The 72,089-nt window shown below is 46.1% G+C and overlaps 1 protein-coding gene across 1 annotated transcript; it reads left to right on the forward strand.

Annotated features, from left to right (window-relative positions):
* The first annotated feature begins 942 nt into the window (after nucleotides 1-942).
* On the forward strand, nucleotides 943-57,388 carry LOC115464515 (vomeronasal type-2 receptor 26-like). Its single transcript, XM_030194880.1, has 6 exons — nucleotides 943-1,381; nucleotides 4,923-5,167; nucleotides 6,923-7,723; nucleotides 18,675-18,902; nucleotides 40,175-40,301; nucleotides 56,484-57,388. The coding sequence occupies exons 1-6, from the start codon at nucleotides 943-945 to the stop codon at nucleotides 57,386-57,388; spliced, it is 2,745 nt and encodes a 914-aa protein (XP_030050740.1).
* The last annotated feature ends 14,701 nt before the right edge of the window (nucleotides 57,389-72,089 follow it).

The following is a 72,089-nucleotide window of genomic DNA, read 5'->3' on the forward strand; positions in this document are numbered from 1 at the left end:
CATGAACTCATGGGCAAATGGATTCCAACTAAAACTCAATACAGAAAAAACACACTGTCTCATCCTCTCATCCCAATACAACACGAACATACCCACAAATTTAAACACCCCAGATTACACCCTCCCTATCTCAGACAGCCTAAAAATCCTCGGTGTTACAATCGACCGTAGCCTGACACTTGAAAGCCAAGTTAACTCTACAATCAAGAAAATGTTCCACTAAATGTGGAAACTCAAACGCATGAAATCATTCTTCCCAAGGGCAACATTCTGCAACCTGATACAATCAATGGTACTAAGCCATGCTGACTACTGCAATGGAATTTATGCGGGATGCAAAGAGCAACTCATAAAGAAATTACAGACTGCTCAAAACACAGCAGCCAGGTTTATATTTGGAAATCACGATTCGAAAGCGCCATACCCCTTCAAGAAAAACTGCATTGGCTCCCAATCAAAGAACGTATTGCTTTCAAAATCTGCACCACGGTCCACAAAATTATCTATGGTGAAGCCCCGGGATATATGACTGACCTCATAGACCCGCCAACCAGAAGCACAATTGGATCATCACAAACATACTTAAATCTTCACTACCCTAGCTGCAAAGGACTCAAGTACAAATCAATCTATGCATCCAGCTTCTCCTATATAAGCACGCAACTGTGGAATGCACTACCGAAAGCCGTGAAAACAGCATACGACTACCTTAACTTCCGGAAATCACTAAAGACCAACCTGTTCGAAAAGGCATACCCTACTGACCCAACCTAAGTGAGTGATCCCTGCAACACAACGAAACCAAGGAACAAGGAATCCAAGATGGCTGCACCTCACTAAGATGCTGTGGGTCTCGATCTTTCTGCTGTAAAGATAATGCCGAAACGCCGAGGGAGGGTAGCGGCTAGAGCTTCTCCGCTACCTCCTTCATTACCTGGTCCTATGGATCGGTTTCTGAGACTGCAGAGGGCTGTTTGTGATAGCGGAATGCTGCCAGTTGGAAATGCCAGCGATTTGGAGAATTCGGCTTTCTCTGGCTTTGAAGTCACCTTAAGCCCTGCTATGTGCTCACCACCTCCCCAGCCAGTCGGCGCCAGTTCCTTTCTCACAGGATCGACGGGGTCCACTCCAGAAGGCGTTGAGGGCCCAGTAGAGCGTCGAGAGGAAGTCTCGTTGACATCAGAGCGAGGAATGATGGGCAGTTTGCCCATGGAGACGCCGCGGATTGTGGGGAGAGGCACTGAGGATCAGAGTGTGACTCATGAACAGTCTTCTGAAAGGTTTGAAATACCTAAAACGTTAGTGGAAAAACCAAAGGAGGTGACATTAGACGCGTTATGGGATTTAGTATCTAACTTGGGACAAACTTTCCTTAAACAAAGTAATGAGGTTTTACCTAAATTAAAATCTTTGGAAATTGATTCACAAAAAAAAGAAGAGGAGTTCAAAGTATTAAATGATAAATTTGAAAAACTGGACCAAAGGGTTATGACTCTTGAAACAATACAATCTACCATGATAAAAGATTTAACAAATCTCAGGATGAAAACTGAAATGTTTGATAATTATACTAAAAATTATAATCTGAGATTTGTAAATTTTCCTAGATTGCAGAATGTAACTCCTCTAGAGATGTTAAAACGTTATTTGCGAGAAATTCTGAACATTCCAGAACAAAACCTTCCACCTTTTACCTTGGCATATTATATTCCTGGGAAAGATCCGAATCGTTCTTTTGAAAAGCCGATAGATGTTTCTCTTTTGCTTGAAACTACTGACTCTGAATTAGCAACAGCCGCTACCTTAGTGGCGACAGTTGCACTGCTACCGGATAAGAATTGGATTTTCCGCATGTTTTTCCGCAATAAAGAAAAACCTTTTTTAGGTTTTAAAATTCTTTTGTTTCCTGATGTCTCTAAGGAGACTAGACGGCGGAGGAAACAATTCTTACTCCTCAAGCCTGAAATTCTGCACCTGGGGGGTACCTTTTTCTTGAGATACCCCTGTAAGTGCATTGTAAGACTTGGGGGGGGGGGGGGGATATGTATTTACAGAACCTGCACATGTATCAGCACTCATAGCTTCAGCAAAAATGGTTAAGCGATAAAGTAATAAGACAATCCCGCTTAGTGAAGTGCATTATCTTGTATTTTTTCCTTTATTTTGTTTCTCCAGTTATTTCCTAAATCTTGGATTCCCAATTTATGGACTTGAGTATCTATTTCCTGAAAATGTGAATTTTCAAAAAAAAAATTTTCCTGGGTTTTATTTTTGGAGTTAAATGTTTTCTTTTATGTTTGATAATACTTTCTATGCAAGAAGTTGCTTGTAATATTTTGAATAACTGAATAAAGAAATACATTTTGAAACAAAAACACAACAAAACCAAAGCTCCCAATGATTCCCTAATGTGTCTATAACACATGAATTTCATTTGACCACCACATCACTTTGTATTTGTTTCATCACCGGAGGTGGCTAATGCCTCACGGTACTATGTAAGCCACATTGAGCCTGCAAAAAGGTGGGAAAATGTGGGGTACAGATGTAACAAATAAATAAATAAATCATGAAGGAGTAACAGATATATGATCTTATGGAATGGCTATCGGTCGCTTGTTTTAAAAGGACACCAGCCGTTTCTGTCTATACGATGTAGGACTCGTATGTTTACACCCAGATGTTGTTCAGAAACCAATATATCACTCAACATAACTTTTTTGTTTTCTGACGGCCCTAATTCGGCATGTAGTTTTTTGGCTTCATGTAACAATTCTACAGTATGTCTTTTAGCTTGACAGCGGTGGTGATTGCCTTGAGACGCCCCATAAAGCACAAGTTATTTCCCACGTTGTTTAGATCTCTAACAGGCTCATTTTCGAAAGAGAATGACGTCCATCTTTCAACATAAATCAGAAGGACGTCCTTCTTCCAGGGACGTCCAAATCGGTATTATCGAAGCTCGATTTAGGACGTCTTCAACTGCACTCCGTCGCAAGGATGGCCAAAGTTCAAGGGGGCGTGTTGGAGGTGTAGCGAAGGCGGGACTTGGGCGTGCCTATCACTTGGATGTCCTTGACCCATAATTGAAAAAATAAGAACATCCCTGACGAGCACTTGGATGTTTTCACTCGGACCTGTTTTTCTTACGACTAAGGCACAAAAAGGTGCCCGAAATGACCAGATGACCACCGAAAAGAATTGGGGATGACCTCCCCTTACTCCCCAAGTGGTCACCAACCCCTTCCACCCTCAAAAAACATCTTTAAAAATATGTCGTGCCAGCCTCAGATGTCATACTCAGGTCCATGACAGCAGTATGCAGGTCCCTGGAGCAGTTTTAGTGGGTGCAGTGCACTTCAGACAGGCAGACCCAGCCCCACCCCCTATCTGTTACATTTGTGGAGGAAACAGCAAGCTCTCCAAAACCCACCAAAAACCCACTGTACGCACATCTAGGTGCCCCCCTTCACCTGTAAGGGCTATGGTAGTGGTGTACAGTTGGGGGTAGTAGGTTTGGGGGGGCTCAGCACACAAGGTAAGGGAGCTATGTTCCTGGGAGCAATTTATGAAGTCCACTGCAGTGCCCCCTAGGGTGCTCAGTTGGTGTCCTGGCGTGTCAGGGGTGCCAGTGCACTACAAATGCTGGCTCCTCCCATGACCAAATGGCTTGCATTTGGTCGTTTTTGACATGGATGTCTTTGGTTTCGAAAATCGCCGAAAATCAGAAACATCAATGTCTAGGGACGTCCAAATCTAGGGACGGCAAAATTTAAGGATTTGGATGTCCCTGATGGTATTTACGACACAAAAGATGGACATCCATCTTGTTTCAAAAATACAGGTTTCCCCGCCCCTGGATTTGGACGTTTTGCAAGGACGTCCAAATCACAACTTGGACGTCCCTTTCGAAAATGCCCCTCCACATCTTCTTTTTTCCCCAATAATGTGGCTACTGAGAACACTTTGTAAAGATCTGTTACAACCCCCACCACCCCCTCTGTTTCTGATAACCATCACAATGAGATACATGTTCTCATTGATGTGTATTTCTCTGAAACTCTGCAGAAGATTACTGACCTGTTCTAAGAAATGCCCTGCCTTTCTCCCTCCCAGTCAGTGACTTCTAGAATACAAGGAATTATGTAAAACCCCAAACATAAATCTTATTTGTAAGTAATCCTCGGGTGACACTCTACTTTTTATATCTAAAGCTTGTTAGATACACTGTCGTATAGCATTTTGAACATTGCTGAATGATCTTGTAGTGTCTAATTAATGTTAGCAAAACAAAAATGGTCTGAGTAGCTCACACCTTGGTGAAGGCCTAGTCCACCTGTTCACAAACTCTATATATCTCAACAGTTCAAAGTCCGTTGTAACATTTTCAGACACATTGTCTGTAACAGGCCCAAAAGGGGTGGGGTTTGGGGTGGATTTATACAAAGAGGCAGAGTTTGAGGTGGGGCTGCACAAATAAGGTAGGCAAGGAGTATGGTTATGCAAAAGGGGCAGAGCTTAGGCAGGGTCAAGACATCATATCTGGTGATGTAATCCAAGGGGACGGGGAGTGAGTGTGGCTTGGGTGTAGTTTGGGTGGTGATGTCAGCAAAAGGGGTGGGGAGTGAGCATGGCTTGGGCATGACCTCGCTTCTGATTGGCTGAAAACCCAGAAGTGGGCATGTCACCTCTTATAATCAATTAATTTTTACAAAAGCCCGTGAGATACACTACTGACAGTGGAATGAGGTATGACTTTGTGTGGTGGACAGAAGAAGAAATATGTTTCAATTAATTTTTTCAATTAGTATTCATATTTCTAGATATTTTGTTTGATGCTTATGTTACATTATCTGACACCGAATCTCATTACAGTTTTTTGGACGTAAACTATTACAACTTCTTGGCCTTTGTTTCTGCAGTGGAGGAGATTAACAACAGCTCAGAGTTCTTACCCAACCTCACGCTGGGGTTCCACCTTTACGACTCTTACAATCACCCACTCTTAATACTTAAGGCTGCCATGAATATATTTTCACAAATGGACACACCAGTCATTAATTACAACTGCAAAACATCTGGCACACTGGCTGCTATCATTGAAGGTTTTCCAGCTGAGGCATCAAGTCAAATATCCAATGTGCTGTCAATATACCACTACCCACAAGTAAGACCTTTTCATTTTACTTTATTTCCTACTTTGTGATCCATTTCCACAGACCAAAACAAAAGGATGGCAATTAAAAGCTACATTTTCATAGAAAATCTAGTTGTAAATTCAAATGTATATGCTAAGTTTTCATAGATCAAACCAATTTTTGAAGCGAAGGTACCAATGTTTAAACAGAAGAGGGCAATTTAAAAATAGCCTCCAGCTATGGGAACATTGGACACTAAAGGGTTAATTCTGCCCATGTTAGCTTATAAAAATGCTGACCACCATTTTTAGTGTGCATAAGAATTGTGCATATGCTGTTGGTGGTCAGCATTTTTATAAACCAACATGGGCAGAATGTTTTCCTGGCCAAATATGTTTCCTCTAAGCTAAGCAGGAGACCTCTGACTGCATTGCTGCTGGGGGTAATGCTTCAGTGTTATGTTTTCAAGTGCTAGAGATGGGCAGATTCTGTGGAATCCTGCAGAGTTTGCCTGTCCGTCACTATTGAAAATGTGATAGTGAAACAGCACCCCCTGCTGGCAGGCCTGTAGGTATAGGACTCCCGCTCAGCTTAGAGGGAACAGTGATGATAAGGAATGCTCAAAGTCAAGGTACATGCATTGTATTTTCAATGCATTGCATAAGTTGGCATCTTCTCAGTTATGGGCGGAATTTGTATATATTATTTAGGCAAATAATAACTCAAAAAAATTATTACTGGTAATATATTTATAGAATGTACAAAACTTTTATTCATATTACTATAAACACATGCGCTTAAAATCCAATGCCATATTAAGGAGATTGCAATCGACCATTTGCTTCCTTCTTCCAAATATTATTACCAGCAAAATGAATAAATAAATAAATAAATCTGACGGAAATTTTTACGTCACATCTAATTTGAAATGTCTCAAGCCTAACCCGCCCTCTCCAGATAAATCTGGCAGGTTTAGTAATGAGCTCCTTTCTGACAATCCTATACTTAAAGAATTATGGAGCATTAAAACTCTAATGTACAACCAAATGGATATCTCTAAAGACATGAGACAAGACCTGGAATCAATACACGCACAGATTGCAGCATCACAGCAAACAATAGACGATCTTTCCTTGCGCACTACGTGGATTGAAACCTGCTTACCACAGATCCAAAAATTAATCTGCCATATCCAAACTACAAGGGGAACTAGAATTTCTAGAAGCCAGTGGCATAGCTCAAATTTCCTCTGGGCCCCTGGTTTTGCTGGTGGGGGTCCCCAACCCCCACCAGCTGAAGCCTTGTCCAGCACCACCGCATTGCCTGCCTGCTCTTTCTTCCCCTTCATGTCCTGCACACTCCTTTAAGTGAAACTGAGCATGCTCAATTTCAATAAAGGAGCGTACAGGACGTGAGGGGGAAGAGAGAGCAGGGCAGGCAACGCAGCAGCGCTGGAGACCGGTGCAGGAGAAGGCTTCAGCTGGCGGGGGTTGGGGACCCCCGCCAGCCAAGGTATTTGTTGCAGCAGTGGATGGGGAGGGAGCTGCAGGGTAGCGGTGGGACGGCAGACCAAAATTGCCCTCCCACCTCTGGCTCTGGCCCCCTCCCACCGCGAGGTTTGACTATGCCCCTGTTAGAAGCCATAGAAATAATATATGGATTTTAGGCTTGCCAGAAGGTACTTACTCCCCCAGTGGTCACCAATGCCCTGTGACAATGATATATTAACTCCCACAATATCTGGATGACAAAGATCATTCTGAATTAATTATATTTCTTGACAGATCAGCTATACTACTCAGAATCCTTTTATGAGTGATGTTGTTAAGTTCCCATATCTATATCGGACTATGCCCAGCATTCTTAACCTCAGTACTGGGATTGTGAAGTTACTGAAGCATTTCAACTGGACCTGGGTTGGTATCGTTGCACCTGATGATGACAGCAGCCTGAGGTTTGTCCAGGTCCTGAAAGAAAGGATTGAGGAAAATGGAGCCTGCATTGAATTCATAGAAATATTCAGTCACAGCCGTGCTTTGCCTAAAGAGAGAACTGACAAAATTCATGAAACTATTCATAAATCATCAACTAGTGTAATCATAGGTCATTTTAATACAGAGGGTACATGGAGTTTGCTTGGAGACAAAATTATTCTTCAGATACCTGGCAAGATGTGGATCACCATAACTGAGTTTGATTTTCACTTATCCTATCTAGTGGAATTTAGTTATAAGAATAACACCTTGCTATTCAGAGGAGTAAAGAAAAATATTCCAAGCTTTTTAAAATTTATACGTGAGGTAAAGCCTATTGTGTTTCCTAAAGTCAGATTAATTAAAGATTGGTGGAATGGACTGTGTGACAACCAGTGCCCCCAAAGCATCAGAAGATCCTGCAGTACAGATGAAGATCCTTCCAAGATCTTCCTCCACTGTGACAATACCCAGTTTGCCAACAGTTATGGCATCTACAATGCTGTGTATGCTCTGGCACATGCACTGAAAGACATGCTTTTCTCTGACTCTGGAAAGACCACCATGTGGAACGGAGAACATCTGAGATTGTCAGATTATTTGCCATGGAAGGTAACATCATTTCATAAAGAATTGTTATATTCAGAAAACCGAATTGGTGACAATTAGTTACTGGTAGAGTGGAGGGTGAAGTTTAAAATTTTGTGTATTGTCACATTCTAGGCAAAGTATAATGTAGTTTAAACAGCCAGCATAAACCATCCCCAAGTAAAAGCTTCACCAGTAGACTCTCAATTCTTAAGCAAATCTTCTTTATTGTAGTACTCAGACTCAGTGGCGTACCTAGGGTAGTTGACACCTGGGGCCGGTCATTTTTGAACACCCCCCCCCCCCCAAATCCAGTACTAGGCATGCCGAGAATACAAAACACTCAGGACCTATAGAGCAATTCTACCATACCATAAGCAGTCATTTCTACGAGTCACACAAGGAAAAGGAAAGCATCTTAAACACTACAGTGAGCACTAGAACATCAATTCACCTATTGTAAAACGAAACCAGACAGAATAGTACAGAGCATAGATCCTGCACAGTCAATGCCAACTGAAAGCCATGTCTTTTTCACAAACACAGATACACCCTAATCCACTATAGAATAAGTAATCATAAACTTTCTATTTAGACAAAAATTAAACTGAACCCCCAATGCCAGACTCTGCATACAATGCAACACCACAGAAACAGAAACTGTCCCCTAGTACTGTGCAAAATATAAAGACAGCAGATGTAAATTTGAAAAAAAAACCTAACAAGTACCAATCACCACTTTACAAATTAACAAATGGAAATAAAACAAATATAGAAAGTAAAATAATACCATTTTATTGGACTAATACATTTAGCTTTCAGAGGCCAAAACCTCCGTCCTCGGGTCAGTACAGTATAGTGCTGTTACAGTATCCTATCCTGACCTGAGGAAGGGGGGTTTGTTCTCCGAAAGTTAGTCAAAATGTATTAAAATTAGTCCAATAAAAAGATTACCTTATTTACATGTTCTATTATAAACATTTAACACATCTACAATACTTTATCCTAAAGCAAAAAAAATAAAAAAATATATTTTATTGTCTCTGGTTTCTGCTTTCCTCATCTTCTTTTCACCGTCTTCCTTCCATCCAGCATCTGTCTTCACTCTCTCTCTCTCTCTCTGCCATCCAGTGTCTGCCCTCTCTGCCGTCCCTTCCATCCACTGCCTGCCCTTTCTCTCTGCCCCTTCAATCCACCATTTGCCCTCCCTCTCCCATCCATCCAGGGTCTGCCCTCCCTCTCGCTCCCCCTTCCATCTAGGATCTGTCCCCTCTCTCTCTCTCTCTGCCCCTTTTTTCAGCCCCCAGTTCCAGCCCCCTTCTCCCCTCTGAACACCCCCACCCCAGTCCCCTTCTCCCCCTCCCCTTCTCCTGTCTGAGACCCCCACCACAGTCCCCTTCTCCCCTCCCCTGTCTGAGACCCCCACCCCAGTCCCCTTCTCTCCTCTGAACACCCCCATCCCAGTCCCCTTCTCCCCTCCCCTCTGAGATCCCCACCCCAGTCCCCTTCTCCCCTCTGAGATCCCCACCCCAGTCCCCTTCTCCCCTCCCCCTCCCCTGTCTGAGATCCCCACCCCAGTCCCCTTCTCCCCTCCCCTTTTCCCCTCTGAGACTCCTACCCCAGTCCCCTTCTCCCCTCTGAACACCCCCACCCCAGTCCCCTTCTCCCCTCCCCTTCCCTTCTCCCCTCTGAGATCCCCACCCCAGTCCCCTTCTCCCCTCCCCTGTCTGAGACCCCCACCCCAGTCCCCTTCTCCCCTCTGAACACCCCCACCCGAGTCCCTTTCGCCCCTCTCCTTTCCCACCTCAGTCCCGTTAAAACCGGCGAAGCAGCGTCGCAGGCAGCGCCTCGTGCCCTGCTTGTAAAAAAAAATCAAATCTCCTTCCTTCTTCTCGACTTGACGTCGACTCGGGCCTGAGTCGACGTCAAGACGTCAAGACGAGGAGGAGAAGGAGGGGAAGGAGATTTGATTTTTTTTTTTACAAGCAGGGCACGAGGCGCTGCCTGCGACGCTGCTTCGCCGGTTTTTTAAATGTGTGGCGCCGCGGGAACGGCCACGGGAGGCGGCGGGAGCGGAGCACCCCCCACCCACCGGCACCCGGGGCGGACCGACCCCACCCCCCCCTTGGTACGCCACTGCTCAGACTAAACAAAGAAAACCCAACTTACAGTTCAGTTGCTGGTAAAAGAATTGTGGCCTTCTGCCCATAGAGAAGCAAGGAGATGGCCAGAACCTCATCCCAGCTGAGAGGAAAAGCTGTAACGCTCAAGGAACATAAGGGAGAGAAGTCAGAGAAAATAAATGGGGAATGACTTGGGAAAAGTCTTGGAAAGATGCCTTGGGGCGATGACTTGGGGAAAGTTGACTTGAGGAATGTCCTGGGGAATGTCTTGAGGAGATGCCTTGGGGAATGATGAAAAATCTTGATGAAATTACAGTAGATTAAGGAGGGATCAGCCCCTGGAACATCTGCTGATCACAAAGGCATGCTAGGGAGATTGGGCTCTCTCACACAGCCCACAGGGTCAGAGAGGGAGGGCTGGCCCTAGCTCAGAGCTAACAGCCAATAGGGAAAAATCACAAAGAGCCAATCACAGGAATTGCAAACTATAGGAAAAGCAGTCCTAATACACAGTACTATCTAATACATGAACAATGCAATTAATTACAAATAATACTCATATTAAATATACATCAAAATATACCCTGCTTCCATGAATACAGGGACAGAACATGTATGGTTCCACTGCATGCTTTTTAGCGATTGCCCGTCTTTTTCATAAGATTTATTATTACTATATGTGCTGTCTAGACTGTTGCATTCATCTCATAAAACTCTTTTTCAGATTCCAAGTGGAATCAAATATGCGTCAACATCTACATGTATATTTGGATATCTAGGCCCTAAATTGTGGAATGAGATTCCTATGAAATCAAGGAAGTTGGTAGCTTTTATTTGTTTATTTATTTGTTTGTTTGTTATATTTGTACCCCACATTTTCCCACCTATTTGCAGGCTCAATGTGGCTTACATAATACCGTGAGGCGGTATCTACCTCCAGTGATGAAACAAATACAGAGTAATGTTATAGTCAGTGAAATAAATATGTTACAAACACAGTAGGGAATCGTAGAGAAGAGGATTATATAGTGATCATTATAAGTTTTTGTTTGTTGTATTGCTGGGTTAAGCATTTAAGTTCGATCAGTAGGGTATGCTTTTTCGAATAAGTTGGTCTTTAGTGATTTCCGGAAGCTGAGGTGGTCGTACGTTGTCTTTACGGCTTTTGGTAGTGCATTTCAGAGTTGCATACTTCTATAGGAGAAGTTGGATCCATAAATTGATTTGTACTTAATGTCACAGCCTTCGCTCCCTCTGGCTGCTCCTCTGCGGGAAGCAAGGGCCGGGAGGAAGGACCAGCAGCCAGAGAGGACTTACCCAATGGTTTCCCGGATGGGCGCCGGTTCCGGGTGCAGTCGAGGCCGAGCCGGTGTCCATTGCGGCGATGGCCGGCCTTCTTGAGGCCACGGCTGCGAGCCGGGGCTCGCCGCAGCGATGGCCGCCCTGTCCGGGTCCGAGCCCGTGGGCCGGCGATCGCGGTTGCCGGGCTCTCGGTCGCCGGCTACAGGGTCCGTGTTTGCGCCAGCGGGGAGGATGGCGCCGAGATGCGATGGCCGGCGTCTTCTCCACATTCAGGCGCGGGAACCCGAAGCTCCGCCTTAGAGGAACCAGATTGGGATGCCGGTGCTGTAGCCCCACCTGGGAGGCCGGACGGAACCAACCAGAGGAATTTCTTCAGTAGCCGGGTTCCGATTGGCCGGCCATGTCGGCTGGGGCTGGGCGGTTGAATGCTGACAGTATTTAAGGAGCGGGGCTGAAACAGGACGTTGCTTCAGGTTCTGTTTCCCTAGGCCAGTCTTTGTGTGTTCTTGTTTTCAGTGCATTCCCTTGCTCTCCTGGTTTGACCTTTGGACTGTTTCTGGACTACTCTGTTAGCTGCCTGCCTTGACCTGTTGCCTGTTTTTGGACGACTCTGATAGCCGCCTGTCCTGACCTGTGGCCTGTTGTTGGACTACTCTGATTTCCACCTGCCCTCCCCACTCCCGGTTCCGGTGCTGGGTCAGTCCGTCAACCCCGCGGTTCCGAAGTCCCGTTGGCCGCCTGCAGATGGGGGCTCAATCCCCGGTGAACGGCGGTCGCCGCAGGTGAAGACTTGAGGTTGCACTGCTGTCCTCTGAGGTCCTTCGGGGCCTTGCGGGACCTAAGGGCTCACCTTCTTCCTAGACAAGACACTTAAGACCTTTGCAGCTAGGGTGGTGAAGGTTTAAATATGTTCGTGATGATCTAGTTGAGTTTCTGCTTGGCAGGTCTATGAGGTCAAACATATATCCCGGGACATCGCCATAAATAATCTTGTGGACCAGGGTGCAGTCTTTGAAAGTAAAACGTTTGAAAGTAAAACTTGGCTCTCCCCTGATGACTCTACTTCTATCGCGGCACTTTGCCATGGTGATCTTTTTTCTCATACCCCTCGCCCTGCCAGCCATGGTGGTGGTGTTGGATTGCTGCTGTCTCCCTCCTGCAAATTCCAACCTCTTCTTCCACCCCAATCTCACTGCTTTTTGTCCTTTGAAGTCCATTCCATCTGCCTTTTCACTCCTCTGCCTCTCCGACTATTAGTCATTTATCGTCCCCCTAATAAATCTCTTTCATCCTTTCTCACTGACTTTGACGCCTGCCTTTCCTTCTTTTATGAACCTACATCCCCCTCCATCATCCTTCGTGACTTCAACATCCACGCTGATGATTCCTCTGATTGTTATGCTTCCCAATTCCTTGCCTTAACGTCCTCATTCAATCTTCAGTTGTGTTCCTCTGCACCCACTCACCAAAATGGTCACTGCCTCGACCTTATCCTCTCCTCTAACTGCTTTCCCTCCAGCTTCTGTTCCTCAGATCTCTCTCTTTCTGACCATTGCCTATTAACCTTCACACTTAAGCACCCTCCTCCCCGATCCCACCCAATCTCAACCCCCACATTCAGAAATCTTCAGGCTATTGACCCCTTTACTCTATCCTCTTGTGTCTCTAACCTTTTCTCTACTACCACTCTATCTAAGTCTGTCAATGAAGCTGCTTCCTCCTATGATACTATTCTCTCCTCTGCACTGGACACTCTTGCCCCTCCCATGCCCCGTCCTACTAGGTGTACGAAACCCCAGCCTTGGCTGACCTCTAAAATCCGCTACTTTTGTTCCTGTGCCCGCTCTGCTGAACGTTCTTGGCTTAAATCCCGCACCCTTGCCGACTTCATTCATTTCAAATTCATGCTTAACTCCTTCCAGTCTGCCCTTTCACTTGCCAAACAGGATTACTTCACCCAATTGACAAATTCCCTTGGCTCCAACCCTCGACTTCTCTTCACCACACTGAACTCTCTTCTCAAGGTAACTCCGTCCCCAATTCCGCCATCTCTTTCTCCTCAGACCCTAGCTGAGCACTTCCACGATAAAATCCGTAAGATTAACCTTGAATTTTCATCCAAATCCTCCCCACCTCTCTCTCCCTTAGTCCTCACCCCCTACTCTCCTTCTTCTCCTTCTTTTTCCTCCTTCTCAGAAGTGTCTATTGAGGAAACTGCCCTTCTTCTTTCCTCCTCAAAATGTACTACCTGTTCCTCTGATCTCATCCCCACTTATTTACTTAACACTATCTCTCCTACTATCATCCCAGTCATCTGTCACATCCTTAATCTTTCACTCTCCACTGCAACTGTTCCTATGGCCTTCAAACATGCTGTTGTCACTCCACTCCTAAAAAAATCCCTCACTTGACCCTACCTGTCCCTCCAACTATCGCCCCATCTCCCTTCTCCCTTTCCTCTCCAAATTACTTGAACGTGTCGTTCACCGACGTTGTCTTGACTTTCTTTCTTCACAACCTATTCTTGACCCACTCCAATCTGGTTTTCGCCCTCTTCACTCTACTGAAACTGCACTTATCAAAGTCTCTAATGACCTGCTACTGGCTAAATCCAGAGGTCTCTATTCTATCCTTATCCTTCTTGACCTATCTGCTGCTTTCGACACTGTTGACCACACTATACTTCTGGATATGCTGTCCTCGCTTGGATTCCAGGGCCCTGTTCTTTCCTGGTTCTCCTCTTACCTCTCACTTCATTCTTTCAGTGTTCACTCTTATGGATCCTCTTCAACTTCCATCCCGCTTTCTGTTGGTGTACCTCAGGGTTCTGTCCTTAGACCCCTCCTTTTCTCCATCTATACCTCTTCCCTTGGGGCTCTGATTTCATCCCATGGATTTCAATACCATCTTTACGCTGATGACTCTCAGATCTACATCTCCACCCCTAAAATCTCAACCTCAATCCAGGACAAAATCTCAGCCTGCTTGTCCGACTTTGCTACTTGGATGTCTCAACGCCATCTAAAGCTAAACATGACCAAAACAGAACTTTTCATTTTTCCCCCTAAACCCACCTCTCCTCTTCCCCCTTTCTCTATCTCTGTTAATGGCTCTCACATCCTCCCTGTCTCCTCGGCTCATAACCTTGGGGTCATCTTTAATTCCTCTCTCTCCTTCTCTGCACATATTCAACATTGGTCTTTTCCCAGTGTGGCATTACTTATTTACTTATTTACATTATGGCTATAAAATGTCCAAGTGTTAGGAATGCACTAAGCCCACCCTAATCCCGACCCAACATACCCCTGACATGCCCCTGATTTGGCTGCACTGCAGTGAAATTGCATAGATAAACATCTTTCTCAATGTTTTGATTTAATCCACCTGGTGTTTGCTGTTGAATACAATTCACAACTTTACCTCTAGCAAACTATGTATATTTCTCACAGTCACTCCCTGAGAGGAAAAAGACTTCAGATACCCGGTACTGTTTCACTCAATTAGTGCAATGTACCGCCCGCTCAGCAGCTGTGTAATTAAATTTCTGTAGTGCTGCTGGCAGGTGTCCTCATGAGTCTATAAAAATCCTTTCATACATGCTATTTCTGGGTTACCTGTTCCTCTGATCCTATTCCCACCCATCTACTTAACACTATCTCTCCTCCTGTCATCCCTTTTATCTGTCATATCCTCAATCTTTCACTGTCCACTGCGACTGTTCCTGATGCCTTCAAACATGCCGTAGTCACACCACTCCTTAAAAAACCTTCACTGGACCCTACCTGTCCCTCCAACTATCGCCCCATCTCCCTCCTCCCTTTCCTATCCAAGATACTTGAACATGCCGTTGCCTTGACTTTCTTTCATCTCAAGCTATTTTTGATCCACTTCAATCTTGCTCCCCCCTTCATTCAACTGAAACAGTGCTTGCTAAAGTCTCCAATGATCTGTTCCTAGCCAGATCCAAAGGTCTCCATTCTATCCTCATCCTTCTCAATTTATCTGCTGCTTTTGACACTGTTGATCACAGCCTACTCCTGGATACGCTGTCCTCACTTGGATTTCAGGGCTCTGTTCTTTCCTGGTTTTCTTCTTATCTCTCCCAGCATACCTTTAGTGTATACTCTAGTGGATCCTCCTCTACTTCTATCCCACTGTCAGTTGGTGTACCTCAGGGATCTGTCCTGGGACCTCTTCTTTTCTCCATCTATACTTCTTCCCTTGGTACTCTGATCTCATCCCATGGTTTTCAGTATCATCTTTACGCTGATGACTCCCAGATCTACATCTCCATACCAGAAATCTCAGCCGAAATCCAGGCCAAAGTATCAGCCTGCCTATCTGACATTGCTGCCTGGAAACTAAACATGACCAAGTATGAGCTTCTCATCTTTCCCCCTAAACCAACCTCTCCTCCTCCCCCATTCTCTAATTCTGTGGATAACACTCTCATCCTTCCTGTCTTATCAGATCGTAACCTTGGGGTCATCTTCGACTCCTCCCTCTCCTTCTCTGCACATATTCAACAGACTGCTAAAACCTGTCGTTTCTTTCTCTATAATATCAGCAAAATTTGCCCTTTCCTTTCTGAGCACACTACCAGAACCCTCATCCACACTCTTATCACCTCTCGCTTAGACTATTGCAACTTGCTTCTCATAGGTCTCCCACTTAGCCATCTCTCTCCTCTTCAATCTGTTCAAAATTCTGCTGCATGACTAATATTCTGCCAGTGTGGTTATGCTCATATTAGCCCTCTCCTCAAGTCACTTCACTGGCTTCCTATCCGTTTCCGCATACAGTTCAAACTCCTCTTATTGACCTATAAGTGCATTCACTCTGCAGCTCCTCAGTACCTCTCCACTCTCATCTCTCCCTACCAGGGGCGTATCTGCGTGGGGCCACAGGGGCGTCAGACTCCGAACTGGATTCAGCCGCTCAACTCCAGCACGTTGGCCACGACGGATGAAGAACTTGAAAGACGTCACCTCGGGTTGGCTGGCGGGGGTTGGGGTCCCCCGCCAGCTGAAGAAATATTTTTAAAGGCCCAGGAGGAAGCGGACCTCGGCGCAAAAGTAAGAAACGGCAACGGGGGAGGGCTGGCGGCGGGAGGGGGTGGAGAGAGTCGTTGGTGGCAGTGGGGGGGGGGGGGGGGGCCGGTAATGGCAGCGGGGGGGGGGGGCTAAAATGTGCCCCCTCCCTCTGGCTCTGGCCCCCCCTACCCCCGGAGGCCAGATGCGCCTTTGCTCCCTACATTCCTCCTTGGGAACTCCGTTCACTGGGAATCTCTCTTATCTGCACCCTTCTCCTCCACTGCTAACTCCACACTCCGTTCCTTTTATCTTGCTGCACCCTATGCCTGGAATAGACTTCCTGAGCCGGTACGTGAAGCTTCATCTCTGGCCGTCTTCAAATCTAAGCTAAAAGCCCACCTTTTTGAAGCTGCTTTTAACTCCTAACCCTTATTCACTTGTTCAGAACTCTTATTTTATCATCCTCACTTTAATATTCCCTTATCTCTTGTTTGTCCTGTTTGTCTGTCCTAATTAGATTGTAAGCTCTGTCGAGCAGGGACTGTCTCTTCATGTTCAAGTGTACAGCGCTGCGTACGTCTAGTAGCACTTTAGAAATAATAAGTAGTAGTAGTAGTATTACCCTTTTGTGTGTACTCTATTACTGTATTAGAATCAGCACTTATCTTGACTGGGCGTTTTCTGGTGGGTTTCACACAGTACTAAGAGTTCTTTCTTTACATAGGGTACAGAGATTGAGGATGTGGCTCCTAAAGAAGCAAAAGCGAAACAGGACCTCGCTGTAAAAGGAACAAATCCGCCAGAACATGCCCAGTCAAGATAAGTGCTGATTCTAATACAGTAACAGAGTACACACAAAAGGGTAATCCAGAAATAGCACGAATGAGAGGTTTTTTATAGACACATGAGGACGCCCGCCAGCAGCAGTACAGAAATTTAATTACACAGCTGCTGAGCGGAATGCACTAATTGAGTGAAACAGTACTGGGTATCTGAAGTCTTTTTCCTCTCAGGTGACTGTGAGAAACATACATAGATAAACATCTGCAAAATAGGTTTCGAAAATACCGATTTGGACTTTTTGAGAAGAAATTCATCCAGATGACACACTTTAGACATTTTTTCTCTTTCGAAAATGAGCCCCAAAATCTCCCATGAGGGACTTCTGAGGAAATTTGAAAACCATGGGATTGGAGAGGGTGTAGTAATGTGGATTGAAAGTTGGCTAAAAGATAGAAAACAGAGAACAGGGTTAAATGGACAGTTTACTTAGGGCCCCTTTTACCAAGCTGCTGCAAAAGTGGTCCTGCGCTGGCATCGGCGCATGTTTTACATCCGTGCTGAGGCCCCCTTTTACCGCAGCTGGCAAAAGGGAAGTCTCGCCTTCCTGCAGGAAATGACCGTGCAGCAAGTAAAGCACTTGCCACATGGCCATTTTGGGGGGGGGGAACCCTTTCTGCCACCCATTGAGGTGGTGGTAAGGGCTCCCACGTTAACCCAGCGGTACCCGGGCAGCCCGCAGCACTGCCCGATTACTGCCGGGTACACTCTGGTGCTACAAAAATTAATGCATTTTTGTTTCTCCAGAAATGACGGCACGCTAAGGGTGGGAAGTACTGCTGAGCTGCTGCTGTAGCCCGGCGGTACTTCCTGTATAGTAAGCGGTAAGCCCTTAATGCAGAAAGTAAAATAGAGATCTGGACTTAGACTTGTGCTTTTTAACATATTTGCAATTGATCTGGAAATGGAAACAATGAGTGAGGTGATCAAATTTGCAAAAGACACACAATTATTCAACATTGTCAAATTGCATGTAAATGTCAGAAATTGCAAGAGGAACCTGCAAGACTGGGAACCCAAATTGTGGGCAAAATAGAATGTGGACAAATGCACAGTGATGCACATAGGGAAGAATAACCCAAATTAGACCTACTTAATGCTAGGATTCACATTGAGTCACCACCCAGAAAAGGAACAAAGGTGCGGGAGGGCTAACGTACAGGTAGTGTGTGCCAAATCGGCAGTACTGCTGGGCTAGCGCAAGCAGCTGGTGGTAATTCTGAGTTTGATGCATGCTGAATCCTGCGGTAGAAAATTATTTTCTATTTTTTACCGTGGAGGCATTCCCGGCAGTCATCAGCAGTTGGCAGGCACTGCACAGTTACCGCACGGGTTGCGCGTGAGCCCTTACCGTTAGGTCAATGGGTGGCAGTAAGGGCTCAGGCCGTAAATAGGTGCCCACTAGTTTTAATTTTGCCACATGCCCATTTCCCGTCCCATTAAAAAAAAAAACCCTTTTTTTCCAGATGCGGTAAAGAAACGGTCCAGGGCACGTCCAAAACATGTGCCCACACTACCGCAGGCCACTTTTTACTGTGCCTTTGTAAAGTGTCATTGTGTTTTTAATTGTGCAACGTGATTGAACATTAGACCTACAGGTTATAAATGTTCTTAAATGCATAAATAAAAGGAAAATTGGCTGCTCGAAGCATTCCTGAAAATACCCTTATTCTTTAGCTTCATCGTTATCTGAAGAATGTGAACTTTAAGAACACCCTGGGTGAACAGATCCTTTTTGATGAGAACGGAGACCTACCCATTGACTACAGAATTATTAATCTGATTTTTCTGCCCAATGGGACCGTGAAACATGAAACTGTTGGAAGTTATAAACCTTCTGCTCCCCCTGGGGAGGATTTCACAATCGATGAAAAAGTGATAGTGTGGGAGGCTGCATTTACCCAGGTGAGAGTGATGTAACATTGTGGAAGATACCTCATAGTACAGGAGGAATTGCATGTGGTTATGGAACGAAGAGTAGATTTTGAAAAATTCTAAGGGTCGATGTTCAAAGTGATTTAATCAGCCAGGACAAGTTTCTAGCCACTTGAATCATTTGTGCAGGGCAATCTGCTGAAATTCAGTGGTATTTAACAGGTTAAAAATCACCACTACCACTAAAAATTGGCTATTTTGTGAAAGGTCCACAAACAGTCGGCACTTAACCACCTAAGTTAACAGGAGAAATCAGACTACATCAGTGGAGTAGCTAGACCTGACATTTTGGATGGGCCCAGAGCTAATATGGGTGGGCACTAGGTGTGAGTAGTGTTTCTTGGGATACTCCTTAATAATGCCTTAAAGTGCACTTGATGATGGATTTCTAAGTAAACAGTCTGTGCAACAGCTCTCCTGCATTAACACAAACCACATACCTGGTTCATGGAACACCGACATTTTTAAATATAGTGATTTTATCCCATATCTTAAGCTTGACCAAATATGACTGCTATAAGGCAAACATGTCAATGGCACATATCCTTCAAACTTTGCTTTGTAACAAATGCAAATGCCTGATTAAGCTGTATTTATAAAACAGGTAAATACTGAAACTGACATTCCCATTTAAAAAGCCAGAGAAGTCAGACTCATATAGATCCCCACACGAACTACATGGACACAGAATCTTTTACATCGGTCATATGCAGAACACAGACCACCCCTTACCAACTGCAGAATAAAAGACAAAAAATTAGAAATCGCAGAGATGCCAAGAACACAGACCACCCCTTACAAATTGCAGAATAAAACACAAAAGAATTAGAAATCATAGAGATGGCAAATTACCCAGTTCCAGGCTTGAGATTTTGTGCAGTCCTGATTTAAACTTTATAACCCAAATCAGTGTGGGATTTGCAGTGCCTGATTCTGCCCATGAATATCAGTGCTGCAAGTCCCATAACAATGGGGTGGTCAGAAATGCAGGACTGTCCCAAAATCTCCAGCCTGGAACTGTAGCCCGGCATCAACCCTGCCCTTCCCCCTCCCCCCAAATTTGGCATCAGCCGCGGGAGAAAAGGCAGCGACAGCGATCAAAGCAGTGGCGTACCTAGGGTAGTTGACACCCAGGGCTGGTCATTTTTTAACACCCCCCTCCAAAATCCAGTACTAGGCATACCGAGAATACAAAACACTCAGGACCTATAGTGCAATTCTAGCATACCATAAGCAGTCATTTCTACAAGTCACACAAGGAAAAGGAAAGCATCTTAAACACTACAGTGGAGGAGTGGCCTAGTGGTTAGGGTGGTGGACTTTGGTCCTGAGGAACTGAGTTTAGTTCCCAGCACAGGCAGCTCCTTGTGACTCTGGGCAAGTCACTTAACCCTCCATTGCCTACCGCATTGAGACTGCCATGAGTGGGAAAGCAAATGAAACCAGACAGAATAGTACAGATCGTTGATCCTGCACAGTCAATGCCAACTGAAAGCCATGTCTTTTTCACAAACACAGATACACCCTAATCCACTATAGAATAAGTAATCATAAACTTTCTATTAGACAACAATTAAACTGAACCCCCAAGATGCCAGACTCTGCATACAATGCAACACCACAGAAACAAAAAATGTCCCCTACTACTGTGCAAAATATAAATACAGCAGATGTAAATTCGAAAAAAAAACTAACAAATACCAATCACCACTTTACAAATTAACAAATAGAAATAAAACAAATATAGAAAATAAAATAATACCATTTTATTGGACAATACATTTAGCTTTCAGAGGCCAAAACCTCCTTCCTCAGGTCAATGCAGTGTAGTGCTGTTACAGTATCCTATCCTGACCTGAGGAAGGGGGTTTTGTTCTCCAAAAATTAGTCAAAATGTATTAAAATTAGTCCAATAAAAAGATTACCTTATTTATATGTTCTATTTATAAACATTTATTAACTCATCTACAATACTACTTTATCCTAAAGCAAAAAAATAAAAATATAAATTTTATTTACAGTTTGTTGTCTCTGGTTTCTGCTTTCCTCATCTTCTTTTCAGTCTTCCTTCCATCCAGCATCTGTCTTTGCTCTGTCTCATCCAGTGTCTGCCCTCTCTGCCGTCCTTTCCATCCACTGTCTGCCCTTTCTCTCTGCCCCTTCAATCCACCATTTGCCTTCCCTCTCCCATCGATCCAGGGTGTGCCCTCCCTCTTGTTGCCCCTTCTTTTCGGCCCCCAGTTCCAGCCCCATTATCCCACCTGCCCCTAGTTCCAGCTCCAGCCCACATCTCCCACCTCCCCTCCTTTTCAGCCCCCAGCTTCAGCCCCACTATTCCACCAGTCCCCAGTTTCCACCTCAGCCCTTTCCTCCCACCAATCCAGAGCTTCAGCCCCCAGCCACTTCTCCCTGTCCCCTTTTCAGCCCCCAGTCCCCAGTTTCAACCCCAGCACTTTTCTCCCACCAGTCCCGAGCTTCAGCCCCAGCCACTTCTCCCTGTCCCCTTTTCAGCCCCCAGTCCTCACAGTTTCAGCCCCTGCCCCTTTTCAGCCCCCAGTTCCAGAACTAGCCCCCTTATCCCATCTACCCTCCTTTTCAGCCCCCAGTTCCCTTCATCCACATGCCTTGCAATAGGGCCCCCCTTTTCAGCCCCAGACCCATTCTCCCACCTGCCCCAGGCATGGCCCCATTCTCCCTCCTGCCCCCTTCTCCCATCTGAGCCCACCCCACCCAGACCCATTCTCCCATCTGAGCCCCCCTCCCCGACCCAGTCCCCACCTGCCTACCAGCTCCATCGACAGACAGACGACCCTCTTCTTCCCCTGCCACCTGTCACCTGATCCAGCCTTTAAAAAAGAAAGTCGGTGAAGCGCCTCACGTCTGCTCTGTTCTGCGCTGCTGTAAATCAAGGAAATCGCCTCATCTCATCGGCCCTTCCTTCACTGTGTCCCGCCCTCTGATGTAACTTCCTATTTCCACGAGGGCGGGACACAGTGAAGGAAGGGCTGACGCGATGAGGCGATTTGCTTGCTTTACAGCAGCACAGAGCAGAGCAGAGGTGAGGTGCTTCACCAACTATTTTATTTTAAGGCTGGGTCAGGTGCCGGGTGGCAGGAGAAGTGGGTCTTCTGTACCTTGGCGGAGCTGGTAGGCAGGTGGGGACTACAGCGCCAGCGGAGCACCCCCCCCCCCCACCTGCTGACACCTAGGGCGGGGCAGACCGCCCCGCCCTTGGTATGAGGATGTTGGCTGGGCGGGCCTGGAGGGAAAGTGGCTGGGCCTGGGCTTGTCCAGGCCCGCCCGTGGCTACGCCCCTGGACTGCATAAAATTCAGTCCTATCTATATCCAGTTTCACTTAGACATTTAAGTGCTGAATATCGCACTTAACCAGAAAAATGAAAGTCAGTCACATAAACCTGGATATTCAGTGATGGCCCCCAGACATTGTCCAGCCCTGAATATCTGGGAATAACTTCTGCAACAGCCATAAAAACGCTATCTGCCCATTATACTCTATGAATCACCGGAAACGGCCTGGCATAGAAATATCCAAGCTCAGCGTTGACCACAGGACTTAGTTGGCCTGCCTCCCGCGGTCTGCGTATCGGGCCCACTGTATTGAGTCCCTTTAAGCAGTGCCCAGGAGCATCAAGCTGCACCTTTGCGGATGGAAAAAGAAAACCCGTTTTTTTGCCGGCATTATTTTTCCAGCTCAACATAAGGACATAAGAATAGCCAGGTCAGTCCAATGTTCCATCTGGCCCAGTATCCTGCTTCCAACAGTGGCCAATCCAAGAATCCCAAATAGTAGCAACATTCATTTTATTTATTTGTTACATTTGTATCCCACATTTTCCCACCTTTTTGCAGGCTCAATGTGGCTTACATAGTACCGAAAAGGCGATCGCCAATTACGGTATGAACAAATACAAAGTGATGTTGTGGTCGAATAAAGTTAATGTGTAACAAACACCTTGGGGAATTGTAGGGAGGAAGAGTTAAGTTATGTCCAGTACAAGCTTTGGTTTCGTTGTGTTGAAGGGTTCAGGCCTTTAAGTTGGATCGGTAGGGTATGCCTTTTTGAATGGGTTAGTTTTTAGTGATTTCCGGAAGTTTAGGTGGTCATACGTTGGTGGTAATGCGTGTGGTAATGCGTTCCATAGTTGTGTGCTTATATAGGAAAAGCTGGATGCATAAGTAGATTTGTATTTGAGTCTTTTGCAGCTGTTGCGTTTCTGGTTGGTAGGTATATGAGGTCTATCATATATCCCGGGGCTTCACCGTAGATGATTTTATGAATCAGTGTGCAGATTTTGAATGCAATATGTTCTTTGATTGGGAGCCAGTGCAGTTTTTCTTGGAGGGGTTTGGCACTTTCAAATCACGTTTTTCCAAAGATAAGCCTAGCTGCTGTGTTTTGAGCAGTTTGAAGTTTCTTTGTAATTTGTTCTTTACATCCCGCATAGATTCCATTGCAGTAGTCTACATGACTTAGTACCATTGATTGTATCAAGTTGCGAAATGTTTCCCTCGGGAAGAATGGTTTCAAGCATTTGAGTTTCCACACTGAGTGGAACATTTTCTTTGTCGTAGATTTCACTTGGCTCTCTAGCGTGAGGTTACAGTTGATTGTAACGCCAAGACTTTTCAGGCTGTCTGAGATAGGGAGGGTGTAATATGGGGTGTTTATGTTGGTGGGTTTGTTTGTGTTGTATTGGGATGAGAGGATGAGACAGTGTGTTTTTTCTGTGTTGAGTTTTAGTTGAAATGCATTCGCCCGTGAGTTCATGATGTTCAAGCTGAGTTTGATTTCATTGGTGATTTCTGTTAGATCATGTTTGTAAGGGATGTATATTGTGACATCGTCTGCATAAATGGAAGGGTTAAGGCCTTGGCTGGATAAGGACTTGGCTAGTGGGTTCATCATTAGCCTGAAAAGGATCGGTGATAGTGGTGATCCTTGAGGTACTCCACAGTCTGATTTCCATGGTGATGATATGTTCAAGTTTGATTTCACTTGATATGTTCTATTGGCTAGGAAACCCTTTATCCAACTGAGTACTCTTCCGCCAATCCCGAAGTAATCTAGGAGTCTTAGTAGTATTTTATGGTTTACCATGTCGAACGCACTAGACATGTCAAATTGGAGAAGTATGCTTTTACCTGTTGCTATTTCCTGATTAAATTTGGCTAGGAGAGTAATTAGTACTGTTTCAGTGCTATGGATGGGGCGAAATCCTGATTGTGATTCATGTAGTATGGAGAATTTGTTTATATAATCATTGAGTTGTTTAGTTACCATGCTTTCCATCAGTTTGACTACCGGTGGGATAGATGCTACTGGGCGGTAGTTAGTGATATCATTTGTTTTTTTCTTGGTATCTTTTGGTATTGGGGTGAGCAGGATGTTGCCATTTTCCTTAGGGAAGAGACCTTGTTGAAGCATGTAGTTTAAGTGGGATGTGAGGTCTGCTATGAAGCGGTGGGGAGTGGATTTTATTAGGTAGCTGGGGCAGGTATCCAATTTACAGTGGGTATTGGAGAACCTATTAATCGCCTGGGTGACCGTTTCAGCAGTGAGGAGAGCGAAGTTTTGACCAGATTCAGTCCGCTGGGTATTCGCCAAGGGTTGGGTCAAGACCATCGATGAAGTGTTCGATATCAGTGATGTTCTGAGGTAGTGCGTTGTGTAGGTTTACAATTTTTTCATTGAAGTATTTAGCAAGTTTGTTTGCAGATGGGATGTCTGTGTTGGTTGTGGTGACCAAGGTGATGTCTAGTAGTTTGTTCACGAGCTGGTATAATTTCTTCATGTCTTTGTAGTCTGGCCCAATTTTGGTTTTGTAGTATGAACTTTTGGCTTGTCTTATTGCGTATTTGTATTTTCTTTGTATTTGTTTCCATGCGTTGAGTGTGTGTGCATCTTTTGTTTTTTTCTATGCTCGTTCGAGTTTCCTGGATTGTGTTTTTAATTTTTTCAGTTCTTCGTTGTACCAAGGTATCGAGTTATGCCTGCGTGAGGTTCTTGTTAGTAAGGGTGCTATTTCGTCTAATATGCTTCTGCATCTTTTATCCCAGTCTGAGAGGTAGTATATATAGAGGCATATTTTCAAAGCAGTTTGGGAGGCTAAGTTCCATAGGTTTCTATGGAACTTTGGGAGGCTAAGTGCTTTGAAAATGAGCCTCATAGTCTGTTTGTTCTGTCCATTCATTATTATATACCTGTTGCCAGAATATTTCCAAGTCTATTTGGCCTCTTGTGCTGTAGGTTGTGTGTTCTTGTATACGGTATGAACCCTTTTTCCGCCATTGTAGGGATAGGTTTAGCTTGTAGTGGTCTGACCATAGTGTTTCTGCCCATTTGATTTCTGTTATTGTTAGGTTCTGGTCTGTGGCCAGTTTGTGTGAGATGAGGTCGAGTGTGTGCCCTTTGACATGGGTTCCTTGCATTTGTGGCCATTTAAGGTCCCATAAATGGAGGAATTCCTTGCATTCTCGTGCGTTGGTGGAGTTTGGGTCTTCTAGGTGAAGGTTAATGTCTCCTAATAATAGTATATTGGAGTTGGTTACACAAGTATTTGATATGAAGTCTGGCTGGCTTTCAATCCAATTACCTGGTGGTCTATAAAACAAGACACAGTTTAGGTGATCAAGCAGGGCTTTGTGGTGGATTCTGATTGAGGCAATTTCAAGTTGGGATGTTATGGACTCGGCAATGGTTTCAGTGGTGAAGTGAGATCGATAGATTAGTGCTATGCCTCCGCTTCTCTTTTCCTTTCTGGTCCAGTGAGTGATTTTGTAACCTGGAGGGCATAGGTCTAGGATTATAGGGTCCTTTTGATCATGGATCCAGGTTTCATTTATGAAAAGTATATCAAGGTTTTCTGACATGATCCAGTCTGTTATTATTGTTGCTTTATTTACTACGGATCTGGCGTTGATGTAACCCACTTGAATTTTTTGGTATGGGTCTTCTATGTTCGGTGTTGTGTGGATTTTTGTCAGTTGTTGTTTCTTTGTTAGTGTGGGTTTATTATGACCTTTCTTTCCATTTTGTTGAGGTTGTCCATATGTTGGTGTTCTTCCTTTGTTTTGGTTGTTGTCAGTTTGATGAGGTGTGGTGTATCTGATCAGTCTTTGATGATTATGTAGTATGGGTACGATGTAACTTTCTGCGAGTGGGGTGGTTAGTGTTAGGTGGATCAGGGATAAGGAATAGATTACTAGGAGTAGTTTGACGGTGTTCATTGTGGTATCAATACACTTTGGGCAACTAGTAGTCCATGTTTGATAGGGAGTGTGATAGTTCAGCAGTTCTGATAGAAGTAGAGCCTCAGCAGCAAGCTGCCTATTGTGGGAGGTGCTTTCTGGTGTCACCAGCCGTCTGCCTGGTTTGAAATTATGTTGTGAAAGATGATGGCTGAGGAAAGCCTTCCCCAAGAGCAGGCTACAGTAAAGGTTGGAGCTCAGCAGCTCTAATAAGAGTGTAGAATACTGTAAAAACGGGAGCTCAGCAGTTCTAATAAATGTGTAGACTGCTGTAAAAGTGGGAGCTTAACAGTTCTAAAGTAAGTGCAGGCTTAAGTGTGAGTGGGAGCTCAGCAGTTCTGATAGGAATACAGGCTCACAGTGAAAGTGAGAGTTCAGCAGTTCTGATAGAAGTAGAGCCTCATTAATAAATGAGCAACCGAGTTTTGAGCAACCTGTAAAGCCCAAAAGGCCTCAGCCACATTTATGTGGATGGAAACATGGTCCTTAGCTCCAATAATTCTATTGCTAGCAGAGCATTTACGAGGGACATACAAGTCCACAAATTCCCTAGCATCGTTCTGCATGTTGTGTATTGTCTGCAGTCTCACAGTACCCTCCCTCGGTACAAATGGCTACTGATCCCAGGGGCAAGCAGTGTTCTCTGCAACATTTACATCCTAATAAGATGATTTATATGCATTTGCATGTTTTGCACCTCATTAGTATGTAACCCACAGTGACTTATATTTCCAAGCATTGCGGCAACACAAATTGCATTAGTGCCCTTAAGATGTGTTAAAAGCAAATAATGCGCATTAAATCTATAATACAAATTGATAGTGTAAATGGGGTAATAAAATAATAAAAAGATGTGTGTCCCCTTTAAGGGGCTCACCGGGGGGTCTGCTGGGTTGCTCCGGGGTCCAGTGGTCTGCCTGGGGCAATTTTTGTTGTGCCCCATTGTTTTCTGTGACCCTCCCGTGGGTCTGGAAGATCTTTGGGCCCATTTTTAGCCCATTCGGGGGCTCCCTAAACGGTGGCCAGTGTTCCGGGTTTCCCCAGGCTTGCTCCGATGGTGTTGAGTCCCGTTTCGGGACCGGAGCAAGTCCTGGGGCTGAAGAGTGAAGGAGCAGTTAAAAACGTGGCTGGCGCAAGTGGTGCACCGCTGCGATGAAGAGGGAGCCAGGGGAAGAAGAGACTGGCCGGCTCCGGGTCTGTTTCCCTGCGTGTGTGCTGGATTCGGCGCATGCACAATTCAGCCTGGAGCTCTGGTAGGCCAGAAAATGGAGCCTGGGCCTCAATTTTTTTAGGCTGAAAAAACGAGGGGGGGCGTCAAAAGACTTTAGGGACACTAAGGAAGGCAAACGACCCCAGGATGGACGTTAGGGGTCAAAGGTAGGAGGTCCTATGGCCTTATTTTGATTGAATTTAATTTAATTTTTAGCTTTTTATGGTGTTTTTTTTTGGGCCTTCCCTGAATTTTTAAAAAATTTTATTTTTATGGTCGGGGGTCTGGGGGGGGGGGGGTGCGTTACTCTAATTGCGTTTTTTTAAAATCCGATGATGGGGTTTAGGAGCGCACACATATGTCGCCTCACATATGTGAGTGTCCCTTTAATTGTGGAAAAACCTCCACTTTAAATATATTACAAAACAATTGAAACCTCAAACCTCCAAACAGGAAAAATACAAAAGTATTTATTATATCCTTGTTTTATCAGGAGTAGGTTAATATCATTGGTTTCCTAAGAAGGAAAAGATTTTTTGTAGGGCTCCGGAGCCCCCAGGAGGAGAGCCGGTTTCCAGCATTCACAGCAGCTCACAGGAACTCTCAGCGATTTGCAGCTCAGAGCTGTTTATAGTAATTTACAGCAGCAGATGTCCTCAAGATTTGTGGATTAGAGACTGTCTGCTTAATCAAAGCTAAGTACCAGTCATTTAGGGGCTAGTTTGCTGTTTGATAGTTATCAATAGAAATCAAACAAAATAAAACATGGAAAAGAAAATAAGATGATACCTTTTTTATTGGACATAACTTAATACATTTCTTGATTAGCTTTCGAAGATTGCCCTTCTTCCTCAGATCAGAAATAAGCAAATGTGCTAGCTGACAGTGTATATAAGTGAAAACATTCAAGCATTACTATGACAGTCTGACAGGGTGGGAGGAGGGGGGTGGGTAGGAAGTATGCATGGGGACATCAAAGCATATCATTGATATTCTAACAGGATGGGTGTGGATAGGTGAGGGGAGGGTGATCAACAGAGACATACAGCTTTATGGTTTATAATGGGCTGTTTGGTAGTAAAAGCTAGTATGAGGATGTTTAACACAATGCCTGTTTAATGAACTGTAAGGATTGCTGTGCCCTCCGGTAGGGGTTGTTTTCCGTAGGCAGCCTTTTTTTGCATGTTTTTGGCTGGGATTAGTCTGTGATAGTTTAGTTTTGGGTGAGTGCCCCTTTATTAGTTATAATAAAAGAAGATAGACTTTTTCATCTCATTTGCTTTTTCTCACTAAATGTGAGTTTTTTGCGTCTGGGTTTTTTTTTCTCTTTTTCCTTCTTAGGGAGCCAATGATATTAACCTACTCCTGATAAAACAAGGATATAATAAATACTTTTGTATTTTTCCTGTTTGGAGGTTTGATGTTTCAATTGTTTTGTAATATATTTAAGGTGGAGGTTTTTCCACAATTAAAGGGACACTCACAAACTAACTATATATAAACTTTGCAAACTCCTTTTAGAGAGTTAGAATATTCCAATAGAGTTTGTTTTTCTCCTGTTTAATATTAGAGTGCCTCACATATTTGGAAATTTTGGGAAAATTTCATTAATTTGAAATGGGGTTTTTAGATAAAAAGTGTGAACTGGTATATATTAATGGTTTTAAAAAAAAGAAAACATGGATTGGATTCAGGAAAAAGTGACTGGGATGGTGGTACAATTTGTATTAAAGTGTAATGTAATTTACCTTGTATTTTGTTTGGAAATCCATTTTCCACATTCACTTTAATGGAAAAATGGGATTTCAAAATGGAGATTGTGCATAGATTCCAAACTGTAAAAGTTGGTTAACATTCCACAAGCTAGCGTCTGATTGGTGCTGCTAGGTCAGATGTTGAAGCTGCAGTCCTGTTGCTAGGGGAAAGGGAGCTGGTGACAAGAGCAGAGGAACTGAAGACACAGGAGAGGACAGACCTGTGTGGAAGGTACTGTGTCTGTGTGGGTGTGGGAATTGATTTGTATGGGGAGAGAACTTAAGTAAAGAGAGTGGAATTCTGTAGAGCAGAGGAACTGAAGACACCACAGTGGACAGACCTGTGTGAGAGTTGCTCTGCCTGTGTGTGTAGGAGATTAGATTAGGCTAAGGGAGAGAGCATGAGTGGAGGAAACCTTTGACAGAATCAGACAAGCTGATAACCACAGCACAACTGACTGGCACTGAGGGAGTGCATATGTTTTAATTTGCTAAGTGGTTATACAGAAAAGCTTGCCTGAGTTTGAAATAGGCTATAAGCTGTATAATAGCCTGCTGGTAACAAGTGAAGGTGGCTAGTGGCGGTGAGTGTGCAGGAAAACTGTTGTGTTTCTGCTGACCTGTCAGAGCAAAGTTGTGGCCACAGTGCATTTCACTGACACTTTGAGTGTATATGTGTTAATGGGTGGATGTACTGAGGGGTCTGCCTGAGTTTGGAGTGGGCTACAAATTGTGTAGAAGCCTGTTGGTGAATGGTGAGTGTGCAAATTTGGTGTGTTCTCACTGACCTGCCATGGAGCGGAGTTGTGATCACCATGCACCTGGCTGTGGTGAGAACCAGTTCTTAATAGAGCTTGAACAGGACTGTTGTCCTTAGCTGAACTGCTGTGTATGAGAGCAGTGAGGTATGAAATGTGTGACTGGTTACAACGTGTAATTAACATACATGGAAGAGTGTTCCTCATTAGGCACGGAAAAGTAACAAGGCAGGTCCTGCAATAGGGAACATTAATTATCTATTGATTTACTCTAGATAGGTTGGCCACAGTTTTGAAAATAACAAAATCCTTATTAAAAAATTCCCACAGGATAGGGAGACAGGGTTTCAATTTCTTTTAATTAACTAAAGTACAGGTACAGAGGCTGTTGGGCAATGCAAGAGGAGCAACGCAGAAGCAACAAGTGCACCAGCTACCAAGAAAGACCAAAGATTGTTTCTATTCAAGAAAGACCAACCAAAAAGCAGCTAAGTACAACCGTCTACAGCGCTTCAGAGACTCTACGCCTATAGTTAGATACTTACCTGGAGGTGTGGGCATATGTTCAGAACTAGGTGGAGAAGATTCGATCCCTGAAAGAAAACAATTAGCACAAAGAATCAATTTTCTTGTTAAAATTGTATAGTTAAAGTAAATTCTGAGTAACAGAGAAAGTAATTATTTGTACTACTTATCTGATTTGTTGTGTTGAGAATATCAGTTAGAGGAGAATTCATTGATTGAAAGTTGATACATTTTCTGAAAGTTAAAAAGAAACATCTTGTGCAATAAATTATAATTTAAAAGTTAGTGTGCAATATTGTCATCATTAAAATTTTGTAACATCTAGGGAAATTCACTTAACATCTTAAGTAGAGAGGTGTGGTAGCCGTGTTAGTCCACTCTTAAAGGTTATCAATAGAAATCAAACAAAATAAAACATGGAAAAGAAAATAAGATGATACCTTTTTTATTGGACATAACTTAATACATTTCTTGATTAGCTTTCGAAGGTTGCCCTTCTTCCACAGATTGGAAATAAGCAAATGAGGTAGCAGATAGTATATATGAGAGAAACATCAAAGCATTACTTTGACTGTCTGACAGAGTGGGAGTGATTTCACAGTAAGAATACTGAAAGGTAATTTTAAAACAATACAGGAACGTAAGACCTTTGAAATAAGAATGATTGAATATTTTGACACCCAACGAACAGGACTTAATAAGGATCTGGGTTTTCTAACTCATTATAAAACATAAAGCTGTATTTCTCTGTTTATTTCTCTGTTTATTACCCTCCTCTCACCTACCAACACCCATTCTGTTAGAATATCAATGAAATGCTTTGATGTCCCCATGCATACCCCCACCCTCCCACTCTGTCAGACAGTCAAAGTAATGCTTTGATGTTTCTCTCATGTATACTATCTGCTACCTCATTTGCTTATTTCCGATCTGAGGAAGAAGGGCAACCTTCGAAAGCTAATCAAGCTTAATGTATTAAGTTATGTCCAATAAAAAAGGTATCATCTTATTTTCTTTTCCATGTTTTATTTTGTTTGATTTCTATTGATAAACTTAACATCTTGAATTGCACACTGTATAATATACAGAATATAGAATTTCCCCATCTTTCTTTGTACCTTCCCTAAGTGGTGAGTGTTTAGCGTGGGCCCCTTACACCGTGATTATATTATTGTATCACCCTCTTTAAAAACCTCACCCATAGGGGATCTACAATAGTTACCCTCCCCCCCAAGAGGCATAATTACTTTAAATTAGTCACCTTTTACTCTTTTACTTATCTATATGTTCCATCATTGCTTAATACCTACTCTGCCTATTAAAATGTTCTATTACGTGTTGTGTTGACATTGTAAGTAGTAACTATGTCATACTTTGTATTGTTATTTGAATATTTTTACTGCTGCAATTGTCTGTTGCTGATGCTTGATTTATTCTTACTGTACACCGCCTTAAGTTAATTCTGTCACAAAGACAGTAAATAAATCCTAATAAATAAATAATTATTAGCATGCGGTACTTTACCACAGATCCAATTTTATGCAATGAGACGTAGTAACTAATAACTGGGGTTACCAGTAAAACACCATGTCCTAATGGTAGCCCAGATTAGTAACTCTGCCCTTCTTCATCTTAAACACCCCTATAGAAATGTGTACTTTTAAAGAAGTTGAGTATTACTTCCTGTCACGTCTGTGGCCATGATCACCTCAGACTTACCTTTCTGGTGGCCTTTGTTTGCTTCTGTGTTAGTTCTGTCTGTGCCTTGTGTGCTGATTACTTCACTAGATGGCACCTGTGTGGGCTATGCCTCTCTGGGGAGCCAGCATCTAAGATGGCTGCCACCTGTTCTGTTCCAGCTTCCAAGATGGCTCCTGTCTGTCCTTCCTATGTTTTCCAAGCCTCTTCTTGGAGTGTGTTCCCTGCTCCTGTCCTGCAGTAGGTGACATCATCAGTGAGAGCCTTCATAAGGAAGTGCTGTGCTTGCATTCAGGGCCTTTGCATGGTGTGTGTGTTATGCCAAAAGGTCGTCAGGTTAGTGAGTGTTCTGTTGCGCTGCTACAAAGCCTGTCTTTCTGTATGGGCTCTGGCCCTTCTGTTACTTGTGCCTGTGGACTGCTAGTCCTTCTGTGTGGGCTTTTGCCCCTCTGTCTATTGTTCCTGTGGACTGCTAGTCCTTCCATTGCCTTGCTCTGTGTTTGGAGTCTGAAGCTTCAGCCATTTTCTCTCTGTCTATGTTTGGAGTCTGAAGCTTCAGCCCTGACCCTGTTATCCCTGGTTTATTCTCTCTGTCTGCAGCCTGCCCTAAGACTCTGCTAGTTCCTGATTTATTCTCTCTGTTTGCAGCCTGCCCTAAGACTCTGCTAGTTCCTGGTTAATTCTTCTGTCTGCTTTGCCAAGCTTGCTTGTATATCCTGAGTCCTGTTTCTGCCAAGCTTGCTGGTATATTCTGAGTCCTGTTTCTGCCAAGCCTGCTTGTATGTCCTGAGTCCTGCTTCTGCCTAGCTAGTGTGTATATCCTGAGTGTATATCCTGAATCCTGCTTCTGTCTAGCTAGTGTGTTTATCTTGAGTGTATATCCTGAATCCTGCTTCTGCTTAGCTAGTGTGTATATCCTGAGTATATATCCTGAATCCTGCTTCTGCCTAGCTAGTGTGGATATCCTGAGTGTATATCCTGAACCCCGCTTCTGCCAAGCTTGCATGTATATTCTGAATCCCGTATATCCTGAACCACATTTCTACCAAGCTTGTATGTATACCCAAGTCCCTGTTTCCATCTAGCCTTTGTGTACGCCCTGTGTGTGTAATCCGTTGGGTTGGTCGTGAGCCCTTGGGCCCTGGCCGAGGCCAGCAGGGCGCTGACCCAGGCCAAGGGGAGACCGACCCACCACCGCACACCCCAGCTACACAATACCCCCTAAGCTACCCCTCCCCACAGTCCCTCAGGAAGAAGGGAAATAGGCATACAGGCGGGCCTCACGGCCGAACCGGAACCCACGCAGACAGAGCCACTCGTGCGAGCCTCACGGCTGAACTGGAACCCAATCACACACAGGGAGGGGTGAAAGAACCCAGAGGGCCCCAAGAGGCCAGACACGCGCTGAACACCAGCAATAGGGCAGAGGGGGAAACAAAGGACCAGAGCGGGCCATGCCCACACAGGGGACTAGCGCAGGACAGGGAAACTAACACAGCAACCCCCCCCCCCCCCCACCAGGGTAGGAGCCCCAGGCAGAAGCCAGAGGAACCAAACACAAAAGGAAGGCAGAAAGCCTTTGCCTCAACCCCACTGTAGACAGAGGCACCCAGAACACAAAGGGTTAAGCTTGTAGAGCCAGCAGAGAGAGATTGCCAAAAATCAACAAACAATCAGAGAGAACTGTTCCCCTCCCGAGAGGGAGTGGGGCCCATTCAACAAACACACTGGCAGAAGCAGGAATACAATACACACAGTACACAAAGGGTTAAACTCACTGAGCCAGCAAGCCTGGACACTGGGAAGAGAAATCCTTAAAACAAACAAACAACGGAGAACGCTCTCACTCAGCCCAGAGCCCGGGAGGCTGAGCAATGCCCAGCCCCCACTAAACAAAGGAGCAGCTGACCCTGATTGCAGAGCTACGCACACACACACACACAGCAGCAGCTAACCCAGAGGGAAGGGAAAGAATACTCTAAAACAACACAGATCCCTGTCAGAACCTAGAGCACGTTCTGAGAGAAACCTATCAGGCTTTCCTGTTACCACCAAGTCAGTAACGCAAAAGCAGAGCAACTCTTCAGCTGCAGGTTAAAGTACTATCCCCTGACGTCAGCACAACCCCTGGCAGCCAATCAGAAGAGACGTCCCCCCCCCCCCCTCAGCCAAACCGGCAGAATCATAACATCACCCCCCCTTCAAGGGCCCCCCCTACCCCGTCCACGAGGTTTAGGTTTGTGAGGGAAAAGGCGATGGAACCGTCTGACTAGGACTGGCGCGTGGACATGAGTAGCGTCCTCCCAGGAGTTGTCTGCCGGTCCATATCCCTTCCACGCAATGAGATACTGAAGATGTCCCCGGAAGTGCCTTGCATCCAAGACATCCTGGACTTCGTATTCCCCCTGGGAGGCTGAGATGGCTGGACTAGCAGGCAACGCGGGCAAAGCCCCTTTTCTCAGAATCACAGGCTTCAGCAAGGACACATGAAAGGTGTTATGTACCCGTAATGTAGGTGGTAACTTTAGCTGATAACAGACCCGATTCACTTGCCTCACAATGGGATACGGGCCCACAAATCGAGGTGCAAAGCGGGAGGAAGGAATCTTCAGACGAAGATTACGCGTGGACAACCACACCAAGTCACCAGGCTGGAAGCGCGGTTCCACTCTGCGAGACCGATCCGCTTGGCGTTTCATACGAGCGGAGGTCACTCGCAGCGCTTTCTGAACTGATGACCAAATTGCTTGGAGCGAGGTCACCGCATCGGCCGTTGCCGTGACATCAAAGTTGGTTTTCAAGGGGGCTGGTATCCGCGGATGTCGTTCATATACGATGTAAAAGGGCGAAGCGCCCGTGGCCGAGCTCACTCGGTTGTTATGAGCGAATTCTGCCCAAGGCAGCAGCTGACTCCAGTCATTGTGGTGCTCATTGACATACATTCGCAGGAACTGCTTCAAGCATTGGTTCACTCGTTCTGTTTGGCCATTGGATTGTGGGTGATATCCCGACGAAAAGTTCAGCTTTATTTCAAGGGCTCGATTCAGGGCTCTCCAGAACTTTGAGACAAACTGTACTCCTCGATCAGAGGTAATAGATTCTGGCAGACCATGGAGACGAAAAATAGCGCTGATGAAATACTGTGCCAGCTTCACCGCTGAAGGAAGGGTAGGCATGGGTATGAAGTGGGCCATTTTCGAAAACCGGTCCACCACTACCCAGACAACGGTGTGCCCTTCAGAGATAGGCAGATCCGTAACAAAGTCCATGGCAATGTGGGTCAACGGTCTCTCAGGTACCGGTAAAGGCATCAGCAACCCCTGGGGTCTCCGACGGTCAGCTTTATGCTGGGCGCTTTCAGGACACGCAGCCACGAACTCCTGCACATCCCGATCAAGTGAAGGCCACCAATACTGCTGGGAGATGAACCGCTTGGTTCCCAGGATCCCGGGATGTCCTGCCATTCGAGAGGCATGCCCCCATTGGAGTGTCTTTTCTCTCAGCCGGGGTGGCACAAAGGTCATACCTGCAGGTACTGCTAGCGTCATCGCGGGCACAATGACATCGGGTTTAATTACATACTGCAGGGGTTCTTCCTCCAGGTCAGCCTCCATGGACCTGGAGAGGGCGTCTGCCTTGATGTTCTTCTCCGCTGGACGATAAGTCAGAATAAAATCAAAGCGGGAGAAGAATAGTGCCCACCGGGCCTGGCGAGGATCCAGCCTTCTCGCTTCTCGTAAATAAGTCAGGTTTTTATGGTCCGTAAACACCGTGAAGGGCTCCTGCGCCCCTTCCAGCAGATGACGCCATTCTTCCAGGGCCAATTTAATGGCTAATAGCTCCTGATCCCCGATGGCATAATTCTTCTCGGCAGGGGTATACTTTTTAGAGAAGAATGCACATGGGAGAAGTTTCCCACTGGGGTGGGCCTGGGACAGCACTGCTCCTACGCCAACCGATGATGCGTCCACTTCCACGAAAAATTTATTTGTCGGGTTGGGATGGCGCAACACTGGAGCTCCAACAAATGCCTGTTTCAGATTCTCAAAGGCCTGACACGCCTCAGGCGACCAGTTGCGAGCATCAGCGTTCTTCTTAGTCAAGGCAGTAAGAGGGGCAGTCAGGGACGAGTAATTCCAAATAAACTGCCTATAGTAGTTTGCAAACCCTAAGAAGCGCTGTAGAGCCTTACGCCCCATAGGTTGCTGCCAGTGCAGGATGGCTGTCAGCTTACTGGGGTCCATACGCAGCCCGTGGTTAGAAATGATGTACCCCAGGAAGAGCAGTTCGGAGCGATGGAATTCACATTTTCCCAATTTCACATAGAGGTGGTTCTCCCTCAACCGCTGCAATACGGTCTTCACATGCTCCTGGTGCTCTTCCTCAGCCCTTGAAAAAATCAAAATGTCGTCCAAGTAGACCATCACAAACTTATACAGGAGATCCCTGAAGATGTCATTCATGAAGGCTTGGAAGACGGCTGGAGCATTAGCAAGTCCAAACGGCATTACCAGATATTCGTAATGCCCGTCGCGAGTGTTAAACGCCGTCTTCCACTCATCCCCCTCCTTGATCCGCACAAGGTTGTAGGCCCCCCTGAGATCGAGCTTAGAGAAGATCTGGGCCCCCTGGAGGCGGTCAAACATCTCAGAAATCAAGGGAAGGGGGTATTTGTCCTTCCGCGTGATGGCATTGAGTCCCCTGTAGTCAATACAGGGGCGCAACCCCCCATCCTTCTTCTCCACGAAGAAGAATCCTGCCCCCGCGGGCGATTTAGAGGGCCGGATGAAGCCTCGAGCTAGGTTCTCTCGAATATACTGGGACATGGCTTCCGTCTCTGGCCGGGATAGGGGGTATACGCGGCCACGGGGAGGTTCAGTGCGAGGTAGTAGCTCTATGGCACAGTCATAGGAGCGATGAGGAGGCAGAATCTCTGCTTGCTGTTTGGAAAAAACATCTCCAAAGGATCTGTAGGGCCCCGGTAACATAACATTGGCTCGATCCAAAGGAAGCGTCACTGGGGCTGGCGAGACCTTATCCAAACAGACCTTCTGGCAGCCCGGGCCCCACGCCGTCAATTCACCCCGGGCCCAATCAATGCAAGGGTTATGCAGGCGAAGCCAGGGTAATCCCAGGATTATGGCCTCAGTGGCCGACGGAAGGACGTAGAAGGAGATAACTTCTTTGTGTAAGACTCCTACCCGTATGGTCATAGGCACGGTCCTGGAGCGGAGAACTCCCTGAACCAGTCCCCAAGCCGCTGAGACAGTGATGGATTGAGGTAACTCCATCGTAGGAATCTGATGAACCCGCACCAGGTCCGCGCTGGTAAAGTTGCCTCCCGCCCCCGAGTCAACTAGCGCCTCAAAACAAGGGGTATCCTTAATCGCCAGTAGAACTGGCACCAAAACTTGCATCCAAGGGGAGAAGGACTTTGGCCCTGACCCGGTCTCCCTAGCCGGTATCAGGGCTGCTGGTTTCCCGACTTCTTTCTCTTCGGGCACTCACGGACAAAGTGCCCCTTCACTCCACAATGCAGGCACAGCCCCTTAGAGCGTCTCCGCTGTCTCTCCTGGGCCGCCCGGTCAACCTGCATAGGTTCAGACCCATCGGGCACACCCAGCGACGGGGAAGCAGGGCTCTTGTGCAAGCTCCTCGAGTTAGCCCCTGCAACCTGCTGACCAGCGCGACGTTCACAGGCCCGCTCCCTGAACCGGATGTCCACCTGGGTGCAGAGATGGATGAGGTCGTTCAGATCTGAGGGCAGCTCCCGGCCTGTGAGTTCGTCCTTAATGTTGGCCGAGACCCCATGCCAGAATACCGCAGTCAGGCTTGGGTTATCCCAACCTAGCTCCGCGGCCAAGGTCCGAAACTGGATGGCGTACTCACCCAGAGAGAGTCGCCCCTGATGTAGGTTCAACAGCTGAGTCGCCGCCGAAGAGGGCTTCCCGGGTTCCTCAAAGATGAGCCGAAATTGTTTCAAGAACTCTGCCAAATTATCCAGGAGGGGATCCTTCTTCTCCCATAAGGGCGAGGCCCAGGCCAGAGCGGGGCCTGCCAGTAGAGAGATAATATAAGCCACCTTCGCCCGATCCGAAGGAAAATCCCGGGCCTGCAACTCGAAGACAATTTGGCATTGGTTGAGGAACCCCCGGCAGGTCTTACTGTCGCCCTCGTACCTCGGGGGCGTAGCCACCCAAATCCCTCGGCCGCATGCGTGGGAACCCGGCGGAGTAAAAGCTGGCAGGCCCTCCGCAGCCCCCGTGACAGTCAGCATGTCTACCCGTTGAGACAGTGCGTTCACGACTCCCGATACCTGTTGTAGCTGAGCATGCAATTGCTGGAGCAGCTGCATGGGGGATGGATCGGTCGAGCTCATGGCTTTTGTGTTCTGTAATCCGTTGGGTTGGTCGTGAGCCCTTGGGCCCTGGCCGAGGCCAGCAGGGCGCCGACCCAGGCCAAGGGGAGACCGACCCACCACCGCACACCCCAGCTACACAATACCCCCTAAGCTACCCCTCCCCACAGTCCCTCAGGAAGAAGGGAAATAGGCATACAGGCGGGCCTCGCGGCCGAACCGGAACCCACGCAGACAGAGCCACTCGTGCGAGCCTCACGGCTGAACTGGAACCCAATCACACACAGGGAGGGGTGAAAGAACCCAGAGGGCCCCAAGAGGCCAGATACGCGCTGAACACCAGCAATAGGGCAGAGGGGGAAACAAAGGACCAGAGCGGGCCATGCCCACGCAGGGGACTAGCGCAGGACAGGGAAACTAACACAGCAACCCCCCCCCCCCCCCCCACGAGGGTAGGAGCCCCAGGCAGAAGCCAGAGGAACCAAACACAAAAGGAAGGCAGAAAGCCTTTGCCTCAACCCCACTGTAGACAGAGGCACCCAGAACACAAAGGGTTAAGCTTGTAGAGCCAGCAGAGAGAGATTGCCAAAAATCAACAAACAATCAGAGAGAACTGTTCCCCTCCTGAGAGGGAGTGGGGCCCATTCAACAAACACACTGGCAGAAGCAGGAATACAATACACACAGTACACAAAGGGTTAAACTCACTGAGCCAGCAAGCCTGGACACTGGGAAGAGAAATCCTTAAAACAAACAAACAACAGAGAACGCACGGGAGGCTGAGCAATGCCCAGCCCCCACTAAACAAAGGAGCAGCTGACCCTGATTGCAGAGCTACGCACACACACACACACAGCAGCAGCTAACCCAGAGGGAAGGGAAAGAATACTCTAAAACAACACAGATCCCTGTCAGAACCTAGAGCACGTTCTGAGAGAAACCTATCAGGCTTTCCTGTTACCACCAAGTCAGTAACGCAAAAGCAGAGCAACTCTTCAGCTGCAGGTTAAAGTACTATCCCCTGACGTCAGCACAACCCCTGGCAGCCAATCAGAAGAGACGTCCCCCCCTCCCCCTCAGCCAAACCGGCAGAATCATAACAGTGTGCTTAGTCTGTCTTGTGTTTCTTGCTAGTGGCTGCGTAGCAGCTTTCAGTCCTAGACTAGTACCTAGCCAAGCCTTCCTCGTGTAGCCTAGACCCAGGGTGGGTCCTCTGGGTCTTCAGTTCCTGCCCTGTCCTGCAAGCCCTGTCAGCCGCCAGAACTCAGGAGCTCAACTCCTGAGGAATGGTGGTCAAGCGCAGGTGAAGCTGTTCCTGTCCTGCCTGTTCTAGTTTTCCTGCCTCAGCTGCAACTCCAGTCCGGAGTTCCGGTCCTGCTCTTTCTTGTGTCCAGTTCCAGGGTGGTCTTGCCTGCCTCTGCCGTTCCTCGGCAGAGGTCCAAGGGTCACGAATTCCAGTTCTGCCTCGAGGACCTGACACTTCCTATGAAAAATAGCTGGCTATAATTAGCTCTTCTAAGGGTAAATTACCAGTCTAAGAGGGGAATTTGTGATATCTGAAGAAAAGGTCTGAATTGGTCCATAAGTGGACAGAAAAGGAATTTGCATTTTTTTAAAGTATGGCCCACTGTCATCTGAAGACAGAGAATTTCTTTTTCTCAATCCTTAGACACCTCCACAATCCAGATGCGCTCCGATCTGTTCTCCAGGCTACAGGAAATTACCCAGAGAAGGAAAGCCCATCTGCTGCTATGACTGTATTCCCTGTCCACTTGGAGAGATCTCCAGTCAAAGTGGTGAGTGACGCATAATGCTTGAGATGCTCATGATGGCAGGTTTTTCAGTGTGGTGCCTGATCTGTGAAATTCACAGTGCACTTTTTCTAGTGAAAAAGGTGCCGGTACTCAAATGCTAGGCCACCCTTCAGGGGTGGGGGTAATCACTGAGGGGCCCTTCTCACAATAGCCAGGCCCCCTGCAACCAGTCACAGAACCTATGACAAGGCAGAATTGGTGTGTAGAGCCTGAGCTCTTTCATTAAAACTTGGGGACCATGAGTCAATTTTAGCAGCCAATGGAAAAGGTGCCGGTACTCAGTACCCCCAAGTACCCCCTCAAAAAAAGCCCTGGAAATTCATAAGAACATGATAAAAGCCATATTGAAAAAAGACCCATGGACCATCCAACCCAAATTTCTGTCTCCAGCAGAAGGACCCAGTAGATTTTAAGTCCAACCCTTGGATAGTGGAGGTGCAGCCAAAAAAGCAAACAGGATGATAGGAATTATAAGGAGAGGGATGCAAAATAAGACAAAGAATATCATAATGCCTTTGTATCGCTCCATGGTGCATCCGCACCTTGAGTATTGCGTTCAGTTCTGGTCACCGTATCTCAAAAAAGATACAGCGGAATTGGAAAAGTTCAAAGGAGCAATCAAAATGATAAAGGGGACAGAACTGCTCTCATATGAGGAAAGGCTAAAGAGGTTAGGGCTCTTCAGCTTGGAAAAGAAACAGCTGAGGGGGTATATGATTGAGGTATACAAAATCCTGAATCGTGTAAAACGGGTAAAAGTGAATCAATTTTTCATTCTTTCAAAAACTACAAAGACCAGGGGACACTGAATGAAATTGCATGATATACTTTTAAAACAAATAGGAGGAAATATTTTTTTTTTCACTCAAAGAATAGTTAAATCTCTGGAACTCATTGCCAGAGGATGTGGTAATAGTGGTTGGCGTATCTGGGTTTAAAAAGGTTTGGACAAGTTTCTGGAGGAAAAGTCCATAGTCTGTTATTGAAATGGACATGAGGGAAGTCGCTGCTTGCCCCGGGATTGGTAGCATGGAACGTTGCTACTAATTGGGCTTCTGCCAGATACTTGTGACCTGTATTGGCCACTGTTGGAAACAGGATACTGGGCTAGATGGACCATTGGTCTGATCCAGTATGGCTATTCTTATGTTCTTATGTTAGGGGCCCGATTGTCAAAAGATTTAGGGGGTTAGTTATTAAGGTGTAGCACAAATAGGCCTTTTACTGCAGCTTAGTTTAATATGGGAGTTGCTAACCATCTTATATCTGTAATAAATGGGTAAAACAGCTTGTGATCAATCTCACATGCTGCGATATTCATAGTGGTTGAAAGCATCAGGCTGATAAACCTCATAAAAAGACTGGATACTAATCTCTGGCCCCATTTCTTAAAAATTAGAATCTTCTCTACCCCTGATAACACATCCCCCCTTCTGAAACATCCCCATCACATGAAACCCCTGAAATCCCCATCACATACCCTCTGAAGCCCACCATCCATAGCCGGTGGTGAGAGGCGGAGCTAATGGTCGGAAGGCGGGGCTAGTGCTAGGCAGACTTCTACGGTCTATGCCCTGAAAATGGCAGATACAAATCAAAGTCAGGTATACACATAAAGTAGCACATATGAGTTTATCTTGTTGGGCAGACTAGATGGACCGTACAGATACAAATCAAAGTCAGGTATACACATAAAGTAGCACGTGAGTTTATCTTGTTGGGCAGACTAGATGAACCGTACAGGTCTTTCTCTGCCGTCATCTACTATATCCCTGCCTGAAGCCCCTCCTCCAAAAAGTTCCTTATATGGCAGAAGGGACAGAGGATTGCTTCTGACCTGGACCTGCTAGACCCCATGGGTTTGGAAAGATAGGCCAGAGGGGGAGGAACTTATGGAAGAGTGAAGGTGCTTTGGAGGAACGGGTTTTTTTGAGGGGATAAGAAGTGGGGGACTTTGGTGGGATGTGATGGAGGAAGTGCTCTGAGATGGGGATATGAAGCGGAGCTTCAAGAGATATATGATGGAGAAGAAGCTTCGGAGGGGAGTAAATAACAGGAGGCTTTTAGGGGTATATGATGAGGGCTTCAGGACGGCGGATGTGTTTGCTGGGGTAGCATCTGGGGGTAGGAGGGAACACTAATACCTAAGAAACAACCCATAAGCATCGGGGTGATGCTCCTGCCTAGGAAAAATAACACCAGTTTTTAACAGATGTTATTTTTCACACAGCTTGTGCTTATTCAATAAACATAGAAATGAGATGTTGTGCATGCATTTGAATGCTTTGCATCTTATTACTATCAGGTGAATTTTTGAACGAGGACACCCATCTTCCGACACAAATCGGGAGATGGGCGTCCTTCTTGCAAGGTCGCCCAAATCAGCATAATGGAAAGCCAATTTTGGGAGCCCTCAATTGCTTTCCGTCGCGTGCACGACCAAAGTTCCCGGGGGCGTGTCGGCAGTCTAGCGAAGGCGGGACTGGGGCGTGCTCAACACATGGGCGTCCTCAGCCGATAATGGAAAAAAGAAGGGCGTCCCTGACGAGCACTTGGATGACTTTACTTGGTCCATTTTTTTTCACGACCAAGCATCAAAAAGGTGCCCGAACTGACCAGATCACCACCGGAGGGAATCAGGGATGACCTCCCCTTACTCCCCCAGTGGTCACTAACCCCCTCCCACCATAAAAAAACAGGTTAAAAATACTTTTTTGCGAGCCTCAAATGCCATACTCAGGTCCATTGCAGCATTATGCAGGTACCTGGAGCAGTTGTAGTGGGTGCAGTGTACTTCAGGCAGGCGGACCCAGGCCCATCCCCCTCCCTACCTGTTACACTTGTGGTGGTAAATGTGAGCCCTCCAAAACCCACCCGAAACCCACTGTACCCACATGTAGGTGCCCCCACTTCACCCCTTAGGGCCATGGTAGTGGTGTACAGTTGTGGGGAGTGGGTTTTGGGGGGTTGGGGGGCTCAGCATAGTAGTAGTAGTAGTAGCTATGCACCTGGGAGCAATTTTTGAAGTCCACTGCATTGTCCCCTAGGGTGCCCAGTTGGTGTCCTGGCATGTGAGGGGGACCAGTGCACTACGAATGCTGGCTCCTCCCACGACCAACTGGCTTGCATTTGCTCGTTTTTGAGATGGGCGTCCTCGGTTTCCCTTATCGCCGAAAACAGGGGACGACCATCTCAAAAACGACCTAAGTCGACCATCTCTAAGGTCGATCTAAATTTCATGATTTGGGAGTCCCCGACCATATTATCAAAACGAAAGATGAACGTCCATCTTGTTTCGATAACATGGGTTGCCCCACCCCTTTACGGGGCCGTCCTGCGCAGATGCCCTCATGAAAACTTGGGCGCCCCATTCGATTATGTTATGATTCTACCGGTTTGGCAGGGGAAGGGGGTGGACTTCACTCCTGATTGGCTGGCAGGGTCTGACTGACGTCAGGGGGTGGACTTTAGCCTGCTTCCTTCTACCTTTCCTGCTTTTGCGTTACATTTCTTTGTGATGAGTAGCCGGACACTTGTTAGTCAGAACGTGTGCTGTGCTGACTTTGGCCCAGATGCATCAAGCAAACGTAAAAAAATCAGGAACGTTAAAGCCCTTACCGAATTTCAAAAAACGAAGCATGCTCTAAAAACACAGCCCCAAAAAGTTTGGTGCAGTATTGCAAACCGCATGCGCACAGGTCCATTTGGAAAGTGTGCGTTAAGGGCGTGGCTATCGCACGCATTTGATCTCATAGGCGTGCATCGACAGCGTAAAAGAATCGCGTCGCTGCACTGCTTTTTTTTTCATCGCAGGTTCCTGCCGAGTACTACCGGAGCTGATTTCACGCAGCTTTTTCTGACTGCGATTTTGTGGGAAATGTTATTTGCAAAAATTCTGCTTTTGCTGCCATTTAACTGTTTTTAACGTCTCTTTCACACGCGCGTACCAACGCTTATATATTGCGTCTGTCTGCAGTGCACGCGCTGCATTAACGTGGTTATGACACGTTTTCTATAAGCTTTATTAAAAACAAAACAGGCTCCGATACAGCTACAACGTGCTTTTGTCCAATCACAGCGCGTCTCACGTATCTGCTTCGCTGCAATTGGTTCGTTTTTGAGTTTGACATTAGAGTTTTTAGCCGGAGAGCCCTAATGAGAGGTACAGACCTCTCGTTAGATTTCTCGGCGTTTTCCTTCGTTAAACCAATCGGAAAAGGTTAGTGCATGTCATTTCAAAAGGGTTTCTACACTAATTGCTCATCTGCATTCCATTTTCGTTAGCTGCTACGGTCCTCGAAAAATGGGCTTTAGTACAATGCAACGGTTGGCGATTTCTTCGATAAAGGGTCGTTAAAGGGTCGTTAAAGTTTTGTGCATCTGAGCCTTTGTTCTGTGCCTTTGTCCTAGGTTTCCTATTTTTTCCCTGCCCTCTGTTTGTGTTAGCTAGGGACTGCTTGTGTGTGGAGCAGGGGCGTAGCCAGACAACAGATTTTGGGTGGGCCTAGGCAAGAAGTGGGTGGGCACCAAGTGTTCTGTCCCCCCCCCCCCCCCCCCCCCCCCACACACACACACACCAAAAAAATATTTCAGTTGGCGGGAAAATGCTTCTTTCCACCTTGGCAATCCATAGCAGGTATGCACTGAAAACTGAGCATTTGCAGGTGCCGGTATCGTGGAGAGTAGCATTTTTGTTACCATCAGGGAGAAGTCTTCAGCTGGCGGAGCTTGGGATCCCTACCAGCTACCACTAAATATGTGCTACTGTTGGGTGGGCCTGAGCGCTAAGTGGGTGGGCCCCAGCCCACCCAGGCCCACCTGTGGCTACGCCACTGGTATGGAGCTGTAATCAGCTCACTGCCTCCAGCTGGGCTATCTCTCACTGCGTGCATCTCTCAGTGGGAAGCCAGCTGTGTGGTTGCTCAGCAGGGCTGAGCTCCCAGGTCCGGAGCTTTCTTTCTGTTTGTTTGTTCAGTTAAGGATCCCCTTCGCTCCTGGTGTGCCTGCCTGCTGGCTCAGTGAGTTTTAGCCTTTGTGTACTGTGTGTTTGTGTATTGTGCCCCTGCCTCTGACTTGGTGTTTGCTCAGTGGGGGGAGGGGGTGCTCCCCTCTTCCAAGCTGTCTTTCTCATTGTTTGTTGACTTTAGGAGCTTTCTCTCTCTCTCTCTCCCTCTTGTGCTGGCTTGCTGGCTCAGGAAGCTTAACCCTTTGTATTCTGTGTCCCTGCCTCTGTCCTTCAGTGGGTTTAAGGCAAGGCTGTCTGCCTCCCTGTTGTGTCTTGGGAGGTAGCCTGGTCCTCTGGTAACCTTCCCCTTGGCCTCCGGTGGTTCCGGGGCTTGCAGTATCGGTTCCCCTGTCCTGCGCTAGTCCCCAGGGAGGGTGTGGCCTGTTCTGGCACTTTTGTTTCCCCCTCTGCTTTTGTTGGTGCTTAGCGCGTGGCTGGTATCGGGGGGGGGGTCCCGGGGGGAGCCCTCTGGGTTCTTTCACCCCTCCCTGTGTGTGATTGGGTTCCAGTTCGGCCGTGAGGCCCACAAGCGTGGCTCTGTGCGCTTGGGTTCCAGATCGGCCGTGAGGCCCGCCTGTATGCCTATTTCCCTTTCTTCCTGAGGTCCGCGAGGGAGGGTAGCTTAGGGGTATTGTGTAGCTGGGGTGTTTGGTGGTGGGTCGGTCTCCCCTTGGCCTGGGTCGGTGCTCTGCTGGCCTCAGCCAGGGCCCAAGGGCTCACGACCAACCCAACTGATTACAGAACGCAAAAGCCATGAGCTCGCCCGAACCATCCCCCATGCAGCTACTCCAGCAACTGCATGCTCAGCTACACCAGGTATCGGGAGTCATGAATGCGCTGAGTCAGCGAGTGGACTCACTGACTGCCCCTGGGGCTGCAGCAGCCCAGTCGGCTCTCACCCTGCCGGGTCCCCTCGCATGTGGCCGAGGCCTTCGGGTGGCTCAGCCTCCTCGGTACGAGGGCGATAGTAAGACCTGCCGGGGCTTCCTCAATCAGTGCCAAATTGTTTTCGAGTTGCAGGCCCGGGATTTTCCGTTGGATAGAGCGAAGGTGGCATATATTATCTCCTTACTGGCCGGACCCACTCTGGCCTGGGCCTCTCCATTATGGGAGAAGAAGGATCCCCTCCTGAATAACTTGGCAGAGTTTCTGAAGCAATTTCGGCTCATCTTTGAGGAACCTGGGAAGCCCTCCTCGGCGGCGACTCAGCTGTTGAACCTACACCAGGGCCGCCTCTCTCTGGGCGAGTACGCCATCCAATTTCGGACCCTTGCTGCAGAGCTTGGGTGGGATAATCCAAGCCTTACTGCGGTATTCTGGCATGGGGTATCGGCCAACATTAAGGACGAACTCACAGGTCGGGAGCTGCCCTCAGATCTGAATGACCTTATCCGCCTCTATACCCAGGTGGACATCCATTTCAGGGAACGAGCCTGTGAACGCCGCGCTAGTCAGCAGGTTGGAGGGGCTAGCTCAAAGAATTAGCCCAAGAACCCGGCCTTCCAGTCGCCGGGTGGGCAAGATGGGTCTGAACCTATGCAACTGGACTGAATGGCCCAAGAGAGACAGCGGAGACGCTCTAAGGGACTGTGCCTGCATTGTGGAGTGAAGGGGCACTTTGTCCGTGATTGCCCGAAGAAAAGGAAATCAGGAAACCAGCAGCCCTGATACCTGCTAGGGAGACAGGGTCAGGGCCGAAGTCCGTCTCCCCTTGGACACAAGTTTTGGTGCCAGTGTTGCTGGCGATCAAGGATACTCCTTGTTTTGAGGCATTAGTTGACTCGGGTGCGGGAGGCAACTTTATTAGTGCCGACCTGGTGCGGGTTCATCAAATTCCCACTGAGGCGTTACCCCAGTCCATCACTGTTTCAGCGGCCTTGGGACTGGTCCGGGAAGTCCTACGCTCCAGGACCGTGCCTATAACGATACGGGTAGGAGTCTTACACAAGGAAGTCATCTCCTTTTACATCCTACCGTCGGCCACTGAGGCCATCATCCAGGGATTACCCTGGCTTCGCCTGCACAACCCCTGCATTGATTGGGCCCGGGGTGAATTGGTGGCGTGGGGCCCAGGCTGCCGGAGAGTATGTTTGGACAATGTCTCACCAGCCCTTGTGACACTTCCTCTGGATCAAGCCAATGTGATGTTACCTGGGCCATATAAATCTTTTAGAGATGTCTTTTCCAAGCAGCATGCAGAGACTCTGCCTCCCCACCGCTCCTACGATTGCGCCATAGAGCTGCTACCTGGCGCCGAACCCCCTCGGGGCCGGGTATACCCGCTGTCTCGTCCGGAGACAGAAGCCGTGTCTCAGTATATCCGTGAGAACCTGGCTCGAGGGTTCATTCGTCCATCTAAATCGCCAGCGGGCGCTGAATTCTTCTTTGTGGAGAAGAAAGAAGGGGGGTTGCGCCCCTGCATTGATTACAGAGGACTTAACGCTATCACCCGTAAGGAAAAATGCCCTCTACCCTTGATTTCTGAGATGTTTGACTGCCTCCAGAGGGCCTAGATCTTCTCCAAGCTCGATCTCAGGGGGGCCTACAACCTCGTGCGGATCAAGGAGGGGGATGAGTGGAAGACGGCGTTTAACACTCGCGATGGGCATTACGAATACCTGGTGATGCCGTTTGGCCTAGCCAATGCTCCAGCCATCTTCCAGGCCTTCATGAATGATATATTCAGGGATCTCTTGTATCAGTTTGTGATGGTTTTCCTGGATGACATCTTAATTTTCTCGAGGACTGAGGAAGAGCACCTGGAACATGTGAAGGTGGTACTACAACGGTTGAGGGAGAACCATCTCTATGTGAAGCTAGAGAAATGTGAGTTCCATCGCTCCGAACTGCTCTTCCTGGGGTACATCATTTCGGACCATGGGCTGCGCATGGATCCCAATAAGTTGACGGCCATCCTGCACTGGCAGCAGCCCACCGGGCGCAAGGCTCTCCAGCGCTTCTTAGGTTTCGCAAACTATTACAAGCAGTTCATTTGGAACTACTCATCTCTAACTGCTCCCCTTACTGCCTTGACCAAGAAGAATGCTGACGCCCGCAACTGGTCTCCTGAGCCGTGTAAGGCTTTTGAAGACCTTAAGCAGGCTTTCGTCGGACCACCAGTGTTACGCCATCCCAACCCGGCGAGTAAATTTTTCGTGGAAGTGGACGCCTCATCGGTGGGCGTAGGAGCAGTGCTGTCGCAGGCCCACTCCAGTAGAAAACTTCTCCCATTTGCCTTCTTTTCTAAGAAGTATACCCCCGCCGAGAAGAATTATGCCATCGGGGACCAGGAGCTGTTGGCCATTAAATTGGCTCTGGAAGAATGGCGTCACCTGCTAGAAGGGGCACAGGAGCCCTTCACGGTATTCACGGACCATAAAAATTTGACCTACTTACGGGAAGCGAGAAGGCTGAATCCTCGCCAGGCCCGGTGGGCATTATTCTTCTCCCGCTTTGACTTCATCCTGACCTATCGTCCGGCGGAGAAGAACATCAAGGCAGACGCCCTCTCCAGGTCCATGGAGGCTGACCTGGAGGAGGAACCCCTACAGTATGTAATCAAACCTGATGCCATTGTGACCGCTATGACACTAGCAGTACCTGCGGGGAAGACTTTTGTGCCACCCAGGCTGAGAGAAAGGACGCTCCAATGGGGACATGCTTCTCGCATGGCAGGACATCCCGGGATCCTGGGGACCAAGCGGTTTATTTCCCAGCAGTATTGGTGGCCCTCACTTGATCGGGATGTGCAGGAGTTTGTGGCCGCGTGTCCGTAGTGCGCCCAGCATAAAGCCGACTGGCGGAGACCCCAGGGGTTGCTGATGCCTTTACCGGTGCCTGAGAGACCGTGGACCCATATTGCCATGGACTTTGTTATGGATCTTCCTAATTCGGACGGGCATACAGTGGTTTGGGTAGTGGTGGACCGGTTTTCTAAAATGGCCCACTTCGTACCCATGCCTAACCTGCCTTTGGCGGCAAAGCTGGCCCAACATTTCTTCCATTCTATTTTCCGTCTCCATGGCCTGCTGGAATCCATTACCTCGGATCGGGGAGTACAATTTGTCTCTAAGTTCTGGAGAGCCCTGAATCGAGCCCTGGATGTGAAGTTGAACTTCTCGTCGGGATATCACCCACAGTCTAACGGCCAAACAGAACGGGTTAATCAATGCCTAAAGCAGTTCCTGAGGATGTATGTTAATGAACACCACAATGACTGGAGTCAGCTGCTTCCTTGGGCCGAGTTCGCTCATAACTACCGGGTGAGCTTGGCCACTGGCGCTTCACCCTTTTACATCGTGTATGGAAGACATCCCCGGATACCGGGCCCCTTGAAAACCAACTCAGATGTCCCTGCAGCGACCGAAGCAGTGACTTCTCTCCAAGCGATTTGGTCGTCCGTTCAGAAGGCTCTTCGGGTGACCTCCGCTCGTATGAAACGGCAAGCAGATAAGTATCGAAGAGTGGAACCGCGCTTTCAGACGGACGACTTGGTGTGGCTGTCCACTCGTAATCTTCGTCTGAAGATACCATCCTCCCGCTTTGCACTTCGATTTGTCGGTCCGTATCCCATTGTGAGACAAGTGAACCATGTCTGCTATCAGCTGAAGTTACCATCTACATTGCAGGTACATAACACATTTCATGTGTCCCTGCTCAAGCCTGTGGTTCTGAGACGAGGTGCTTTACCCACTTTGCCTGCTAGCCCAGCTGTATCTGCCTCCCAGGGGGAGTATGAGGTTCGGGATGTCTTGGTTGCGCGGCGCTTCCGGGGACATCTTCAGTATCTCATTGCGTGGAAGGGATATGGACCGGCCGACAACTCCTGGGAGGACGCTGCTCATGTACACGCTCCAGTCTTGACCAGACGGTTCCATCGCCTCTTCCCTCATAAACCTAAACCTCGCGCCCGGGGTAGGAGGGGCCCTTGAAGGGGGAGTGATGTTATGATTGTACCAGTTTGGCAGGGGAAGGGGTGGACTTCACTCCTGATTGGCTGGCAGGGTCTGACTGACGTCAGGGGGTGGACTTTAGCCTGCTTCCTTCTACCTTTCCTGCTTTTGCGTTACATTTCTTTGTGACGAGTAGCCGGACACTTGTTAGTCAGAACGTGTGCTGTGTTGACTTTGTTCTGTGTCTTTGTCCTAGGTTTCCTATTTTTTCCATGCCCTCTGTTTGTGTTAGCTAGGGTCTGCTTGTGTGTGGAGCTGTAATCAGCTCACTGCCTCCAGCTGGGTTATCTCTCACTGCCTGCAGCTCTCAGTGGGAAGTCGGCTGTGTGGTTGCTCAGCAGGGCTGAGCTCCCAGGTCCGGAGATTTCTTTCTGTTTGTTTGTTTGTTTGTTTGTTTGTTCAGTTAAGGATCCCCTTCGCTCCTGGTGTGCCTGCCTGCTGGCTCAGTGAGTTTTAACTTTTGTGTACTGTGTGTTTGTGTATTGTGCCCCTGCCTCTGACTTGGTGCTTGCTCAGTGGGGGGAGGGGTGTTCCCCTCTTCCAAGCTGTCTTTCTCATTGTTTGTTGACTTTAGGAGCTTTCTCTCTCTCTCTCTCCCTCTTGTGCTGGCTTGCTGGCTCAGCAAGCTTAACCCTTTGTATTCTGTGTCCCTGCCTCTGTCCTTCAGTGGGTTTAAGGCAAGGCTGTCTGCCTCCCTGTTGTGTCTTGGGAGGTAGCCTGGTCCTCTGATAACCTTCCCCTTGGCCTCCGGTGGTTCCGGGGCTTGCAGTATCGGTTCCCCTGTCCTGCGCTAGTCCCCAGGGAGGGTGTGGCCTGTTCTGGCACTTTTGTTTCCCCTTCTGCTTTTGTTGGTGCTTAGCGCGTGGCTGGTATCGGGGGGGGGGGGGGGGGTCCCGGGGGGAGCCCTCTGGGTTCTTTCACCCCTCCCTGTGTGTGATTGGGTTCCAGTTCGGCCGTGAGGCCCACAAGCGTGGCTCTGTGCACTTGGGTTCCAGATCGGCCGTGAGGCCCGCCTGTATACCTACAGTGGGGGAAATAAGTATTTGATCCCTTGCTGATTTTGTAAGTTTGCCCACTGACAAAGACATGAGCAGCCCATAATTGAAGGGTAGGTTATTGGTAACAGTGAGAGATAGCACATCACAAATTAAATCCGGAAAATCACATTGTGGAAAGTATATGAATTTATTTGCATTCTGCAGAGGGAAATAAGTATTTGATCCCTCTGGCAAACAAGACCTAATACTTGGTGGCAAAACCCTTGTTGGCAAGCACAGCGGTCAGACGTCTTCTGTAGTTAATGATGAGGTTTGCACACATGTCAGGAGGAATTTTGGTCCACTCCTCTTTGCAGATCATCTCTAAATCATTAAGAGTTCTGGGCTGTCGCTTGGCAACTCGCAGCTTCAGCTCCCTCCATAAGTTTTCAATGGGATTAAGGTCTGGTGACTGGCTAGGCCACTCCATGACCCTAATGTGCTTCTTCCTGAGCCACTCCTTTGTTGCCTTGGCTGTATGTTTTGGGTCATTGTCGTGCTGGAAGACCCAGCCACGACCCATTTTTAAGGCCCTGGCGGAGGGAAGGAGGTTGTCACTCAGAATTGTACGGTACATGGCCCCATCCATTCTCCCATTGATGCGGTGAAGTAGTCCTGTGCCCTTAGCAGAGAAACACCCCCAAAACATAACATTTCCACCTCCATGCTTGACAGTGGGGACGGTGTTCTTTGGGTCATAGGCAGCATTTCTCTTCCTCCAAACACGGCGAGTTGAGTTCATGCCAAAGAGCTCAATTTTTGTCTCATCTGACCACAGCACCTTCTCCCAATCACTCTCGGCATCATCCAGGTGTTCACTGGCAAACTTCAGACGGGCCGTCACATGTGCCTTCCGGAGCAGGGGGACCTTGTGGGCACTGCAGGATTGCAATCCGTTATGTCGTAATGTGTTACCAATGGTTTTCGTGGTGACAGTGGTCCCAGCTGCCTTGAGATCATTGACAAGTTCCCCCCTTGTAGTTGTAGGCTGATTTCTAACCTTCCTCATGATCAAGGATACCCCACGAGGTGAGATTTTGCGTGGAGCCCCAGATCTTTGTCGATTGACAGTCATTTTGTACTTCTTCCATTTTCTTACTATGGCACCAACAGTTGTCTCCTTCTCGCCCAGCGTCTTACTGATGGTTTTGTAGCCCATTCCAGCCTTGTGCAGGTGTATGATCTTGTCCCTGACATCCTTAGACAGCTCCTTGCTCTTGGCCATTTTGTAGAGGTTAGAGTCTGACTGATTCACTGAGTCTGTGGACAGGTGTCTTTCATACAGGTGACCATTGCCGACAGCTGTCTGTCATGCAGGTAACGAGTTGATTTGGAGCATCTACCTGGTCTGTAGGGGCCAGATCTCTTACTGGTTGGTGGGGGATCAAATACTTATTTCCCTCTGCAGAATGCAAATAAATTCATATACTTTCCACAATGTGATTTTCCGGATTTAATTTGTGATGTGCTATCTCTCACTGTTACCAATAACCTACCCTTCAATTATGGGCTGCTCATGTCTTTGTCAGTGGGCAAACTTACAAAATCAGCAAGGGATCAAATACTTATTTCCCCCACTGTATTTCCCTTTCTTCCTGAGGTCCGCGAGGGAGGGTAGCTTAGGGGTATTGTGTAGCTGGGGTGTTTGGTGGTGGGTTGGTCTCCCCTTGACCTGGGTCGGTGCTCTGCTGGCCTCAGCCAGGGCCCAAGGGCTCACGACCAACCCAACGGATTACAGATTATGCCCCTCCACGTATCATAGAGTATCTTAAATTAACATGCGTTACTGTAATGTAAGAGGCACAGCAAACAGGAAGAACCCTCTTTGTGTAAAGTACAGAAACAAAGGAGCAGAGGCTGGCCAAGGACAATTCAACACAGGCGATGATGCTTTAAAAGATGCTTTATTCACTGCTTGGACACAAAGAGTCCGTGTTTCGGCGTTAAAGAACTCCTGCCTCAGGGGTCACAATAGTGTTCAGAAAAGAATATGGGGTAATCAGTTCGAAAAGCTGTGAACTCTTCCGAGTAGAGCTGTTTGGTCAGCATTTTTTTAACCGATTACCCTACGACCTTGTTTATTTCTTCGGAGCCCTTTTACAAAGGCACACTGAAAAATGGCCTGCGGTAGTGTAGACGCGTGTTTTGGGTGTGCACAGAATCATTTTTCAGTACACCTGTAAAAAATGCCTTGTTTTTATTTTTGCACAAAATAGGCATGTGGCAAAATGAAAATTGCCACTCGTCCATTTTGGGTCTGAGACCTTATCGCCAGCCATGGACCAAGTGGTAAAATCTCACGTGGTAACTGGGCGGTAATGACCTACGCATGTCAAATGCCACTTGGCATGCGTCCTATACATGCATCCAAAAATAAAAACTATTTTTGGATGCGTGTATCGGATGCACGCCAAAAATGAAATTACTACAAGAGCCGTGCAGTAGCCGAGCGGTAACTCCATTTTGGCATGCATTGGCCATGCGTAGATGCTTACGTGACTTAGTAAAAGGGCCCCTTAGTGTCCTTTTCTGAACACTGTTGTGACCCCTGAGGCAGGTGTTCTCTAACACCGAAACACGGATTGCGTCGGGTCCTTTGTGTCCAAGCAGCAGATAAAGCATTTTTTAAAGCACCACCTCCTGTGTTGGATTGTCCTTGGCCAGCCTCTGCTCCTTCATTACTGTAATGTAACACATTATTGCTATTTAACACTTTTACCCCCAGATTCTATATAGCATGCCTAGCGTTCCGTGCCAAAATCTAAGTATATTCTATAACATGTATGATTTAATTGGCTTAGCAAGCCAATCAATATTAACAGCACTTAACGAGCAATAATGAGCACTAATTGACAATATTAAAATTTATGCACGCAAATCACTAAGGGGCCTTTTTACTAAGATGCTCTGAAAAATGCCCTGCGCTGGTGTAGGCGCGTGTTTTGAACATGTGCGAGTTCATTTTTCAGCACGACCGGATAAAAGACTTTTTTTTTTGTGGCCGAAAATGGATGTGCAACAAAATTAAAACCAGCTTGTCTCCATTTTCGGCCTGAGACCTTGCCGCCACCCATTGACTTAGCGGTAAGGTCTCACGGATTAACTGGGCGGTAATCGTCAGCACGCGCAAACTGCCGATTACCGCCGGGTAAGTGCCACACGGTAGAAAATAGAAAATATTTTCTACCGTGTGACTTGACTGCACCTCAAAAATGGAATTACTGCCTGGGGCAAGCGGTAGCCGGGCGGTAGTTCCAATCTGATGTGCGTTGGACGCATGTAGGTGTCTACGCGCCTTAGTAAAAGGGCCCCATAAGTGTATTCTGCAATGTACAGAGTGTAAATTTTAATAAATACAAAAAGGGGTGTGGTTATGGGTGGGGAAGTGGGCGAGGTAATGGGCTTTCCAAAATTTACACGCACTGTTAGAGAAAATGGTCCTCTGCACCTGAATTTATGCAGGTTGCAAAGAACAAATTATAAAGAAACTTCAGACCACTCAAAACACGGCAACCAGGCTCATATTTGGAAAAAAGTGATTCAAAAGCACCAAGCCCCTATGAGAAAAACTGCACTGGCTTCCATTCAAAGAACGTATTGCCTTCAAAATCTGCACCCTGGTACATAAAATCATCTACGGCGAAGCCCCGGGATGCATGACTGACCTCATAGACCTATCAACCAGAAACACAACAAGATCAACACGAGCATACCTAAATCTCCACTACCCAAGTGTCAAAGGACTTGAATACAAATCAACTTATGCATCCAGCTTTTCCTACATAAGCACGCAACTATAGAACGCACTACCAAAAGCCGTGAAAACAACATATGATCACCTAAACTTCCAGAAATCACTAAAAACCAATCTGTTAAAAAAAAGCATACCCCACTGACCCAACTTAAATGCCTGTATCTTGCAACACAACAAAACCAAAGCTTGTAATGGACATATAATAACTCTCCCTCTTTATGATTCCCTAACATGTCTGTTGCACAAGAACCTTATTCTACCACAACATAACTGTATTTGTTCATACTGGAATTGGCGAACGCCTTTACGGTACTATGTAAGCCACATTGAGCCTGCAAATAGGTGAGAAAATGTGGGATACAAATGTGACAAATAAATAAATAAATCTACGTGCTGGGATTTACACCATGTTTTCGTTGATGTGAATAGAGGCGCATAGGTTTAGGTGCTGGGACATCAACTAAGCGTATTCTATATACCGCACCTAAATCTAGGTACTGCTTATAGAATACACTTAGGCAGAAATGTTTTCATGCAGATTTTTTAGGCACCATATATAGAATCCTCCCCCCTCAAGGGCCAAATATCACACTGTACAGCTGCAACTAACTTTAATAACTTCACACTTCTGCTCCTGACTTTCAAAGTTATGTTCCTAAATTGTCCTCTGTGCCTAAATTTATATTGAAACTTTCACTTGGTGCTGTAAACTTACTCTTCAGCCTCTGGATCTGTTCCAAGGACCTGTGAAGATGACAGATGGTCCTACACAACGGAGCCAACTTTTCTTTTACTCCTTCTGTGCAAGTACTTTAATCTACTAACCCAAAGATGTCCTCAGGAATGCCCCTTTTTAATATGTTTTATGAAGCCTATCATGTGTACTGTAAAGCAATTCTCTGACTTACTCTGGCAAGTGGTTTTGAAAATTCTTTAAATTACATGAGATCAGAATGCAAAGTGATTTAACTGGCCATAAATTGCTCCTGGTCAGTTAAATCACTCGTCCAGGGCTAAGCGGTCATATTCAATGACACTTGACCAGTTAATGCAGCTGAAAATCTTCGGTTAGCACCTATCTCGCAACCAGAACTCGACTGGCCAAGATAACTGCATAACTAGGACAGATAAAAATCCGTCCTATCTTGATGCTTTGCCCCATAGCCGGTTAAGTGATGAATGACACACTTAACGGTTATGCTTTAGCCGGCTCTTCAAACTCGGAAATTCAATGCCAAAGCCTGGACATGGCCTGGCATTGAATTTCCGGGGATAATTCCAGCAGTGGTCATCAAAAGGCTAAGCACCACTGGCTGAATATCAACCCCTATATCTTAACAATTAACAGCAATATTTAGCCACTCTTGTAAACTGGAGCCATTTTTCAGATGCTAAGAAAATATTCTTTCTTCTCAGATATGGACAACTGTATAAGATGTCCAGAAGACCAATGGCCCAATGAAAAAGGAGATGTCTGCGTCCCCAAAATAATAAGCTTCCTTTCCTTTGAAGAATCTTTGGGAATCGTTTTGATGCTTATCAGCATTTTCTTTCTTCTCATCACTGCTGTCATTTTGGGAATCTTCATTAAGTACCAAGACACTCCCATTGTGAGATCCAACAACCGAAACCTAAGCTACATTCTCTTAGTCTCCCTCATGCTCTGCTTCCTCTGTTCATTGATATTCATAGGCCGTCCTGAGAAGATGACCTGTATTCTCCGACAGACTGCCTTTGGAATAACTTTCTCCATCTCTCTCTCCTCTGTCCTGGCAAAAACAATCACTGTGGTTATGGCTTTCCAGACCACCAAGCCTGGAAGCAAGCTCCGGAAATGGATGGGTTCCAGGGTCTCATACTCTATAGTGCTTTCCTGTTCCCTTCTTCAAGTTCTCCTGTGTCTTGTCTGGTTGGGTACTGCTCCTCCATTCCCATATCGCAACATGCAAGCAGAAGATGGAACAATTCAAATTGAATGTAATGAGGGGTCAACAATTGCATTTTACTGTGTTCTGGGTTACCTGGGATTTCTGGCTGGTATCAGCTTCATTGTAGCTTTCCTGGCAAGAAATCTACCTGACAGTTTCAATGAGGCCAAACATATCACCTTCAGCATGCTGGTGTTCTGCAGTGTCTGGGTATCTTTCATCCCAACACATCTGAGCACCAGGGGCAAGTACATGGTAGCTGTGGAGATATTTGCTATCTTGGCCTCCAGTGCTGGAATATTGGGGTGTATCTTTATCCCCAAGTGCTACATTATTCTGCTGAGGCCTGATAGGAACAACAGGAAGTATATCACAAAAAATAAATTGACTTAAACATTCCTGATTGTTAAAGGAAAGGTAAAACAACAACAAAATCTTACATTCCAACTCGTACAGAGTCCGTCCAATATGTAAAGCCAGCTTTACATTCATCAGTCTCAAGAGGGCTGAACAAGGGTAGAATGTGAACTTATCTTGATAGTCGCAATATTCAGTCACTGTCTGAATAGATTACACTACCTACTTCTTCACCTACCCAACTGTCGAAATGTAATGTACAAATCTATTTACAAGGCCAGTTTCAGTTATTTGGGTTCCAAGTGGTGGAAACGCAATACCAAAGACCATAAGAAGCATCATGAACTATCTACACTTTAGAAAAGAACTGAAAACATACCTCTTTAAAAAATTCTACTATAAATAACTTAGCCATCAATATCTATCCCAAATACAAATCATAAATCAACACTACAAGCCCAAACCAAAGTGCAAACAGAAACTGTAAATCATCAACACAAGTTTCAATACAAAATGTGAAATATAAGAACACAATTGTAAAAACCAACCAGAACATAATTTGTAAGCCACTTTGAACCGAAACCTGGTTTGGGATAACAGTGGGATGCAAGAATGTAAAAGTAAATAAAATAAAATACTTTGAGTTTAAATATGAGTTGAGTGGAACAGGTAGACGTGAATCGCTTGTTTACTCTTTCCAAAAATAATAGGACTAGGGGGCACGCAATGAAGCTAGAAAGTAGTGAATGTAAAACGAATCAGAGAAAAACTTTTCTTCACTCAACATGTAACTAGACTCTGGGATTCGTTGCCAGAGAATGTAGTAAAAGCGGTTAGCTTAGCGGGGTTTTAAAAGGGTTTGGATGGCTTCCTAAAAGGAAAAGTCCATAGACCATTATTGAAGTGGACTTGGGGAAAATCCACTGCTTATTTCTAGAATCAAACATATAAATGGCAAGTGACTGACTCACCTGCAAATGTGCAGTAGAGACTTCCCTCTCTGTCCCGCCCTTGCATCAAGACGTGATGACGTCAGAGGGCGGAACAGAGAGGGATACAGAGTCGGACTGTTGGACGCTGCCGCTGGAGCCTGGAAGCAAACATCGCACACACCAACCTCCACCCTCCCCCCCATCCCCGCCTCCGCTCCCACCCCCCTCCGTATCGGGCCCCCTGCACTGACCTGACAGCACCTCTCACCTCCGTGTGGAAGCGCTGCAGGCAGCAGCAGAGCGATCTGCGCTTTCACACAGAGGTGAGAGGCGCTGTCAGGTCAGTGCAGGGGGCCCGATACGGAGGGGGCGGGAGCGGCGGCGAGGAGGGTAGCTGGAAATCTCACCCGTTTTAACGGGCTTAACGGCTAGTAAGTAGCATAAAATGCAATGTATTTTGGGGGGATCTTGCCAGGTACTTGTGACCTGGATTGGCCACTGTTGGAAACAGGATGCTGGGCTTGATGGACCTTTGGTCTGTCCCAGTATGTCAATACTTACAGTATGTACTTATGGTTTTGAATCACTGGGGGGGGGGGGGCAGTGCATTAGGAGGGATGTGCAGTAGAATTGGAGGGATGGTTGGAACCCAGCTGTAAGTCCACGCTTAAGTGGTAGTCTTTACCATGGTTTAGCACAGCTCCTCTTTCCCATCGGAACCCAGCTCGCTTCACACTTGATGTTGGACGTTCTTAGCGGCATACTTGGGGAGGTGCAGCACACTGGCACACCAGTTGATAAACACTGTTCTTTATCTTTACCATCTCCTTTCTGTATGGAGCTGGTCCCTCATGAAGTGGGGCTGAGGATGATCTGGGATGTGGGTACACACATTTGTTCTTTGGAAGCATTATCATATTTAGAACATTTAAATAGTTATGTCCCTTAAATTACATGTTTCTTTTCTGATTGACCAAACAACCAAACAAAGCAAACACTGGGCCTTCAGGATTGAGAAAAATGTAGTTCTTTATTTATAATGGAGACCCGACACGGTCCGTGTTTCGGCGTACAAACGCCTGCATCAGGGGTCAAGGGACTCCTATAGGTCAGCAAGATAATAAGTTGACAAAGATGTGGAATGAACAATCAGGTTATATTACGCAGTGCTGGGCGGCCTCGAGAGTCCGGAGAGCAGCCACTGCGGCCACAGAGCCCATGGAGGCGGCTCGGGTCAGTCCGAGAGCCGAGCCGGCCAGCCCAGACCCCCGGCCACGGCAGCGACCAGCTGAAAGTGAGAGAGCGGCTGATTTGCTACGCGCACAAAAAAAAAGTCTTTGGATTGAAACATTTATAAGATTCTGATCATTTAAATAGTTTATCCCCCCATGTGAGAGAACTAAACTGTGGATAGTAGTCACAATACCAACACAGTAAAGTGTGCAATAAAAGCATTTAAAATGAGTCTTTATAATAGCAAAAGACCCCATGTGAGTCAATTCATGTCACTGCAAGTTGCTTTTGTGATTGAAACATATATCGCATTAAAAGTATTTGTATTGTTTATGTCTCATGTGAATCACTATATGCCATTGCAACTCAACTTTGCTTTTGAAACATTTATCACAATCTGAACTGTTAAATCGTTTCTCTCCCATATGATGGGGAGGAAAGCAGCCACAAAAAAGTGGAGGAACACCAGTCTGTCCAACCGTAGTAATGCGAACCATCTGCTGGATGTTTTTGAACACCTGTTGTATAGAACCTATATTTTTAAACACCATACTTTTCAGACTCCTGAGGCATGTGCCTATGTGCTGAAACACGACTGATTGTTCTATTTTTAATGAGCATCACCGATAAGGATTATCACATCTTCCTTGTGCTCCTTGAAAGTGCCGACCATTTTACCCTACTCCTTGATTCACACTTCTCTCCTATATGAATAATTTTGGGGCCCTTTTACAAAGGCCACACGACAATTCAGCTCTACCACCAGGCAAGTTCCTGCCCCCGATGTGTGCTGTTACTACCAGGATAGCATGGGAGCCCTTATCACCGCTAAATAAATGGTGGTAAGGGCTCCCCCAGGAAATGGCCCCATGGCAAGCGTTTAACTTACTGCATGGCCATTTCCTTTTTTTTTTTACCTGCTACAGAAAAATGGGGCTTCGATTCCACCGCAGGGGTCCTTTTACTGCAGCTTGGTAAAAGGAGCCCTTTATGCATTTGCAAATGGATATTTACATCATTTTTCTCTCATGTGAGTCACAATATATCATTGCAGCTGGGCTTCTCTTCTAAAACATTTATTACATTTAGAACATTTAACTGGTTTACTGTATGAATCCTGTCATTGAAGCTCGGCCTTGCTTTTAAAATATGTATGACATTCAGGTACATTTAAATGGTTTCTCTCCTTTATAATTCATTTCATGCTATTGCATTCATTCCTTGCTTTTGAAACATTTATCAAATTCTGAATATTTAAATGGTCTATGTCCGATGACAGCCATTTTATTTATTTATTTATTTATTTACTACTACTACTACTATTTAGCATTTCTATAGCGCTACAAAGCATACGCAGCGCTGCACAAACATAGAAGAAAGACAGTCCCTGCTCAAAGAGCTTACAATCTAATAGACAAAAAATAAATAAAGTAAGCAAATCAAATCAATTAATGTGAATGGGAAGGAAGAGAGGAGGGTAGGTGGAGGCGAGTGGTTACAAGTGGTTACGAGTCAAAAGCAATGTTAAAGAGGTGGGCTTTCAGTCTAGATTTAAAGGTGGCCAAGGATGGGGCAAGACGTAGGGGCTCAGTAAGTTTATTCCAGGCGTAGGGTGCAGCGAGATAAAAGGCACGAAGTCTGGAGTTGGCAGTAGTGGAGAAGGGAACAGATAAGAAGGATTTATCCATGGAGCGGAGTGCACGGGAAGGGGTGTAGGGAAGGACGAGTGTGGAGAGATACTGGGGAGCAGCAGAGTGAGTACATTTATAGGTTAGTAGAAGAAGTTTGAACAGGATGCAAAAACGGATAGGGAGCCAGTGAAGGGTCTTGAGGAGAGGGGTAGTATGAGTAAAGTGACCCTGGCGGAAGATGAGACGGGCAGCAGAGTTTTGAACCGACTGGAGAGGGGAGAGGTGACTAAGTGGGAGGCCAGCAAGAAGCAGATTGCAGTAGTCTAAACGAGAGGTGACAAGGGTGTGGATGAGGGTTTTGGTAGAGTGCTCGGAAAGAAAGGGGCGGATTTTACGGATGTTGTAAAGAAAGAAACGACAGGTCTTGGCAATCTGCTTGATTTGAGCAGAGAAGGAGAGAGAAGAGTCAAAGATGACCCCAAGGTTTCGAGCTGAGGAGACAGGGAGAATGAGAGAGCCATCAACAGAAATAGAAAACGGGGGGAGAGGGAAGGTGGGTTTGGGGGGGAAAATGAGAAGCTCGGTTTTGGTCATATTTAATTTCAGGTGGCGTTGAGACATCCAGACAGCAATGTCAGACAAGCACGCTGAAACTTTGGTTTGGATGCAAGGTGAGATATCAGGGGTAGAAAGGTAGATTTGGGAGTCATCAGCATAGAGATGGTAGGAAAAGCCATGAGATGAGATTAATGAACCAAGGGAAGAAGTGTAGATAGAAAAGAGGAGGGGACCAAGAACAGAACCCTGAGGTACGCCGACAGGCAGAGGGATAGAAGTAGAAGAGGATCCACCAGAGTGAACACTAAAAGTGCGGAGGGAGAGGTAGGAAGAGAACCAAGAAAGGACAGAGCCCTGGAATCCAAGTGAGGACAGGGTATCGAGAAGTATGCTGTGATCGACAGTGTCAAAAGCAGCGGAAAGATCAAGAAGAATGAGGATGGAATATTGACCTCTGGATTTAGCCAGTAATAGGTCATTGGAGACTTTATTTATTTATTTTTTAAAAACCCTTCTATTCCGAGCTATCCAAAAGTTCTAGGCAAATTACAAATAAAATATAGGGGTTCATTTTCAAAGCACTATACCTATAGAAGTCTAAGTGCTTTGAAAATATTCCTCATATTACAAAAAAAATATATAGTACTACAAACAAATTTTAACAAAACAAAAAATAAAATATATCGGATATTGCTTTGTGAGTCAGTTCATGCAGTACTAAGTTACTTTTCTGACTGAAACTCATCATATTCAGAACATTTAAATGTTTTCTCTTCCATATGAGTCCCTTCATGCTTTGCTTTTGAAACATTTATCACAATCTGAATAGTTAAATAGTTTCATTTATGGATCTTTTCATGCTTTGGCAGATTCGCTTGTTGACTGAAACATCTATTACATTCTCTCTAAACACTGAAATGGTTTCTCTCCTGTATGACTCCTTTCATGCTGTTTCAGCTGACCCTTGGTTTTGAAACATTTCTCACAATCTGAACAGTTAAATAGTTTCTCTCCTGTATGAGTCTTTTCGTGCTGTTTCAGCTGAGCCTTGCTTTTGAAACGTAAGTACATAAGTAATGCCACACTGGGAAAAGACCAAGGGTCCATCAAGCCCAGCATCCTGTCCATGACAGTGGCCAATTCAGGCCAAGGGCACCTGGCAAGCTTCCCAAACGTACCAACATTCTATACATGTTATTCCTGGAATTGTGGATTTTTCCCAAGTCCATTTAGTAGTGGTTTATAGACTTGTCCTTTAGGAAACTGTCTAACCCCTTTTTAAACTCTGCTAAGCTAACCGCCTTCACTACTTTCTCCGGCAACAAATTCCACAGTTTAATTACGCGTTGGATAAAGAAAAATGTTCTCCGGTTTGTTTTAAATTTACTACATTGTAGTTTCATCGCATGCCCCCTAGTTCTAGTATTTAAACATTTAACACAATCCAAGCAGTAAATGGTTTCTCTCCCAAATGAGTACTTTTCACATGTTCTGAACATTGAAATGGTTTCTCTCCTGTATGAGTCCTTTCCTGCTTTTGAAGATGCCTTGGAGGGGCATAATTGAACGAAAATGCCTATCTCCATGGGTGTTTATCTCCGAGAACGGGTCCGTGAATGGGCGGACCGAACCGTATTTTGGGAAAAAATAGACGCCCATGTTTTATTCAACAATGTGTGAGCTGGGCATTTTTGTTTTTCAGCGATAATGGAAAATGAAAGCGCCCAGCTCAAAAACGAATAAATCCAAAACATTTATTCGTGGGAGGGGCCAGGATTCGTAGTGCACTGGTCCCCCTCACATGCCAGGACATCAACCGGGCACCCTAGGGGGCACTTTTACAAAAACAAAAAAACAGGTAAAAGAGCTCCCAGGTGCATAGCACCCTTCCCTTGTGTGTTGAGCCCCCCAAATCCCCCTCAAAACCCACTGCCCACAAGTCTACACCATTACTATAGCCCTAAGGGGTGAAGGGGGGGCACCTACATGTGGGTACAGTGGGTTTGGGGGGGTTGGACGACTAATAAGCATTAAGCAGCACAATTGTAACAGGTAGGGGGGATGGGCCTGGGTCCACCTGCCTGAAGTCCACTGCACCCCCTAACAACTCCTCCAGTGACCTGCATACTGCTGCCAGGGAGCTGGGTATGACATTTGAGGGTGAAAATAAAAATTAGTGAAACATCATTTTTTTGTGGTGGGAGGGGGTTAGTGACCACTGGGGGAGTCAGGGGAGGTCATCCCCGATTCCCTCCAGTGGTCATCTGGTCATTTAGGGCACTTTTTGGGGCCTTATTCGTGAAAAAACAGGGTCCAGGAAAAGTGTCCTAAATTCTAGCTAAAAACGCATACTTTTTTCCCATTATCAGTGAAATGCACCCATCTTTGTTCGGCAGATAACCACGCCCCAGTTCCGCCTTCGCCACACCTCTGACACGCCCCATCAACTTTGTCCGCATCCGCGACGGAGTGCAGTTGAAAACGTCCAAAAATCGGCTTTCGATTATACTGCTTTATTCATTTTTGTGAGATAAACGTCCATCTCCCGATTTAGGTCGGAACTTGGGCGTTTTTCTCGTTCGATTATAAGCAGGTTGATCAACTAAAACATTACATTCTGAACAGAAAAAAATTTCTCTCCTGTATGAATCTTGTACGAGTCCTTCGGTTAAGATTTAGGTGGGCCTTGCTTCTGAAACAATTAGCACACTCTGAACATTTAAATAGTTTCTCTTCCATATGTGTCATTCCGTGAAGATTTAGGTGGGCCTTCCTTATGAAACTCGCTCCAGCCTCAAACCATCCCAGGTCTCATACAGGCCATCTATGAGAATTTAGTATAAGAATTTCATTTAGCTCTATTCTCCTGACAATGCTTTGGAATAAAAAAAATGGTTCCATGTTTTTTTTTTGTTACATTTGTACCCCTTGCTTTCCCACTCATGGCAGGCTCAATGTGGCTTACATGGGACAATGGAGGGTTAAGTGACTTGCCCAGAGTCACAAGGAGCTGCCTGACATGGGAATCAAACTCAGTTCCTCAGGACCAAAGTCCACCACCCTAACCACTAGGCCACTCCTCCACTCTTTGGAATGGTATAGGAATTCAGAAGAATTGCTTGCTCTCACGTTTTCAAGCACTGAATTGCAGATTGGACTGTTTTTGAGTGATTACCCAGAACCTAACAACAGTAAGATATTTGATTACTGGAGAATTTAAAAGTGCAGGTCATTTATAAGAATAACAGCAGTCACTACGAGATGGACTTAAGCATATAAGTTCATGTTTTTAGTATCTTTGGATGAGTGACCCACATTGGACATTTGTATGCACATGAGAAAAACAACCAGTAAAACAATAGTGGACAGTACAAATAATGCTTTAAAAGGATTAAGAACTATTAAGAAACTGTTGGAATAGGTAACGTGATTTTTTGAAGAAACTGAGCAACCAGTGAACTAGTAGGGAAATATTTGTCATTCGGAACTTGGTAGCATTTTGGGGGGGATCAATGGCTCAGATATTGGAGAACATTTAGCTGGTTATATGCCCACTATAATTAATCCTGATCAGGTAGGATTTATGACTGGAAGGTAAGTAGCTGATGATATTAGAAGAGTAAACATCTTTTGGAAGGCACGTCAAGAGGGGATACCTACGACAGCAATAAAGACGCTGAAAAATCATTTGATAGGGTAGACTGGGAGTTCATGATAGGGATGCTAAGAAAGGTGGGCATTGGGGAATGGTTTATTAGCTGGGTATTGAATCTATGTACCTGAGCACTGGCATGTGTCAGAGTTAATGGGAGCAACTCCTCACCATTTGTCTTACACTGGGGCATGCGGTAGGGGTACCCATTGTGGCCATGTTTAACTTAGTGGTAGAACCTCTGAGGGACTTATAATAGAAGCAAGGAACATAAAGGGTCCTTGTTTGCAGATGATCTTTTGATATTGACTCAAGGTACAGAAAAGGGCCTCATGGCTTTACAGGAGCAAATGGCAGAGTATGGAAGCTTTCTGGGATTCAGAGCTAAGCTCACTAACACAGAGATTTTGAATTTATCCTTCAAAGGGCAGAGTCCATCGAGCCCAGCATCCTGTCCATGACAGCGGCCAATCCAGGCCAGGGCACCTGGCAAGCTTCCCAAATAGAGAGTTGCACGGGGACAGAAATCTTACCCATCCCCGCCCGTCCCTGCTGGAATCTTACCCGTCCCTACCCGTCCCCACTGGAATCTTACCCATCCCCACCCATCCCCGCAAAAATTTAAACCATCCCAACCCGTCCCCTCAAGAATTTAACCCATCCCCACCCATCTCCGTAAGAATTTAATGGTACATAAAAGAAAATTCCAGTCAGCTCCCTCAGTCTCTCTCTGGATTTGAGCCACAGCACTGTAGGCAAGGAAGGAACGGAAGTTGGAACTTGGAACACTCTGGTGCGCACATGTAAGATTTGTCTCTGATTCACTGGCAGTGTGTGCTGAGAGGTCGCCACATGCACGCGCCAGTAGGTCAGGTGACATCTGATGCTCGTGCCTGTGTCAGAGCTGAGGTCTGTGCACCAGTCTGGGAGCAAAGAGGATTAATAGTAACATAGTAAGTGACAGCAAATACACCTGAACGGTCCATCCACTCTGCCCAATAGTCACACTCATGATCAATTCATCATTAAATCAATGAGTGTGATATTATATACTTGATTATGGTCTTTCTTTCGTATTTCTGGAACAAAGACCACAGAAGTCTATCTGGCCCCATCCTTATGTTCCAACTGCTGGAGTTGCCATCGAAGCCCACTCCAGCCTATTCATGTTCTCATTTGTGGGACACAGACCGTAAAAGTCTGTCCAGCACTGTCCTGATGTTCCAGCCACTGAAGTTGCTGTCTAAGCCCTTTCCAGTCCATCCTACACCAGATTGCCATGCATGAGACACAGACCATACAAGTCTGCCAGGTATCAGCCCTAGTTCATCACAGCCAGAGTCGCCATCTAAGCGTTACTTGACACATCCACACACATGCAGCCATTTAAGGTTAGCTTTTATATAACTTCCATTTTCTAATTAGAGATCCTCTGTGTTCATCCCATGACTTTTTGAATTCCATCATCATTTGTGACTCTACCACCTCCTTAACGGAAGACTTTCCACATTTCTGCTGTTAAAGCAAGGAAGAAGAGGAGGAGGAGGAGGAGACAGTACTCAAAGTAATTGGTATTCGGTAGATGAGAGGCTGGTGCAGGTGCAGCTTACACTTCCACGGGAAGCCTGCAGAACTGCTTCCATCCCCGCGGGAACCCCGCAGGAACTGCCTCCGTTCCCGCGGGAACCCCGCAGAACAGCTTCCATCCCCGCGGGAACCCTGCAGGAACTGCCTCCATCCCCGCGGGAATCCCGTTCCCGTGCAGCTCTCTATTCCCAAACGTACAAACATGCTATACATGTTATTCCTGGAATTGTGGATTTAACCCCAAGTCCATTTAGTAGTGGTTTATGGACTTGTCCTTTAGGAAACCGTCTAACCCCTTTTAAAACTCTGCCAAGCTAACCGCCTTCACCACGTTCTCCGGCAATGAATTCCAGAGTTTAATTATGTGTTTGGTGGGGTGGGGCTCAGATGGGAGAAGGGGATGGGTCTGGGAGGGGAGGGGAGGGACTCAGATGGAAGGAGGGGACTGGGTCTGGGGTCTGAGAAGGGGGCAGGAGGGAGAATGGGGCCATGCCTGGGACAGGTGGGAGAATGGGTCTGGGGCTGAAAAGGGGGGCCCTAATGCAAGGCATGTGGATGAAGGGAACTGGGGGCTGAAAAGGAGGGTAGGTGGGATAAGGGGGCTAGTACTGGAACTGGGGGCTGAAAAGGGGCAGGGGCTGAAAAGGGGTCAAGGAGAAGTGGCTGGGACTGAAGCTCAGGACTGGTGGGAGAAAAGTGCTGGGTTTGAAACTGGGGACTGGGGACTGGGGGCTGAAAAGGGGACAGGAAGAACTGGCTGGGGGCTGAAGCAACGGAATGGTGGGAGAAAAGGGCTGGGGTTCAAACTGGGGACTGGTGGAATAGTGGGGCTGAAAAGGAGGGGCAGGTGGGAGATGTGGGCTGGAGCTGGAACTAGGGGCAGGTGGGATAATGGTGCTGGAACTGGGGGCCGAAAAGAAGGGGCAGCGAGAGGGAGGGCAGACCCTGAATAGATGGGAGAGGGAGGGCAAATGGTGGATTGAAGGGGCAGAGAGAAAGGGCAGACAGTGGATGGAAGAGACAGCAGAGAGGGTAGACACTGGATGGCAGAGAGAGAGCGAAGACAGATGCTGGATGGAAGGAAGACTGTGAAAAGAAGATGAGGAAAGCAGAAATCAGAGACAACAAACTGTAAATAAATATATATTTTTATTTTTTTTGCTTTAGGATAAAGTAGTATTGTAGATGTGTTAATAAATGTTTATAAATAGAACATGTAAATAAGGTAATCTTTTTATTGGACTAATTTTAATACATTTTGACTAATTTTCGGAGAACAAAACCCCCTTCCTCAGGTCAGGATAGGATACTGTAACAGCACTATACTGTATTGACCTGAGGACTGAGGTTTTGGCCTCTGAAAGCTAAATGTATTAGTCCAATAAAATGGTATTAATTTATTTTCTATATTTGTTTTATTTCTATTTGTGGTGATTTGTATTTGTTAGTTTTTTTCAAATTTACATCTGCTGTCTTTATATTTTGCACAGTAGTAAGGGACATTTTTTGTTTCTGTGGTGTTGCATTGTATGCAGAGTCTGGCATCTTGGGGGTTCAGTTTAATTTTTGTCTAAATAGAAAGTTTATGATTACTTATTCTATCGTGGATTAGGGTGTATCTGTGTTTTTATTTATTTATTTATTTGTAGCATTTGTATCCCACATTTTCCCACCTATTTGCAGGCTCAATGTGGCTTGCATTATGCCGTGATGGCGATCGCCATTTCCAGTACAGAATTTCAGATGGTATTACATTTAGTTGCATGCATACATGGTAAAGAAGAGTACATTTTGGTATTGCATACAAATGATTTTGCATTAAGGTGCATACATACATGGTACAGAGGAATGCATTATGGTATTGCATAGCGGTTTCTTAGTGATAAAATGAGTTGTAGCATAAGTTAGGTCATCGACTATAAAGATGTCATTATCAATCTAGGAAGTAGGTTGGTAATGCGTATTATGTAGCTTTCTTTAATAGCAGTGAGGTTAAACAGTCAAATGGCAAAAGTTCGGTTTTGTCTAGTTCGTGTAAAGTCTATTTGTTTTGTATTTAAGATGGAACATTATGGTAAGCCTTCTTGAACAGGTTCGTTTTCAGTAATCTACGGAAGATTGTTAGGTCATGTATTGATTTTATGGCCTTCGGTAATGCGTTCCATAGTTGCGTGCATACGTAGGAGAAGCTGGATGCGTATATGGATTTATATTTTAGTCCTTTGCAACTGGGGTAGTGGAGATTGAGGAATGTTCGTGATGATCTTTTTGCGTTCCTAGTAGGTAGGTCTGTGAAGTCTGACATATAGGTCGGAGCTTTCCCGTGAACGATTTTGTGGACAAGGTGCAAACTTTGAACGGAATTCGTTCTTTTAAAGGGAGCCAGTGTAGTTTCTCTCTTAGGGGTTTGGCGCTTTCGTATTTCGCTTTCCCAAATATGAGCCTGGCTGCTGTGTTTTGAGCTGTCTGAAGTTTCTTAATGACTTGTTCTTTGCATCTGGCGTAGATGGCATTGCAATAATCTAGATGACTTAGCACCATCGATTGTACCAGGCTACGGAATATTTCCCTTGGGAAGAAAGGTTTGATCCTTTTAAGTTTCCACATTGAATAGAACATTTTCTTTGCAGTGTTTTTCGCATGGTCTTCGAGTGTTAGATTTCGGTTGATTGTGACTCCCAGAATTTTCAAACTATCTGAAACTGGGAGGGTGTAGTCTGGGGTGTTTATGGTGCTTGCTTGGTTTGTTTGTGTTATATTGTGAGGACAGAATAAGACATTGTGTTTTTTTCTGCGTTTAGCTTTAGTTGGAATGCATCCGCCCATGAGTTCATTATTTGGAGGCTGTGTTTAATTTCATTTGTGATTTCTGTTAGATCATGTTTGAACAGGATATATATCGTGACATCGTCTGCATAGATGTACGGGTTGAGTCCTTGGTTGGATAGCGATTTGGCTAATGGTGTGATCATTAAGTTAAAAAGAGTTGGTGAAAGCGGTGATCCTTGTGGTACTCCACATTCAGGTTTCCATGGTGTTGATATTTTTGAGTTTGATATCACTTGATAGGTTCTTGCTGTTAGGAAGCCTTCAAACCATCTAAGTACGTTTCCGCCAATCCCGAAGTAGTCCAGGATGTTCGAGAGTATTTGGTGGCTGATCATGTCGAACGCACTGGACATGTCAAATTGTAGTAGAAGCACCTTGTTTCCAGTTGCAATTAGTTGTTTAAATTTGGTTATGAGAGTGGTTATAACTGTTTCAGTGCTCTGGTTGGATTGAAATCCTGACTGTGGTTCATGTAGTATGTTGAATTTGGTTAGGTAGTTGGTAAGTTGTTTGGTTACCATACTTTCCATTAGTTTGACTACCAGGGGAATTGATGCTACTGGTCGATAATTGTTTGTGTCGTTTAATTTTTTCTTTAAATCTTTGGGTATAGGGGTAAGAAGTATATTTCCTTTGTCCTTGGGGAACAGTCCATGTTGCAACATGTTGTTCATGTATGATGTAAGGTCTGTTATGAAGCGTTGTGGGGCAAGCCTTCAGTTGCTGGGACATATATCCAATTTAGAGTGGCTTTTGGAGAATTTGTTGATTGCTTGAGTGATGGTTTCTTCGGTTAGCAGATCGAAGTTAGTCCATGTTCGGTCTGCTGGGTATTCATCCGGTGTTGGGTCCAGGCAATCCATGAATTTTTCGTGATCAGTGGTATTGAGTGGTAGCGTTGATCGTAGTTTTATCATTTTCTCATTGAAGTATTTGGCGAGGTTGTCTGCTGATGGGGTGTCTGTGCTGGTTGTGGTTTGTGAAAAAGACATGGCTTTCAGTTGGCATTGACTGTGCAGGATCGACGATCTGTACTATTCTGTCTGGTTTCGTTTTACAATAGGTGAATTGATGTTCGAGTGCTCACTGTAGTGTTTAAGATGCTTTCCTTTTCCTTGTGTGACTTGTAGAAATTACTGCTTATGGTATGCTAGAATTGCTCTATAGGTCCTGAGTGTTTTGTATTCTCGGTATGCCTAGTACTGGATTTTGGAGGGGGGTGTTAAAAAATGACCAGCCCCGGGTGTCAACTACCCTAGGTACGCCACTGCTTTGATCGCTGTTGCTGCCTTTTCTCCTGCAGCTGATGCCAATACGGGGAGGGGGAAGGGCAGGGTTGATGCTGGGCTACAGTTCCAGGCTGGAGATTTTGGGACAGTCCTGCATTTCTGACCACCCCATTGTTATGGGACTTGCAGCACTGATTTCCATGGGCAGAATCAGGCACTACAAATCCCACACTGATTTGGGTTATAAAGTTTAAATCAGGACTGCACAAAAGCCTGGAACTAGGTAATTTGCCATCTCTGTGATTTCTAATTTTTTGTTTTATTCTGCAGTTGGTAAGGGGTGGTCTGTGTTCTGCATATGACCGATGTAAAAGATTCTGTGTCCGTGTAGTTCGTGTGGGGATCTATATGAGTCTGACTTCTCTGGCTTTTTAAATGGGAATGTCAGTTTCAGAATTTACCTGTTTTATGAATACAGCTTAATCAGGCATTTGCATTTGTTACAAAGCAAAGTTGGAAGGATATGTGCCATTAACATATTTGCCTTTTAACAGGCATATTTGGTCAAGTTTAAGATATGGGATAAAATCACTATATTTAAAAATGTTGGTGTTCCATGAACCAGGTATGTGGTTTGTGTTAATGCAGGAGAGCTGTTGCACAGACTGTTTACTTAAAAATCCATCATCAAGTGCACTCTAAGGCATTATTAAGGAGTATCCCAAGAAACACTACTCACACCTAGTGCCCACCCATATTAGCTCTGGGCCCACCCAAAATGTCAGGTCTGGCTACGCCACTGGGCTATGGTTGTGATGGTGAACTGGGATCTGTAGATTATGGCTATTCCTCCTCCTCTTTTTCCATTCCTTGTCCAGTGGGTAATTCTGTAGCCTGGGGGCATAGATCTAAAATTATGGGGTCTTTAAGGTCATGAATCCAGGTTTCAGTAATGAATAAGAGATCAAGCTTGTCTGTTGTGATCCAGTCTGTTATTGTTACTGTTTTATTAACTACTGATCTAGCGTTTACATAGCCCAGTTGGATTGGTTGGTAGGGTTCGGTTTGGGACGAAGATATGTTAAT

This window comes from Microcaecilia unicolor, chromosome 3 (genome assembly GCF_901765095.1).
Source record: "Microcaecilia unicolor chromosome 3, aMicUni1.1, whole genome shotgun sequence".
NCBI lineage: Eukaryota > Metazoa > Chordata > Amphibia > Gymnophiona > Siphonopidae > Microcaecilia > Microcaecilia unicolor.

Bases quoted from the DNA above. Each gene is read 5' to 3' on its own strand.
- LOC115464515 (XM_030194880.1), top strand. From the start codon at position 943: ATGGATCGGTTTCTGAGACTGCAGAGGGCTGTTTGTGATAGCGGAATG. The intron at 1,382-4,922 runs GTAATGAGGTTT...TTGTTTCTGCAG, and splicing joins ACAAACTTTCCTTAAACAAA to TGGAGGAGATTAACAACAGC. The intron at 7,724-18,674 runs GTAACATCATTT...CTTATTCTTTAG, and splicing joins CAGATTATTTGCCATGGAAG to CTTCATCGTTATCTGAAGAA.